The 69,572-nt window shown below is 45.1% G+C and overlaps 8 protein-coding genes across 11 annotated transcripts; 3 read left to right on the forward strand and 5 right to left on the reverse strand.

The window, feature by feature from the left end:
- Window positions 1-5,251: 5,251 nt before the first annotated feature.
- On the reverse strand, window positions 5,252-6,357 carry LOC133910900 (transcription repressor OFP12-like). The gene has a single exon (XM_062353136.1). It carries the CDS (start codon window positions 6,286-6,288, stop codon window positions 5,713-5,715), a length of 576 nt encoding a protein of 191 aa, XP_062209120.1. The 5' UTR covers window positions 6,289-6,357; the 3' UTR covers window positions 5,252-5,712.
- A 5,475-nt stretch (window positions 6,358-11,832) lies between these two features.
- Window positions 11,833-13,201, reverse strand: LOC133911634 (late embryogenesis abundant protein D-34-like). Of its 2 annotated transcripts, none has more exons than XM_062353965.1 (3): window positions 12,794-13,201; window positions 12,348-12,680; window positions 11,833-12,247 (listed from the first exon to the last, which is right to left on the reverse strand). In XM_062353965.1, the coding sequence occupies exons 1-3, from the start codon at window positions 13,130-13,132 to the stop codon at window positions 12,077-12,079; spliced, it is 843 nt and encodes a 280-aa protein (XP_062209949.1). In that variant the 5' UTR covers window positions 13,133-13,201; the 3' UTR covers window positions 11,833-12,076. The 2 variants fall into 2 exon arrangements, with proteins under 2 accessions (XP_062209949.1, XP_062209948.1); XM_062353964.1 differs by having other exon boundaries at window positions 12,770-13,201.
- Window positions 13,202-16,216: 3,015 nt separating this feature from the next.
- On the forward strand, window positions 16,217-20,038 carry LOC133911636 (pentatricopeptide repeat-containing protein At3g06430, chloroplastic-like). Of its 2 annotated transcripts, XR_009908677.1 has the most exons (3): window positions 16,217-16,512; window positions 17,203-18,540; window positions 19,828-20,038. XR_009908677.1 is itself a non-coding variant. In XM_062353966.1 (2 exons), the coding sequence occupies exons 1-2, from the start codon at window positions 16,288-16,290 to the stop codon at window positions 18,196-18,198; spliced, it is 1,221 nt and encodes a 406-aa protein (XP_062209950.1). In that variant the 5' UTR covers window positions 16,217-16,287; the 3' UTR covers window positions 18,199-18,688. The 2 variants fall into 2 exon arrangements, 1 of the variants encoding a protein (XP_062209950.1); XM_062353966.1 differs by lacking the exon at window positions 19,828-20,038 and having other exon boundaries at window positions 17,203-18,688.
- Window positions 20,039-20,600: 562 nt separating this feature from the next.
- Window positions 20,601-22,463, reverse strand: LOC133911637 (uncharacterized). Its single transcript, XM_062353967.1, has one exon. The coding sequence runs from the start codon at window positions 22,186-22,188 to the stop codon at window positions 21,706-21,708; it is 483 nt and encodes a 160-aa protein (XP_062209951.1). The 5' UTR covers window positions 22,189-22,463; the 3' UTR covers window positions 20,601-21,705.
- Window positions 22,464-27,022: 4,559 nt separating this feature from the next.
- On the forward strand, window positions 27,023-33,998 carry LOC133911638 (serine/threonine-protein kinase EDR1-like). 2 transcript variants are annotated; one of them, XM_062353968.1, is made up of 13 exons: window positions 27,023-27,691; window positions 29,060-29,482; window positions 29,627-29,733; window positions 29,898-31,132; window positions 31,361-31,401; window positions 31,540-31,608; window positions 31,731-31,831; window positions 32,127-32,205; window positions 32,286-32,384; window positions 32,456-32,524; window positions 32,631-32,680; window positions 33,253-33,429; window positions 33,546-33,998. In XM_062353968.1, exons 1-13 carry the CDS (start codon window positions 27,248-27,250, stop codon window positions 33,679-33,681), a joined length of 3,030 nt encoding a protein of 1,009 aa, XP_062209952.1. In that variant the 5' UTR covers window positions 27,023-27,247; the 3' UTR covers window positions 33,682-33,998. The 2 variants fall into 2 exon arrangements, with proteins under 2 accessions (XP_062209952.1, XP_062209954.1); XM_062353970.1 differs by having other exon boundaries at window positions 27,566-27,691; window positions 29,023-29,482.
- A 1,709-nt stretch (window positions 33,999-35,707) lies between these two features.
- LOC133911639 (uncharacterized) lies at window positions 35,708-38,374 on the forward strand. The gene is made up of 4 exons (XM_062353971.1): window positions 35,708-35,996; window positions 36,092-36,215; window positions 36,415-37,969; window positions 38,061-38,374. The coding sequence occupies exon 3, from the start codon at window positions 36,473-36,475 to the stop codon at window positions 37,034-37,036; it is 564 nt and encodes a 187-aa protein (XP_062209955.1). The 5' UTR covers window positions 35,708-35,996; window positions 36,092-36,215; window positions 36,415-36,472; the 3' UTR covers window positions 37,037-37,969; window positions 38,061-38,374.
- A 7,313-nt stretch (window positions 38,375-45,687) lies between these two features.
- Window positions 45,688-46,082, reverse strand: LOC133910434 (uncharacterized). Its single transcript, XM_062352833.1, has one exon. The coding sequence runs from the start codon at window positions 45,982-45,984 to the stop codon at window positions 45,688-45,690; it is 297 nt and encodes a 98-aa protein (XP_062208817.1). The 5' UTR covers window positions 45,985-46,082.
- A 12,297-nt stretch (window positions 46,083-58,379) lies between these two features.
- Window positions 58,380-62,602, reverse strand: LOC133911640 (probable RNA helicase SDE3). The gene is made up of 5 exons (XM_062353972.1): window positions 62,459-62,602; window positions 61,017-61,807; window positions 60,781-60,942; window positions 59,222-60,673; window positions 58,380-59,140 (listed from the first exon to the last, which is right to left on the reverse strand). The coding sequence occupies exons 2-5, from the start codon at window positions 61,797-61,799 to the stop codon at window positions 58,658-58,660; spliced, it is 2,880 nt and encodes a 959-aa protein (XP_062209956.1). The 5' UTR covers window positions 61,800-61,807; window positions 62,459-62,602; the 3' UTR covers window positions 58,380-58,657.
- Window positions 62,603-69,572: the final 6,970 nt, after the last annotated feature.

Consider the following 69,572-nt stretch of genomic DNA (forward strand, 5'->3'; position numbering starts at 1 on the left):
AGTGAAAAAGGCAGTTTGAGGGATTGAGAGCAGGAGAGACTTCTCTGCGGTTAAGATCGAAAGACGGAGTACACATGTCGATATCAGAGCGCTTACTTTAAGATGTAAGCAAGTGGCAAGTCATGCTTTGAGAAACGTGCAGAGAGTTTCATGGTTGGGTCTCAAAATTGTGAGAGGATTGTAGGAGCATGTGGCACCATCACAAAACTTGCGTCGAGGCGAAATTAAGTCATGAAGACACAATAGTTGTTCGATGGATCAAGTAAAAAATAAACTAAAATACTCTCAGTGGTAGGTATGAGTGTACTAAAAGAGATATGTATTTTGGTAATAAACTAGAAAAATTTAGAGGTCAAGTTTTTTACACATAAATATAGAGGTAGAACTACGAGAGAGTTGGAACCAGCTAATTGAGCCCCTTGTACCACCTATTTTGAGAGCCTAGTGCTAGAGTTTTAGAGGAGAGTAAGATGAGTGCTTAGCCTATGTAATATATGAGAGTTTTTTTAGAAAACAATTCTTGTAATACATCTAAAATAGGGCTGACCTCTTTGAGTAATGAAATTTATGTTTTACATATGCTTGAATTCTCCTCATTCTAATATATCTCTATTGGTTCCCTTGTAAATTTACAAGTTTTTCTTTTACGGTTGTGATTTTTCAACCTTTAGAAGTTATTCTTTTTGTTGCTAGAGACATAAATATTCATATACTTATGTATTTAAGAGAGTCTTAAATCTCCTTGCCTCTAACTATTAATTTGGAGAGTTGCTTATTTCAATGACTCTTTTTCTTTGTTATTCATTTAAATTTTAAGTTTTGTACATAAAGACATATAAAATAGTCTTGAATAGAGCTTATGTTTCATATTTCATTCGTGGAGTCATGTTACATTAGAACTTTCTTTCTCGTTTTGTCTCTCTAAAGTTTATACTTCCGTTTGTACATTTTTTAGAAGCGTTGGGTGAACAAAGAGTAGCGTTAGGTGAATAAAAAGTAGACTATCTATTTTGTAAAAAGTTTGTAAAATGTTTATTCACCTTCTTTAATCATTTATCTTGATCCTTCATTAATATTGATCCTCCATTAATACTAATGCCTTTTTAAGGGGAGAGCTGCCAGACAGTAGGAGGAAGGGGTGGTGCACTGTGGTGTGCTGAGGGAGGTAGCCATGGGAAATTCATCTTAGCAAGCTGTATGCTTTGGAATCTTAAATTGAATCGGAGGGCTTGGAGGTACTCACATGCAACCAAGTGAGATATAATATGTTTGCAAAGCAATGTACCTTGAGAGATATTTTTTATTGCCATGTGGTCATTAAGAGGGTCATGATCAATTCATGGTGTCACTTCTCAACACTGGTCCAGGAAATGTCTATTGAGAAAAAAACATTTCGGTTATGAAAGAGCAGAAACATATATTGTTTCTGAGGTTATTTCCTTTTGTTATGGAACATGAATCTTAATATTTTTACAGCTAAGAACATACTCGAAGAGTTTTTTACATCTACAATTGATTTTAACTTCTGAGAAAGAGTAGTGTGTGAAAAGCAAGCTTACTATCAATATTTAACATTCTAGAGTATTAAACAATGTTATCTTTGTCGATACGCTATGATAATCATTACTTTTTTATCAGTTGGCTCACATTGTGTGGAAAACAATAAATATTATTGAGGGTAATATTTGAGAACCGTTGTGACGTACTGGTATTGTACTAATATATCTTAAAAGTGCTAATGCATATGCCAGCTGCTTGAAGGAAACTGAAAGCGTTAGAGCAATTTCAACAGAACATCTATAATACATTATCTATATTCTCGTATGGATTGCTATCTATAAAGATTCTTCCTCTATATTACTGTATCATTCCAACAACACATCCATATTTCATCTTCTATATTATCTCTCCTATTTTTTAATAGTATTCTATAACTAACAATATTTCAAAAAAGCACTATGCAACTTAGGGTTGTCAATAATTTTATAACTTAGTACATTAGTTTATATGAATATTAATGAATTTTACCTAATTTTTGGGAATTAAATTTGTGCCTAAAAATTCAAGAAAAGTACAAAAATATTCAAATTTGGAGACTTTTCATTTAAAATTTGTAAGATATTTTTAGTGGGAACTAGTTAAAATGGATTCTTTGTTATTTATTCTATTAGTATAAAAATTGTTGTGATTTTAGGAGCTCTACAAAATCACTTTGTGAATTTATGAAAGAGCGAGAAGAAATAACTTTTTGAAGCAAAAGCTAGCTGTTGGCCTCTCTGGTCTCTCTACAGCAGGATGGCATGGGGGGAGATGCACGCCACATCTGGCGTGTCTGACGATGTGAATAGCGTGCTCTGCAAAGTAGCTAGTTAGATGAAGAGTCTATTGGAGATTGTTTTTTGGAGAAAATAGATGGAGGATGGGATGGAGGGTAGGATAGAAGGGCTCTTGAAGATGATCTTAGACGTGTCACACCTCGAAACTGGTGTGTTTGGTTGGTGACTTGTGCCTGAGATATGATTAAGTCGTGTAACCACTATACAAATGAAATTTTAAATTTTTTTGTTAGATAACAAATAAATATCACTAACCTCAAAAATAATTTTATCCTCTCCAATAATTCCCCACGCTTCTACCTGTATCCATCTTTCTTCACCAGGAAAATAAATCCACGGGGAAGTAAAAGAAAAAAAGAAAAGAAATATGCACGTTAACGGTTGAGCTAAGCTAGTAGCAAAAAGCAACCAATTAGCAATTAATGCCAATTATTCATCCAGACATGGCCGTCGGAACCCAATTAGCAATTAAAGCCACTGGAACTAACAAGAATAAATAATGCAATGAACAGGGAGGGATTAGTGGATGCTAGCGAGCTGCGTGAGCTAAGAGCATCTCTAAAAATCTCCTAATCCTATTCTCTACAGTCAAATTTAAAAAAATTCATTTTAACAACTAGCTCTAACGACTTTCCAATTTCACTCTCAATATTTATCCACTCTAAAAAACAACCATCTCGCTACCTATTTCTAGGGAGCACCCCTCGCTCCAAAAAAAATACCTGACTGCCTCGGGCCTACCCTTCGTCCAGCCTATCGGGAGCTTAGCCGTCAGTCGGCCAATAAGAGCCTAGGACGGGTGCACGAGGCCGAGGCGGAGAAGAAGGCTCCTCCGGCGTGGGGACGCCGTCGCTGGACATGTGGCAGGGCTCGCCGACGTTGAGGAAGACGAGCGCGCGGTGGCCGCCGAAGAGCACGAGCGACGGCATGAAGGTGACGTCGAGCGTTTCGACGGCCGATGTCCTTGGCTTGAGCGCCACCGTGCCCCCCGTGCAGCCGAGCTCACCGCTCGCGTCGCCCCAGAGCGGCGGTCGAGGTCTGCTGGTTCGATGCCTAGGCCACTTGATTAGCCACCATTACCATCTAATTAGTGCTCGTTCTATGTTGTTGGCCCTCACCGTGCACAAATTCATGTGTACCAGCAGCCATTCTCTTGCCTTGCTTCTGACCAGTAAGGTACGATGAGGCTAAGCCACCACGAGAAGCAAGCAGAGCTGAAAGACGAGCCACTTGTAAGCCTTCGCTGCGGCGGCGTTGTCGATGGCCTTTCTCGGCGGCGTGCCTCCGAACAGCGTGACTTGATGGCCAAGCCCGATGACCTGGACCCGGGGCCGGGATCGTACCTGTCCGGCGCCTCCGCGCACGCTCGCCGACAAGAAGAGGTGGCGGAGAGATGATAGGTAGGATCCACTTGTCGGTGAAATAATAGATGACATATAGGGAATGGGAAATTCAGAGTTTGTTGGAAAAGAAGAAGATTTAGACATGAAATATTATTGGAAAGCCTTCCTATACGAAGATATAGGAGATGAGTTTTAAAAAATCTTTTAAAGATGCTCTAAGCAAGGTGCCTGAGGATTCATGCAGCTCGCAGGAACGCTGGAGGCCAGACTCGTTTGTCTCAGGTGGCAACCAATGAACCAAACACACCCTTGTTGTCCAGCCTTGTTTGGAGTTCCATAGCAGAAAAGGTTTCGGAAAGGTTTGTAACTGCTAACTAGTGCTTTGCTGAATGATTCTATTGGCTTTCTAGTAGGCTGTAGTGCATCCCTGTCATTGGCAGGGTGCCAAACCTGTTGTGCTAATATTTGTTGGTGTGTGTGATGCAGTGTTGATATCTGTCGTAAATCTTAGTGTTCATTCTGCCGACTGTCGCGTGCCCATCGAAGATAATTCTGTCGGTGTCATCACAGCCGGTCAGAAGCGAGGATCACAGGAGACAATGCCTGGAGCATAGTGATGGCCGGTGGTGGACTCAGATCATGATTCTGCTTTGCAGGATGCTGTGCTAGTTGCTGCTCCAACGGTGTTAATGGTATTGCAGGGATCGCAACATGGGTGCACAAGCTTAGTGCTGTTCGTCTTGGGTCTGAATTCTCTTTTCATGTTACTCAGGGCACACAGCTTAATTTTGCTGAGATAGTCGTCAGCTGGACACGAAGCTTTCAGGCGAAGCAGATCTTGTTCACGGTTGCCATGTCAATGTCTGACTCTCAACTCTCAAGTCCTCAACGGCCAGATTGCTTTGCTATTTGTCGGTACGACTCAGGTCCATGAATCTTATCACGCACTATTTCTACTAAACGGAAATGGAAAACGTAATGAGAGATGGTTTCTACACAGATGCGATCCATCGTGGATTCTTTAGACTTTGGTCCTTTTCAAAAACATTTTCTACGCATGGATTTATAGAGAAACAATATAAAAAATAGACCATTTTTACTTTAACAACATGATACCGTGACAATTGATATCATTATTCGTTACCTTTCAAGTTCAAAGTAAAAGATCATACGAGTTAACTATTACATGCAAAAGGATCTATTTTCACAAATTATTTTTGTAAAAATCTATTTGTAGAATATGTTTTTTAAAAGGTCAATATGTAAAGGTTCCACCGATCCATCCAACTACAGAGCAGCCATGTGTAGTGTAAGCAGTAAGCAGGAAGCAGCCTGCATGTCCTGTACGACGCCAATTGGTTTTGCACGGCATATGTTTATTACTGCATATTGTGTCTGGATCCCAAGACTTCACTCGTCTCAAGAGAGTATACCTCGTTTATCGGATAGATTGGAAGAACTGCTGCTGTCAACTGCAAGGCTGTGCCCTGTGGGCTATCAAGTCAATTGCTGAGAAAACCTTCCCGAAATTCATAGGATTTTCACACAAAAACTGATCGATATCCCCAAAGAATTGTATCAGCACCTTCAAATGTATTAGTATTTGGTAGAACATCATAACGGTTACAATCACGACATAACCTTGCTTGGCAGGGCCTATAGGCTATATAGCACAAAAGCTATATTAGCCTTCAGGTACCCACAAAGAAAACAGAAAGCTAAATAGGTGAACAGTAAAAGAGCAGAGATGGCAAAAAGGCAAAGGCAACACACAAAGCAAACCATATTCTATCTTCACCAGCACGCTCACACTGCTCAGACCTTTAGAAAAAAGGGCAAAACAAATGCTATGCATACAAGCAGATTTCAGCTACGAAATTTCACAGCACGTATTTACAGTTAGATGATCTTCAAACGTCGATCTGCATGAACTTTCTAGTTACTTGCCAATCATTGCGAAGATTTTTTATTTTCGTACCAAAAATCTGTCCGTATGCATAGCAACGTACGCACGCTCCAGAAAAGAACTGCTGTTAATCGTGGTGCTCGTCGTCGGGGTTGGTGGCGGTGAGGCGGAGGAGGAGGTCGGTGAAGGCGCTGACGACGTACTTGTGCGCGCGCCTGTCGTTGAGCGCGAGGTAGCAGAGCAGCAGCTCGTGGAGGCGCGCCCTGTCGCCGCGACGCCGCGCGTCCAGCCGCAGCGCCGCGGCCATCTCCTCCATCGACCGTAGGAAGTCGGCGTGCGGGTCCGGTGAGTACGTCGGCACCGCCACACCGGCCGCGCCCACGCCCACGCCCAAGGCGGCGGCGCCGTGCGCGGACGAGTCGACGATGGAGTTGGAGCGGCCCGGGGAGGAGAGGAAGAATCGGCGGGACGCGATGGCCGAGGACAGCCCGGACTCGGAGAGCGCGGACGGGTTCTTGGCCACCGCGCCGTCGTGGGGCGAGCTGCTGGCGTCCTTGCAGCGGGCCGAGGAGGACGACGAGCACGGGGAGGTGGAGCCCGCCGAGGTCGACGCCGCCGATGTGGACGCTTCGTCGGACCCCGGCATGAGATCCGGCGCCGGTGATCCCGACGGCCTCCGGAGCCGGGGGAAGCATCCGAGCATCGTGTCTGCTCTAGTGTGAGTGCTTTCTTGGCTTGAACACTGAAGAGGAGCTGTGGAGTAAGGTGGTTCACTGTGAGTTATAGAAGTGTGGCAGTGGCGTTTCTAGGTATGGTATGGTATGGGGGCCATGGAAAAAAATTCGGATTTTTTTTAAAAAAATCCAAGAGCACAGGTAAAACGATTTCGATCAAATTTTGATCCGATTTTGATTAAAATTTGATCAAATTTTAGCCAAATTTAAATAATATCGGTCAATTTTGGCCGGTAACACAAATACGGGAGGTGACCGGACCAAAAATCACAGTCGAAATTTTTTTCCATGATGGGGGCTCACCTATTATTGGATGAATTGATTCTGGTGAAAGCTGACAAAGTGACATTTTCTGATAGAAGGTTACTCCTATACCTGCTTATAATCAACAAGTGGCACAAAAAAAAACCCTGCTGGATAGCCTTTTCAATTGTGATATATCCAGAGCTGTTTCTTTTCTCAACAGACCTACAAAACGGCCAGCAAGAAAAACACAGCACTACATGCGACCGCTTGCACTGTCTTTACTGTCGAAATGGCTTCGAGATTTCTGCCCAAGTGGGAAAATCGTGTTGTTGATGCGTGTAATTTGTTCGTGTTACACATTTCATCTTATGAAAGTAGAGGGCCAAGATTGACTCGACATATATTATTCTCGCATATCGGAGACATCGATCAAATGGAGCTTCGATTAGCATTTTTTTAAATGGAAATTTGTTCCTGCATCTGGGATGCACGTAGCGTGTGATTCCATTACTATTAATTAATTTAGTATAACCTTGTATTCATCCTCTGCATCAGTCTACTCCTCATGCACTGTACTACGGGTACCTGCATCGTTCGACACTTGAATGTTCAACGACCCCATTGGCTTCACGTTACAACTGTGCGTCAGGCCCTGGTCCAAAATTGGCAGAACTGGCTGGTTTCTGTTTCGCCGAATTCACTGCACTTGTACGCTCCCTTTACTGGCCAGCAGCACTGGTCCAGCTCGTACAGACTGCACCACGTACGCCTGTGTGGGTGTATCCGTGTACACCCAGATGCACATTTTTCACCGAGGCTGTACACATGGTGACCGGTGCCTCCTTGTGCCCTCTTATACGGAATGGTATCCTCTGCTTTAGCAAAGTTAGAGAATAAACAGTGTCATGACATTAGGTTTTCTAAACTGTTAGATTTAAAATAGACGTATCAGATTATCTGCTACAGGACCTCCATGGACAGCAGGACCGTTACAATATTTTGCTATATTAAATAGCTACAGTAAATAATGGCAGAATACTATTTACATATACTCATATTACTATGTATTTCGGTGACATTGCTCCATAAAATGAGAGGATATACGTCCCTCTTATACTGCATCTGCATGGTAATCTGTTGCTGCGTGCACTACTGCTGTCACAACTCACACGTCCTGTGTACATGTTAAGCAAGAGAAAAAACTGCATGCACGTACGACAGTGAGGGAGAGGCCATCGACACGCATGGCGTTGTATATATGCCAGTACCTGGTTGGTACGTGGACACATAGATGCGGTTGGGTGCATTAGGGTTCACATGATCTTGCTACCCGGACTCCCGGAGGCAACGCATTGAAGATATATCGACGATCTTATTGCTTGTGTTCAGAAGGAAACAAGATAATGTAAACAAATGTATATCGTACATATATATAGCCAACGTAAGTGTCGCAAATAGTCACCGGTAAATTAAAAATCAAGATATATGGTACTACCTTGGCGGCAGCATTTTCATTTGTCTCTACATTATCCTAAGCAAATTTTCCACACAACAATTGTGTTGAAATATACGTTTTAATCTAGGGCTCGTTTGTAACTGATGGACACATGTTTATGATCACGGCTAGCTGCAGGGTTTCCTGTGCATGCATACCTTTCAGTACGCAGTACATACTCATCAGCGAGAGCAACAAACCAACAGCCGATCGATTGAGCGAAAACAACATGTAACAACAATACTTCATGTTCCTGAAAGTTGCTATAGAGTCACCAGAGTTTGGAGTCGCGCGTTTAACGGGACCATCATGGCAGAAATGTACGTAGGTGTGTATATATGTCAGTATATGGTACTACTCCGTTGGTGTGGTAGCTAGAGGTTCGTATACATATGGGCGCAGGTAAAATATTAGTCAAGTACTCGAACATATATTGTTTGCGTTGGGCTGCAGGAAACACTTGCATCCTTTCGAGAGCTGCTAGTTCATCAGACCAGTGTGTCGGGGCGGAGATTTGGATATGGGAATTATATTGTATGCATCTGTTTGGGCAATTGGGGATGTAACAATGCCAGCAACCGAAGGATGCTTGAAGCCTACTACTACAAGCATCGATCGATCAGGGCCCTGGGCGCATGTGATCGATAGACCACACGAGAAATAAGTTGCAGCTGATCGATGATTAGGGGATCTCACGATGAGATTCTGGAGCTGCCCTACATGCACAGTTCGGCAAAGCCGTGCCCGTACCAGCTAGTTCCTATTAATTTCCTGCCCATTCCATCGGCGCAGCAAGCAGCTGACACCCTGTGCACGTTGCCAGCTGAACAGCTGGCATTGGTGAGTGCGTGCCTGGCCCGATCACTAGCTACTTCGCAATTTATCCAGCCACGTTATATATTACGTGAAAAAAAACTCAAAAGTAATTGGTTATAATTGCTATGGGTGATAGATCTCACGTTTTTACCCTAAACATGTTACTAATAATCAATCATAAGTGACGGGTAAGAACTCGTTACTAATAGAATCATCAGTAATAGGTCAAAATTTAATCTGTCACTTATAAAGATCATAAGTAGACGGGTCATAACTGTAACATATCATTTATTACAAGTCATAAATGACACATCATAGTTATGATTCATCACTTATAACTGATGAATGATTTTTGCATTTTTTTTAAAAAAAAAGTCAAAAATAAAATATTTTTCATCTAAGTCAACCCCAACTCAAAGTCATCACCGTTCACCATGTGTCACTTGTTATTTTTCAAATTGTTTTCATAATGTGCATACTGTAGGAATCGAACTCACTACCTCCAGTTTCAGCACCCGCAGTTGAATTCTAGAGGGAAAACCCCTCAAATTCCAACAAAAGATATGCTCTGGCTCAAATTGGTTTGCTTATAATGCATCGGCGCCATAACATAGTTAGAAGTTAGAACATTTTCCCAAAGACAGTTCTTAAGTATCCATAAGTCTTGTTAAGTAACAATAATATTAATAAACATAGACCACATGTCCTACCAGAGAACCAAAGCATGAGATCGATGAAGGAATAAATTAAATAAGGAGTAGCTACCTGCAGTGTTTAGTCCTAAATACTCTACAGTTTCAGCACCCACAGTTGAATGAACTATGTCAACATCCACACATGAAGAAGCTAAGATAATCAGCATTAGTAATCGCTGCATTCACGACAGTGTTTATGGCAGCATACTGTTACTGTGCGTCCGGCAATACTACCAGAACACAGCAGGGAAGCATCCGGTCCCAGACGGACAGCGCGCCAGGCAAGGCCCAGCTCGCGCGTGACGGGTGAAGAGTGAACTCGATGACTTGTGGGCCCGAGGCCATGTAATAGAGGATGATAGATAGAATTGAGAGGGAGGAGAGCGGCAGGCTGAACAAGGATTAGAACACTCTGAACTCAATACAACCTTCTTCCTCCTCCTGCCGTCTGCAACCTTCTCTCTGATCCCGTTCTTACTTCTTCCCCACGAAGCCTTAAACTTATCCTAATCCACCACCCAGCGCGACCCTAACACATACGTGCATCGAAACACAAGGCAGAAGCATACACAATTTGCATCGCTGGTTGACACACAACTCGAAGGGGTAGAAGATGAAACATTTCAGCTCGACATGATGTCAAACTGTCAATGCATCAGTGACTTGGCTGGCCATCAAGGGGCATCTCCGTGTCGAGTTTGACATCAGTGCCAACACTGCCGCCCGTACCGCTGGCCAACTCCAAGTCTGAATCGAGTAGCATACATCTACAGCTACACGGGAAAATTCGGTTTATAACACTCAATTTGCACGCCTCTCACCATATGCCACAATTCGTGCACCTTCATATCACGCATTGTTTTGTTACATGATATTCTTCTTTTCTCTTTCCCTATTTCCTTTTTTTTTAACGCCGGCTCCCCTTCCCGAGCCTTCTCGGAGGCTTTTGACGGGTGCGAGATCGAAGGCTCGAGCCCCCGACCAGTCCCCTCACCAGGCTACAAGCTTGTTCGCCTTTCCCTATTTCCTTTCTAATTTCTTTTCTTTTTAGCCGGCTGGCACCTGGGAGTATCTAAAGTACCCCTGACTACTGTTTAGGCTTGACCTGACCATCGCAATGGCTTCGTCTCAGCGGCCAGGCACCGGTCCACTCACAGCAACCGTGGCGGTGGGGGCGCAACGGAGCACAGACCTCCAGTGAGGGTCTGGGCTGACCACCTGGGCAATCGTTCTTTCACGGGGGACCTGTCTTTTCCGGTCTGCCATCTCAACGAACTTGATCACACTATTGATGCAGCTGACATCCCGGATCATCGACGGGCTCTTTTTCCTGTTCCTGTTGCTGTCCATCGGCTCAGGCAATCCAATGTGAAGAAGAGTTGGAGTGCCTGCCTTCGTGCATTTGGCACAGCAGGATACCATGCCAGAGATCGACAAAGCTCAGCGTGTCCCTGGGGAGCGTGATCACTTTGTCAGTGCCATGGATCAGGTATAGCCAGCTTGGTGCTCCAAGTCCACGTATTGGACGAGAAGACGTGGAGATCGTACTCGTGCGGGGTCACCACCCGCGCACGGAGAATGGCGATGACGAAGCCATTGCCGCCGACGCAAGGCAAGAGGCCGAACTCCTGGGGTTCCAAGGTGAGCGGAAACGGGTTGGGACTTGGGAGCAGGTCGAGCGACGGGATCACCACCAGCTTGATGACGAAGTATAATCGCGGAGCCCCTTCTTGGACACGTGATCTTTGGGGCCGAAGGAGTAGTAGACGTGGAGGATGGCGATGTCCTTCTCCGTGCAGTCGACGAGAGGGGCTCCTTGGCGAAGTCGGTCTTCTTCAGGCCGGGGCAGTGGACGCACAGGTGGGAGAAGCCCGGCTGATTGGCAAGCCAGAAGGAGACCTCGACGGCCTGGCCGGTGCGCTCGAAGCTTTCGGCGGTGGTCCCGTTCCTGCGGTCGGCCAGGTACGCCACTTCGCCGAGGACCCAGTCGGCGGAGCCAGAACGTCGCCGAGAGGTGGTGGCGCCCCGGGGTCCGGTACGACGGGGGGATCGGAGGAGGCGCGGAAGAATAGGCTGTTCTTGCCTTTGGCTGCTTGCATGCTTGTTTATTACACGGCCCGCCGCCCTGTTTGGAGCCGTCCGCCCAAACGTGGCAGGCGCCCGGCGCGCGGCCTCGCAGGCGGAGGCTGATAGGTAGACCGAGGATATTGGTTCTTCAAGGTCTCGCTCGCACGTTGATTTGTGTGCACGTGCACTGGGCATACAAACCAAAACACGTTCACGCTGATTATTGGCGCACATATTTACAACACATTGCACGTACGTACGATACTACGAGTCGGCCGAGTCGAGAGACACACCTTTTGCGATGACACGAAACTAAGGATGCGTGGCGAGCACAGGGCCTAACAGCTAGTAGGATTCCAGAAGAAACTCGCGACGCACACCAGTGACCAGACTAGTTGGTTAAGGGCTCCAGACGATGGCTCCTGCACGCACAGTTCACTACTCCCAGACCGCCTCGTCACGGTTGAGCCGTGCGGCCGCAGCCATGGACGCAGCCACGCCTCCGGGCCTCAGTGTCGCGTCGCCCTTGCCGTGGCTCTCCGCGCCCGCCACCCTCAGCGCGTCGCTGCTCTCCACCGGCTTGTCCGCAGCCAGCTTCGCCGTCGCGTCCTGCAGCTCGTCGAATTCAAAGAAGAAAATCTATTACGTACACGTACGCTGACAGCTGAGCCGCACGAAACAAAAGACCGTAGCATGTGTCGCATCATACCGCGAGGACGTCGCCGAGCGTTGTCTTGTCCTCGTCGCGCGCCGCCCACTTGTTGCGCGCGGCAGCCGACTGCGCCTGCACGGCCAAGCCACCGGGAATATTGGCGTTCGGCCCGGTGGCTCTTGCCTCCGCCTCCTGGATGGCGGCCGCGTCGCTGCGCTCTAACGGTGTGTCACCTGCGGCAAGAGCCGTTGCCTCCAGCGCCTCACCGATCGTTACCTTTGTAACATCCTCCACGCCACCTCCGCCGCCACCGCCTCTTGCTGCACCTCCGGCTCCGGTGCCCTCGGCACCAGCCTTGGCATCATCCGGCGCAAGGTATTGGCCAACAACCTGTGCACAATACGAACGTGTGCATAATAAGATGTCTGCGGCTCTGCGCATTAATCTATGATGCTGCATACTTGCACTTGTATACGTACAGAGGGACGCCTGTAGGCATTCACCTGGCCAGCAACGAACTCGGTGACCATCCGGCCGCCCGGGACACAGGTCTCGGAGACGGTGACGCCCTGCACGGCGGTGGCGTCCGTGGCCTGGTCGTGGCCGACAACGCCCATGCGCTCGTTGCTGGTGGCCGCGGACTGCATGGCGGCGGCCGGGCCGCCCCTGAGCGTCTGCCCGAACACGAGGCTCTCCGCCGACTGCATCGTGGCCGCGTCCTGCGGCGCGATGGGCTTGTCCTCGAGGCCGCCGCTCACCGGAAAGACGTCGCCGTAGCGGATGGCGCCCTGCTCGCCGCCGGCCTGCTGCTCGGACGGCCTCCTCGGCTGCTCCTGACTCATTTTTGGCACAGTACCAAGAACGCAACAACGTGGGTGCACTAGTGTGTTTTGATTTTGCTCGCTTGTCCGGTGCATTGGATATAGATGTCGTGCGTGCAGCTCCAGGAGGACACGTGTGCAGAGGCTGGAGACGTGGAGGCGAGCAAGGGGAGACGCGTTGCGGCTGCAGGGCCATGTGGCGCACGCGGAAGGGCAGGTCGGCTGGGTCGGAGCGGAGCTATCAGCGGTTAGACGAGCTTTTTTATTTTTATATTTCTTAAATCGAAAAATTGTAAAAATATAATTTTTAAAAACAATAAAATATAAAGAAGGGACGTCTATTTTGCAAAACAGACGCCATTTTAAAAAATTTATTAAAAACTCGCGGTTAGACGTCGGAGATGAATGGGCCTCCGCTATCGTCGTTACTTTGGGCCGAAGTGCCCTAGAATCCCAAAGAAAAATATCCATATTGCCTCTGAATTTGCCTTTTTCTTTTAGACCGTAAAATCAGATATCTCACCTTCTTTAACTATTTAAACCGTGTAATTTACCTCCTTAGCTAGTTTTGATAATGATTTTATCCTATGTGACTCACACATAGCGATGGGACCCTTATGTCAGATGAAATATCATCATCTTGTTCCTCACTCTTCACCTTCCCATCTTTTGCCCGTGCGTGCATCTCCAAGAGAGCAGGAGACGCCAGAGGAGATAGGGACCGAAGGGGAGTGGGGCATTGGAGGGAGAGGGAGCCAGAGCAGATAGAGGTCGGAGAGGAGAGGTGCGACGCTGCACGTGAGGAAAAGAGGATGGCGAGACCAGGCGAGGCTAGGCCCAGCGGCGTGGAGGGATGGCACACATGGCTACACACGAGGCTGTGAGCATGAGAGGGCTCGGTGGCTTGGGATGGCACGATGCTCGCAAGGAGTAGCCGCTAGACCACCCCCTCCCCAACATCAAGAACGGCGCCTACGCCTCCAACGACTTCCGCATGTACTCCTTCAAGGTATGCGTGTGCTCGTGGGCCTCCGATGACTTCCGTAGTAGGAAGTGGCGTCGGTCGCAGTAGTGCCGATGACGCACGCCACAACCATCACCAAGCACCCTACCGCCCTCCTATGTGCACCACCTTACTGTGTCATTGCAACTCGACGAGCACCGCTATAAATAGCCCCAAGGCTCAATTTCCTCTCCTGCTTCTCCCCCGCCCAAAAACAGAGCCGTCGCAACACCACTCCCCTTTTCCGAGCTCCGACAACAGCCACCACCACTCCTCGAACCACCGTGATCGTCGCACTCCCCTGATTCCATTTTGTCGCTCCCCTGATCTCGATTCGTGTTGAGCCCGAAACGTCCAATCTAGGCCACCTCCGTAGCCTTCTCCAATTTCTCGCCGACGGTAAGACCTCGCTCCAATACCCTCTGTCTACACCATCTAGGGCATCACTGCTAGCTAGCTGAGTCACCAATTCGAGCCCTCATGCACCAAGATGCCCTGGCGTCGTGCTGCCTCTGTTCTGGTCACAAAGCTCCATCATCAGACCAATGGGTAGCCTCTAGACCTAATCTAAACATAGGATCAATGTCGCCCTAGCCTCTAGTTGCTTCGACCAATCTCAATTGACCCAAGGTGCCTTGGCCTTCTCTCCCCTCTCCGACGGCGAACACCCATAGCGCCACTGCTCATTGTGTTCCCGAGCCCTATAACCCGATCGGAGCCGCTCATCTCCTTCTTCTCTCCCTCCTCTCTCTCTCTCTCTGCAAAATACAGGAGCTCGAATCATAGTGGTTTGCCCAACCGAGCCCAAGCATTACCTATCGTCCATCATGTTCTTCTACCTTCGGTCACCCCCGCCCGACACCCTCTCGCCCGCCCGTCAGCGCAGTGGTTGACGGTTGTGGTCGAGCTCGTGGTCGGGAGCGAGGACATGTGGTCAAGAGGGTGGTCGGGAGCGAGGACATGTGGTCAAGAGGGTGGTCAGGAGCATGTCCTGTGTGGCATCGCCAGCATCTAGTTGGCCACGAGCACAATGACCTCCTGCGCCGCTCCCTTAACTCCGTCAATGCCACCCCTCGGCCCCGCATCCACCTTGTCCAATCACACCCCTAGGCGCCCTAGCCGCACCCGCCTGTCGTCGCATCTGCTCCCGCACGAGCCGGCCACAATCCCCGCCCGGCCCCTCAATGCCACCACTGTCACCGTGTCTTTTTTTTAATTTAGTGACTGGAATGTCTATATGTACAGTAACTAATAACATGGGTTATTTGACATGTGGAAGACCACTGACACATCAGCGAAACCACTGTCAAAATCAACTAAGAAGGTAAACTATACCAGTTTAAATAGTTAGAAGAGGTAGAATATCTAATTTTATAGTTTAAGAAAGAAAAACAGATTCAAATAATAGTTAAGAGGATATATGAACTTTTTTTCCATTCCTAAAACGGATTCGTCTAAGGTCATATTTGGTTCGTTGAACGGAAGCCCGTCCTGGATGAGCTCCTGCAGCTTCGATCGTAGCGCCCATTTGGGTTGCTAAACGGTACGAGGTTATGGAGGATGAGCTCGTTCAGATTTTTAAAATTTTCCTTCTAGATGCTGAACATCCGATACGGTAAAAAGGCTCGAACGAGCCTGTCCAGACAGCACAGTAGCCCGGAATGAACCGTATCGAAAATTTTAAAAATTAAAATAATAGTCTTCTATTGCTTAAAAATTCTAGATTTTTTACATGTTCTATAATATGATGTATTATTTTTTTAAATTATTTCTAAGCTTATATAATAAAAAGTGAGTTGTTTTATACTCTATTTATATACTTTTTTATCATTTCACATTATAATAACAAATAAAAATTATTATTTCTAAAAAATAAATTATACATGAATATAATATTTGCTTTTAACAACTAAACACGTTTACGTAACATTACATACATCCCGTATATCATTTCAGACATATAATAAGACATATTCTCATATATTCTTATACATCCAACTAGACAACCCTACCTATACCATCGTATCCAGCAAGATCCCAACTCATTCAACTTTATTTATCTAATCAAAAGCTACCTAAAAGTCCGAGTCTTCCTACGAGATTTTTTGGGCCTGATTACTACTTCACCCGTTAGGCCCATTACTTCCGCCGCAGGAGCTGCCGCGAGCAATCGATGGCGATCGCCGCCGCTCGCCGGCGCCTGTGCCGCGGGATTGGGACCGCGGCGGTCTCGGGGACGGACGGCACGCTGCTCGCTCGCCTGGTTTCGGAGCCGGAGTGCCGCGTGAAGGCGACCATGGAGGAGGCTGCTTCCTCGGCGCCGCACCGCGACGGCGCCTTCTGGGAGCCCCTCGCCGCCGCGCTACTCCGGGCGTCCTCTCCGGCCAAGGCGCACCTCGTGAGTCACTTCTCGTTCTCCTCCTCGGTGCCTTCAGTCAAGCTACTGTTCGGTTTAACTAATTAGTTTTTAGTGTCGCGGTGGGAGGAAATTTTTGTTTCCCCCATGGGTCAGAATGAAACCAGCGATGCATAGCAGTAGCATGCTTAAGCTTGTAATGGCGCTTCTTGTTCGTTGAGCTTACGATACATGGTCATATCAAGTAATGAGCCTCTGGAAATGCTGATATCATAAAAATGAAGGTTTTTTTTTATATTTATGCCATTATTATAAATATTACGATTTTGAAATATGCCACTGCACTTTCGGTATTTGGAAAAATGCCATTACAAATCTAATGAAATTGGATCCATGCCATTACCTTAGTCTCTAGTCACATTTCGTAATGGCATGGATTCAATTTTAGGAGATTTGTAATGGCATAGATCCAAGTTCAAGAGATTCATAAGGGCATGGATCCAATTTCAGGAGATTTATAATGACATATTTTCAAATACTGAAAGTGAAATGACATATTTCAAAATTGTGATATTTATGATGGCATAAATCTAAAAACCCCAAAAATGAATTGGTGTGGGGTTCATTTGCGTGACGAATCTTGCTGAATTCTTATTTCTTAACAGATCCTTTTTTGTGCTTGAAAAGCAATAGTGTGAAATGATTAGGTGTGAGCTGTGAACATTGAATCAGGTCTTGGAGTGGAAGCTAGATAAGCTACTGAAGGAAGGGAGTCATGATTGCGAGCCCTACTCAACGATAATCCGTTTATGCGGGGAGACAAGGAATGCAGCACTTGCAATGAGAGTCTTTGAATCCATGGAGGCGCAGGAAATTCAGCTGAACACTGGCATTTTAAATGCCCTTGTTAATGCTTTCTTGTCAATCAGAGATCTTCTTTCTGCAATGACATTGTATGAGGCTATGGAAGGCATGGAGGACTGCAAGCCTGATTCCACTACATATGGTGCATTTATATCTGCATTTTCACTGCTCGGAAGTGGCCATGCGATGATGAGCTGGTACTTAGCTGCAAAGAATGCAGGGTTTACTCTAAGTATTCAAGCTTTTGAGTCTTTGATCACAGGATTTGTTAGGTTGAACATGCTAGATGAGGCTGAGACGGTGTTTGAGGAAATGATTTCCTTCGAAATTAAGCCAAACTTAGCTATTTTGGAGGCCAAGCTTCAGGTGCTTTCTAGAAGGAAGGAGGCCAACATGGTAAGGGATTTTTTAAAATACGTGATTGATGGCAATTGGGAGCTGAATGAAGCTACAGTCGAGAGGTTAACAAGATTATGCTTGGATGGAGGTCAAGTTGATGAAATGGAGCAGCTGCTTGCCCTAGTACAAAAGGGAGTGCACTTGAGCTCCGTAGCACAACTGCACTGTGGAATTATCAAGTTCTATGCTAAGGCAGATCGCTTGGCAGATATGGAGCACGCGATTTGCCGGATGTTGGACAATTGTGTGATGTTTGTGTGCCCAGAGGATGTCGAGGTCATAATCTGTTCTTATTTTCGTCACAAGGACTTTGATAGGTTGGATTTGTTCTTACACCGCATCCAATGTTTGTTCAAGCTCACCAGGTCTACTTATGACATATTGGTTGCTGGATATAGGAGGTTTGATTTACACGAAAGACTTGATTCAACCATAAAAGATATGAGGGAAGCTGGATTTGCATGAGTTGTCGATGAATTATGTATGCACAATTGCACATTGACTCCCTACATTAATATTTCCAGAAGCCATAAGTGCATCGATCCAGCAAAATGGAATCTTTTGGCAAGTTCCTTGTTTGACATGGAAATTTCTCAGACATGGATGAAGTATCATGTCACATAATTGATGCTGCTTTTGTGCATATGAGAATCATGAAGTTACGTGATGTTGTGCTTGGTACTGCACAAATATCTATTTAGCCAAGGTTCTACCAATCTTCAGAGGCCTCTCAGGTTGCTGAAGATGTTACTTAGAAAGAAAATCAATGGGAGGTGAATCCTTATAGCTACCTGACATGTCATTTAGGTATGTGTGCGATATCTAACCTCCCAGGTGCTATCACGTTTCTTCTTTTTAGGCGTGAAGTTCTTGCTGCAACCTCCCATGTATCATGGTTGAGATACCCTGTTTTTCAAAGTCATATTCTGAAATATTGAATAATTTGCTTGCATTATTCTCAGTCCTGTATTATAACAGTACTCGACAAGTCTAATTAACCCGTAGCAAATTTACTAAAGCTGACAAGATATAGTACACTCTGCCACTGTCAAACTCTCTGATATGGTCAACACACTAGGAAGATAAGATGGCCTGGTGAGCTGTATCTGTATGGCTGATTATCTTAAAGAAGCAAATCTAACTTTCCGGCCCTCCTCTTTTTCCCTACTTCCTCAGTACTTTAGAGATATAATATGTGTCACGAGAGGACACTAGATTCACCTTTGATCTTGATGGGCACCTTATTCATTTAGTAGCCGGTCCATTCTTTGTATTGTGTCATATCCTAGCTAGCGCTATATGTATTTTTTTTTCAAAATGTTTTTTAGGGTGTATTTTTTCAAACTGCTGACCAGTGACCCTATATAACATTAAAAGGAACCTTGATGCGTAGCCAGGCCTGGTATATAAAACCGGCCCCCATTTCCATTTTTCTGTGACTTTGTTTTACCAAAGAAAATGAATAAATGATACAAGATGGCATTTGTTCCGTTAACTTAAGTTATGTATCAGATGTTTATTGCTTCTAGGACACAATATGTGGACATCTCACTATCTCTAATTCTGGATAAATTAGATTGGTGCCATATATTATTCTACTCTTATCTGGACACCGGATTATGTCTGCCCTTGATTCTTGTAGTTAAAATCAAAATAATCCCAAGAAACCAATGTGATGCTTCCCACTGTATTGATAATACAGGTAAAAGTAATCGCCGTCCAACAGATTTCATCCCACTAGAGAAGGATCATCATGAAAAAGCAAAGTATGGTGCTGTAGCTTAATATGTATCGATACATAGTTGCATATATGGTGCATAGACAAAAAGCAATAGCTTGGGTGGTCCATCTGATCCTGATAGGGTTCGTCCACTCTTGCCTATGATGCTGTAGACTCTTTACCAAACTGGGTCCCCCTTTTGTTAGGCACTATTCTTTAGACTTGTATCATTGCTGGTTTCCCTTTTCGTTAGTTATTTGGTGTTCTTTATATTACGATACTGTTCCCTTTGTTTGCAACTCGATTTGGAATTTGTGAAAATACGTTACTACATATATGGTATCACCAATGAAACAAAGGTTTATCAATTGCAGGTCCCAGGTTCATTCAAATCCTTTGTTGGAACTTCAACTTTGCATCATGATCGGATAGTCAACAGTGCAACATGCACCAAATACCAATGTCCATTGGATAATATTCTTTCAATTACTCCTTAATCAAAGTAATTCCGCTATTTTTGTCATTATTTTGTATTATGTGGGGATCTATTATCTTAATATTTGAGAGTTAGAAGGAGTCTCCACGTTCACGCTCTTAAGATCACGAAATTACCATGTTAATCGAAAAAAAATCTAGATCATTCATTGTTATGAACATCTAACAACCTAGATTAAATTAAAGAGTCCATATCAAATATGACTAATAAATAGCTAAATTCGAAATTAAAAATTATAGAAAATTAACAGTTCTATTTCCATACGATTTGAGAAATAAAATATATAAATAAAGAGTCTAAATAAAATAATCATTGAAATTGAGGTTAGAATAGAAAAAAAGATACATATCAAATATAGTCTTCCATGTAAAATACAATTAATCAATAGCTAAATTTATAACAAAAATAATAATTTTTTTTAAATTTTTTTATTAAAATAATAGATTAATAAGTACCGTATAGATCAAGCTTGTTTCATCAAGCAGGTAAGATACAACGTGCAAGTAAGATAAAACTATTCTAATTTTGGTTGGATTATCTACACTTGACATATAATTTTAACAGCTGATCAAAACGTATACGAATTGAATCAATATAGATATACGGTTCGGGTACAAGTTTGGAGAATAATTTTGTTCTCTTTCACTAATATATTTTTTATTTCTTCTAATTTTATGTGTTTTATAAGTAAATGGCACTAATCTTATAAAAAAAGTTAAAGATACTAATTTTTAATCAAAGTTTATCGTGATAAAATATTGCAGTGAGGTTAGTCACGTTACTAGGGTGAGCCATCTTGCTAGTTAATATTAAAGAAACTAGTTTTTACATTATGTAGTATTTTGCACTGTTTGCAAGGAGAATGATAACAAAAGAGTTCAAATTTTGTGGAAGGTGCTCATGTGGGAATTGCAATTCATCCATAGTATTCTGGCATTATTGACCTATCATATTTTTAACACTTCAACTTCGAGATGAAAGTGAGTGGCAAATACATTAGTTGCGAGTTGCGACTGGAAAATATAGAATATCAGATGATCACTGACTTCAGTCCCGCTAGTTACATAAGAAATGGCATTAGGAACAGAATAACATACAAAATAGACGATGGATTTGTCGATACAAGATTCTTGAAGCCCCACAAAAAAATACGCTAGCTTCTTGAGCATGTATCATCAGTGACAATACCTTATGGTCCAGTTAAAATATATAACATATTGCCTGAAACCATCGATATATTTGCAGTTTACATGGCCCCAAGAGAATATCAGAGCTTACAGCTTAGCCTCGTAGGTAGTCTTGTACCAGAACAATAATCTTAGTTAGGACTAATAGACACTTCGCCGCAAACCGTGGGCCGTCAGAATAGCAGAGATTTGATGAATCCATGTGACAAGCAGCACCAAGTGGTCCTATTTGCAACCGGAGCAGTCATAATAACTGACCAAATCTGATACACAAAGTTCCACCAAATCTTATCTACTCTATCATAATCCAAGTTGCACCAAGGGACACACCAAGACAAGTTTATCTCACGATTTTATCTACAATTAAATTTGATTTCAAGGAAACCAAAGAGAAGTTATAATAGCTGATTCCACATAGTTAAGAAGTAGTAGGAAGGTGGCTTATGAAACATCTGCTGCTAAAACCAGGCAAGGGAAAGGAAAGAGCGTAAAGAACCCATCTTTACCCAAAAACAAAGATGGCAAGACATACTAGATAGATCAGATGAACAATTAGCGTACTATTGCTTCTACTGTACAGTCACCAGTCTTCCACTGATCTTTCCTCCATTGCAGCACCTCCAGGTAACCTCACCTTCGCCGTCGTCGCCACCTTCACCGGCACCACGCCCCTTTGGCACCGTCACAACAAGCTGGCCGTCGACGTACCCGGCCACCGCCATCGCCGGACAGCTCATCTCGGGCAGCCGGGACCGCCACCTGTCGAGCTCCATGTCGTCATCATCACCCTCCTCATCGCCTCCTCCAGCGCCAGCCTGCACCACTACCTTGACAACGCCGGGGTGGATCCTCACAGTGCGCAGCCGCACCACGCCGGTGCCACGCGCACCGGCCGCGACGAAGTGGAAGGCGTCGGGGCCTTCGAACACCGCGACGTCGGTGTCCGCCGGGAGCGGCAGCTCGAGCACCTTGCTGTACACGTGCGGCAGCCGCCGGAGGTCCTTCTTGCCGCTGCTGCCGCCACCGGTGGGCGATGCCGGGTGGATCCTCATGTGCTCGCGAAAACTCCCAGACGGGAAGCTTTTTTTCTCTTTTCTTGGTGTCCTTCCCTCGCAGGTATTTGGGCAGGTGCACGGCAAAGAGGATGCGATTTATAGGGTGTCAAGAGGCTAGAGGCTACTGAGGTGTCACAAGGTTCTTGACATGTGGGAAAGATAAGCCCAAGTGGAGGAGTCAGAAAAGATGAAGATCGGAGACGGGGATTGGAGGAGGGATACTGCTTTGGTCTGCGCGTCTGCTATCTGTCGGTGAATCCTGTGTGATACCGCTTGGTGTGCTCTGACGATAATAGCGGTATTGGCGTCTCCCTAGCCATCCTGACACCGAAACATGGGGCTGCCTCCAATGGTTTCAGAAGCCAATAATTCGTTTCCGGTTGGGATTCTAGACGTCTTTGCCATTTTGATTGCGGCTGTTTTTAACCACCGATAATAAAAGGTCAGGGCAGGCCAGGATACGGGATGCTGGGACTGAAAGCTGCATGGAAACTAGCTTCCCGCGCTTGATGGAATCCTGTCTTCCTTCCATCCTTTGTAGAGCAGGCAACTTCTGGTGCAGGTAACGCTTGTCCTGCATGCATGAAAGGAATTTTTGGACCGTCAGATACGGCTCGGTGCCTTTGCAGGTCAGGCAAGGCACCTGGCCATTGCGTATGGAGGCGAAGGAATGGTGTCCTGTGCTGTACTGTTCCAGTACCGATTAAATACTGGGCTGCTGAGCTCCTACCGCAGCAGCTGTTGCAGTGTTAAGATGAAGGTTATGGACTCGCGAGAGTCGTGAAATGAAAACTCTGGGCAGTTGAGATGAAAGCAATTTCCTTGACCGTGTTGCGGTAGTGGAAGCAAGAAGATTGATAGGGGTTCATCTCCTTCCTCCCTAGCCCTTCTCGTCTTTTTTCTCCCCTTCTCTTCTCGCTCGCATCTCTTCTAGGAGCCCCCTCGAGATCCGCCCCCTGCTTGGTTGGTCATGCATGTTTCTTCAGTGCTTTGGATGTGTACCAGTGGTCAGTGGAGAGCTTATCTTAAGCGTCTTACAGCACAGGGTTTCCCTGTCGCGTCAGCTCATACTTCTTTTAGTTATCTACACTGGATATGCATTCGTGATCGTACGAGTGATAATGTAGAACAAGTTTTCCCCCCTGGTGTTATAATACGATGACTCTGTATTATCATGGGCGCGTATAATACGGTTGCTCGTTTGCTGCTACTAGTCTCAGTCATGTTCTTCCCAGGTGCGGCTTTGTGCTGGAAGCAGTGCGCTCATACGACTGCAGGGTTTTTTTACTGAATTGGCATCGCACCGAATGCGCACAATAAGATCGATTGTACTTTTACCCTCTTTGCGTCGCCTTTGCATCAGGTTACAGCCATGTCTCATCGTCTCCAGCCGTGGTGCAGTCGTCTGCTGTGCCAACAGAATAAAACTCTTCGCGCACCGGATAAATATCAAACAGATCTCACGATGATCATTCAGTGAGAAGAGGCACTTTCATCTTTGCCTGACGAAAAAGAAATAAAGAAAAATCAGCGAATATATTTGTTGGCCGACCATTTGCTTTCTTGACGTGCAAGTACCTGTCCCAGGTCATTTTCTTCCGTTCCGAAAAGACGAAGAAAATAAAAAATCTACCGGTCACGTCGACACGGTTGCTGCAGCCATTGCTATTAATAAATATCAGGTTATCACCGGTGATAAAATATCACTGTTAATTGATAATATGAATAGATCCGAATAATCAAATATCATTATCGATTCATAGGATTAATTGATAGTAATAATATAACTATTAATGTTGGTTTATAATTTAAACCGATAATGATAATGAATGAAATATCACCGTTGGACAGTGATAGTTGCGGTTCTAAATTTGTAGCATGTCTTTGAAAATTCAATTTTTTTAGCTCTTGATGAGATCTATTTTTTTTATTTGATGTCATTTATATACTCAAATAAATATATAATATTTCAGACCGTGAGGATCAAATGGATAAAATTTACTATTGCTATAAGCATACAGTGACATATGAGATGGTCCTAGGTTCACTCACACACATATTATCGGAGGGTGAACTCCTCAAGTGGGGATCCGGAGGGACCCTTTTGAGATTCGGCCGGGGGTGATTCTGAATCCGCTTCGTAGGTGAAATAAATGAGAATGAATGAGATACAGGTGGAATGGAATGATCGGGTGCAGGAAGTAGTAAATCCTCAGGGAATTTTTAGACAGGTTCGAGCCGCACTGAGCGTAACATCCTACTCCTGTGTGTATGCTATAAATGCTCTGAGAATGTCTCTCTAAGTATCTACTGAGTTACAAGAATATTTGTCTAGTCTAGAGCTTCGTGCTCCTTGTTCTTCGGCTGATCTCAAATTGGTCTCGAACTGCTCTGTCTTGCACTTAGCTCATACTCAACTTTGCTTCAACCTGTCTTTTTCCAGGGAGCCCGCCCAGCCGGGGCGATGATGTGCCCAGAAAGGATGGCGTGAGTTCCAAGGCGTCATAAATGGAAAGCAACCATCATGGGCTGCTGCGCGAGGTGACGGGGAGAGTTGAAAACGCGCTCCCGTCCGGTCTTGTTCGTCATCATACCGTTTTTCAATGAGCGTCGCAGGGAGGGCCCATCGGGCAGCCACCGAGCAACCCGACGTGCCCGCCCGATCAGAGCAGGTCTAACATAGCAGGGTGGCAGGCGGGGTGCCTCATGCTCTGCAACATTATCCCGAGGCGTGCCTGATGACGCGGGATGTGATCCGTGCATTAAATGTCCCTACGACTCCCTGCCAAGCCGTGGCAGAGACTGACAGCAAGCATGAGGGGAGCAGTTGGAAGTGACAGGTCACGCGCTCTTTTAAATGCAGCATTGGGCCTCTCACCAGCTGACACCTTACCGCTGGGCCTCTATAGGGGCCACCGGCGAAGGACTTCTCAGGCCTTCGGGAAACCGAGTGCTCGAGGGCTACTGTTCGTCGCCCCGAGCACTCTCTCCCGGACGTGCCCTTTCTTGGTCCTTGGGGAACTGAGTGCTTGGGGGCCACTGTTCACAGCTCCGAGCACTCTCTTCCGGAGCTGACTGTTCGGATACTCGGAGAACCGAGTGCTCGGGGGCCACTGTTCATGGCCCCGAGCATTCTCTCCTGGAACTAACTTTCCTTGGGTCCTCGGGGGACTTAGATGCTCGGGGGCCACTGTTCGCAACCCTGAGCACACTCTTCCCGGTACTTGATTTTTTTTGTCGTCGGGGGACTTGAGTGCTTGGGGGTCACTGTTCGCGGCCCCGAGCACTCTCTTCCCGGTACTTGGTCTTCTCAGGTCATCGGGAAACTCGGGTACTAGGAGACTACTGTTCGTGACCCCAATCACCTTCTCCTGAAACTTGGTCTTCTCACAGCTCGGGGATATAACCTCCGAGGGAGGGCGCCACGTGACACTTCGCTGTTCTGGTCTCGAGACTCGAAGACCCCTGATTCCTGTGTCACCGACACATGTATTTATGTGAAAAATCTTGTGCCTTGCGATGTGTGAACATGAGGGGGTTCCCAGTGAAAAACATTGTTTGCTTTTAGAAATCCATTAAAAATTAATTTTAAAGAATATATTACTGTCCAACAATAATAATTAATTATCGCTATCGATTTATATTGATTCAATCACCAACAATGACGTCTGTTATGAAACATACTGATGTTCATTTTTATAGTAACGAGTGTTAACTGAACCTGTCATATCACACACGGTTTTCCCCGATCAAATCTCATATACTTTGTAGTAATTTCTACGTGTCATTCACCTCCTGGGACTTGTTTCACATTGCGACATCCCGGCGTCTCGTCCCGTGCCATCCCCTTCTGCGCGAAGCTTCCCCTCCACTCCGTCGTGATAGCTTCGCGTGAACCACTGCTGGGGTTAGAGCCTTCATTATCTACGACGTCGTTCCAAACTGTCTTAGGTTAGTCAAAGGCTTCGTCTTCTTCTTCTTTTTTCTTTTTACACCGGATCTCCTTCATCAGAGTTTTATGAGATCGAAAGTTTAAACCCCCAACCGACTCGCTTCACCTTTAAAGATTTGCCATCAGGCTACAAGGCCCTTCGCATCTCTAATGATTGATCTATATCATAATCAAAGTTTTAATTAATTCACCTACCTTACTCTCTCTCAACAAATCACTATATATATATATATATTATCTTGTATTTAATATCTCATGCTTTATAGTTTATCTTCAAATTAAGAGTTATATTTTCTCTCTTCCTCGCTTCTCCCCTCCAGCTAGACCAAATCTAATAAGAACAATCTTACACTAGCTGATACGTATAGCAGAAGACGCTCAAAATTGCCCAATAATAAATAAATCCACCTGCTATTTATAGATGCCCATGTCCGAGCCATTGAACCAAAGTGGTAAGAGTACCCGATCATACGGTAATAGTATTACCGTACGGAATTTAGTTCAAATCAGCCTAGTATCGTTAGGCGTGTTTGAACGTAGGAATTTTGAATCCTTCATGTTCGTCATGAGTGAATTATAAAAGTTCTAAACTTCTCTTGTTTTTTTTATAGGATAACTTGTCTTGTTAATAGTAGGGTCGAAATACCAAAATTTCGCCGGGCTTTGATACGCTCCATTTGGTCACAGAGACAGGCCGCGTGTCCCGGAGGAGAACCGGGGCCCCACACAAACAACGACGGGCCCACCCACGATCGGCGGCCTGTGGGTCCCGCCTGTCGGTCACGTCGCCGTCTCCGCGTAAACTAATCCGGTGGTTCCTTAGGTAATTAACCACCAACCCCCAGCCCTTAATCAATCAGTACCCCCGCAGCGCAGCAGCACGAAGCGAGCCGAGCCGACCCAACCAGCCGCGCCATTTTTGCAGTCTCACCCTCGAAAACTTTCCCCGCTTCCTCCTTCCCACCTCCTCCTCCGCTTCCGCTTCCCGTTGTTGCCTCCCCACGAGTCGTCTCCTCCTCGCCGATCACACTAACCCAGCACGCGGAAACTCTCGAGCGAGCCGAACCCTAGGCGAGCTCGCGGTCGCGGCGAGGGGCGGGGGAGATGAAGAACCTGTTCAAGAGTAAGATCAGGTGGCAGCACCGGTCCAACGAGCCCGCGCCCCTGGCGGCGCAACCGCAGGTGCAGGTGCAGGGGCAGGGGCAGGGGCAGCAGCCGCCGTCGCCGTCGCCCACAAGATCCCCGTCGGGGGCGGGGGCAGCGCCGGCGCTCTCGAGCTCGACGGGCTCCTCGTCCCCTTCCGCGGCGGCGACGCCCACGGGGGCGGCCGCGGGAGCGGGAGGGGGAGGGGGAGGAGGGGAGGACTACATATCGTCGGAGGAGGAGTTCCAGATGCAGTTGGCGATGGCGCTTTCGGCGTCCAACAGCGACCGTGTGGGGGACCTGGACGGGGACCAGATCAGGAAGGCCAAGCTCATGAGCCTCGACCGCTTCGCCGCCCAACGGGACGAGGGCCACACCGCCGAGTCGCTCTCCCGGCGATACTGGGTGAGGCTCCAGACCCGCGGGTTCGATTCGAGATGGATATGTGCTTGGAATTCGGTGTCGCTACACCCTAGTGAGGTTTTAGGTTGAAATCCTATCCGCTAGTTCATAGAACTGTCGACTTATGTGGATCAAGGATTGCGTCAGCACTTCAATTTTACTACTTGGGCAACCACACTTCAATCAATGCTACATCCATTTTCTTCATCCATTCACATCTATCGGTTGTAGGTTCCGGTAGTAGCTTATGTGACTATGCCCGGTTTGTTATCGAGGTTCACTTCAGTCCACAGCCTGGCAAATCATTCATAGCAAAGAAATGCTTAGTACCACTTAGCAGCCTCATGCTTGCTAGCTTGCTAGTGAGCATTGCAATAAGAAGATATTTAGCCTGCCATAGGAATGGTCCAGATTGAGGTGCTTGTGTAAACAAACAATTACAGGCTCCCTCGAGTGCACAAAGCTTTTTTTCGCACATTTTATTTTTATGGCGTTAAAATACTTATTTGTTGGCTCATTGCTAGTTCCTATTTATGAGGTCTGCCTGACCAGGCAAGTACTGGTATTAGTCTCTTCCCTGTTGTGTCATTTAGGCTCTAACACTCAGCGAAATGTATGTGCCAATTAACGCTATTAGCTGCTGTGAATTAATTCACTGTGTTGGGATGGTACCTTATGTCTTCTATTATGTGGAAGATGAAATGGTACTATTTAGAGGCTGCATGTATGCATGCAAAAGATATTGATGTGTCCCCAGTGGTCAGGACACCATTGTCTCGGGATTGGTTCCCGGTGTGCCGCTACTGTGAAAGAAAGGGATTTGTTGACTATGGTGCACTGCTAGAAGAAAAAACAGGGAACAAAATAATAAGGGCATTTGCTTCTCGTAGGCTAATAAAATGAAAAAAAAAATGAAAAAAAGGATAAAAAATGATGGTCTCGTAGGCTTAGCCGTAGCGTAAAAAACCTAGGTCAAAAAATAAAGAAGCTGCATGCATGCTAGTGTACCGTGGAGGCAGAAGATATTTATCCAAGAAAGGAAATGATCAGGTTGAGGTGTTTTTCAGAAGCAAATATAGAGCTGCTTGATCAGACCAAGGCACCAAGCTGTCATTTTATTGTATGTTGTGTTTATGCCATTCAAATATTTAGTGAACCATATGCTTTCCATTGCTAATTCCTATTTATCAGGACTCTTCTTGGACATGCAAGATCAGTCCATTTGTTCTATTGATGCGCCAACTTGGCCCAAATATTCATTGAACGTAATGCTATTTGTTGGTTATATTTATTCATTGAGAGTGTTTGCTGCTGTTTTGTCTGACACTTCACAGTTGCTCCACTGTGACTTATGTTTTTAACTTCTTTCAGGGCTACAACTTTCTTGATTATCATGAGAAAGTTATTGATGGCTTCTATGACATCTTTGGCTCCTCTGTGGAATCCTCCAGGCAGGGGAAGATGCCATCACTAGCAGATCTCCAATCAGACATAGGGGACCTGGGCTTCGAAGTCATTGTAATCAACCGTGCCATTGATAGTACCTTGCAGGAGATGGAGCAAGTGGCACAGTGCATCCTGTTGGACTTTCCTGTTGCCAATATTGCAGTCTTAGTGCAAAGAATTGCTGAGCTTGTTACAGATAACATGGGTGGACCTGTAAAAGATGCCAACGACATGCTCACAAGGTGGCTGGAGAAGAGTACTGAGCTGAGAACCTCATTACAGACAAGTTTGCTGCCTATTGGCTGCATCAAGATAGGGCTATCTCGTCACCGTGCCCTACTTTTCAAGGTCCCCTCCCTCCCTCTCTCTATCTCACACGCACGCATGAACACAAGCAAGAAAGCTAGATAGCTAAGAAGTTCCTGAAAAGTGTTGTATTGTCCATCTTTGAGCTGAGAAGCATGCACTTATGTGATGTACGTCTCCGTGCAGATCCTTGCCGACAGGGTTGGCATTCCATGCAAACTTGTCAAAGGGAGCAATTATACTGGTGGTGATGATGATGATGCTATAAACATAATTAAGATGGAAAATGAAAGGTATTGATGTTTTTATCATTGCACTTCGTTCATAGCATAGTTACTTAGTGAAAGATAATTCCAAGTGTGCCATCCATTTGCCACTATTGTTTCTACTATATTCCAATTCATTTGCTGCTACTCTATGTTTGCTAAGTTGTTTGATCATTGCAATTTTTCTGTAGGGAGTTTTTGGTTGATCTGATGGCTGCTCCTGGTACTCTTATTCCAGCAGATGTTTTAAGTTGGAAAGGCAATTCGTTAAATTCTAATCGAAAACTCGGCCTGAATCAGACAGTTGGATCCTCGAGTATCATTGATGCTAATCTGGATCCTAGTGCGTTGCCACTTGAACCTAAAGGTAGTCAAGTGCCTGTGTTTAGCAGTGGTGATTGGATATCAGACAGTCAAACTGGATATGAGACAGATGCAGCCGCAGCATCTTCGCAAACCTCTTCGGGTGGCACATCATCTGTTCCTACTGCAAGTGTTTTTGACAGCTCTTGGACTTTGGTTTCTCGTGAGCAATCAGATGAACCATCAACTTCTGCTGGTACATCGTCCCCGCAGAAAGTTGTACTTCGAGGTGGAGAACACCCGTGGAATGTAAATCGTCTTCCAGATTTGCAGGAAAATCCAGAGTCAAGAAACCTTTTTGCTGACCTTAATCCTTTCGGGGGCGTCGAGTCCAAGAAAACTTCAGTACCATACAAAGGGCCAGATAATAGAAACAACGAGTTGCAAAGACGTAGAGAGAATGTAGCCCCCAATGCTGTAAGACCACAGCAGCGGTTAGTTATGAAAAACTGGTCTCCATACAATGACGTTTCCAACAACAAACAGTACAATTATGTTGAGGATTCATTGGCACGTAGAAATGTTGGCGATAATGTCGCATCATCATCCCAGGTGCCACGGCCAGCCACAAGGAATACTAATCTTAATGTTGGATTACGTAATGATACATCATATGCGGCACAACCTCATAATTATGATAGTATTATGGCTGTTACCTCTGCCATGAAGATTACTTCTACAGCTGAGACTGGGAAGGTTCCTGAAAGGGCTCTCCGTGGTGGTTTGGAAAAAGGTCCTGCAAATTCTAGGCTGGAGGATCAACATTGCCTAGTTCAACCACCACAGGAAAGACATCCATGGGGTAATCCTGCAGAAGGACGAGTTCCAATGAATAGAGTTCAGAATCAAGCAAAACAATGCATGGAAAACATTGATGTAAAGCAAGACCATAAGAAATTACTCCCTGATCCAAAAAAATCTCCCCTTGACAGATTCATGGACACATCATTGCCATCAAGGAACACGGATGTCAGGTCACAGAGGCTTGATACTATGTTTGATGATGTGTCTGAATGTGAAATTCCTTGGGAAGATCTTGTGATTGGTGAAAGGATTGGCTTAGGTACTTCTTTGTTACCAAGTTTTGATATACACTCTGCTGCCTTTGAACTAACAAGTTGAGGTCGTTTGGGAAACTAATTTTAAACCTGCCAAGCTGTATTTCGCTTGTTAGTCTCGGCCAGTTACATGCGTTTTATTTGTTGAGTAGGAGTGGCTTTGTTGCATGAACTTGCATCTTTGTGTTCTCTGCGAGAAAACGATTGAATGAGTTGCTCCCTTCTTCCAATAGGTTCATATGGAGAGGTTTACCGCGCTGATTGGAATGGAACAGTAAGCAGTTCATTCCCCCTTCCTCTTTTGATCTTGATCTTTGCCATTTGTCCAAGATGTTCTGTGAATGAAGTCATAAAGAAACTTAGATGAGAAGCCAAATCATGGTAATGCAGTAATTTTTTTGTATATTTGCAGGAAGTAGCCGTAAAAAAGTTCTTGGATCAAGATTTCTATGGTGATGCTCTGGATGAGTTTAGGAGTGAAGTGGGTGAACTTTTATCTGTTCCTATCTTGGAGTTTTACTAAATACATCATTCGATTTTCGTATTTACTCAGTCCATTGTTGCAGCATTGTTTGATAATACTGATGTATTTTATTCTACTAGGTGCGGATTATGCGTCGGCTGCGCCATCCAAATATTGTTCTCTTTATGGGTGCTGTTACACGCCCTCCAAACTTATCTATTGTATCTGAATATCTTCCAAGGTATAATACTTTGTTTTACTACGCAGATAGGTGATTATATTGTGGAATGTGTGAATTAATTGTCCTGGTATAGACACAATGTAAGAAGTTGTAGCTGGCAAGCATACACAGAAAGTTCTTCTCGCAACTTAATTCTGTAATGGGACATGCTATTAGATGTGTCAGTTCTTGCAATATTTAAGGTGCTAAATGTTACATAATCTGTATATACTCCTGCTCATCAGATTCAGACAAAAATCTTAAGAGGTTCATGTTTGATAATTCACCATTGGTTCATGATTATGTCCTTGCTCAGGGGAAGCTTGTATAAGATCCTTCACCGCCCTAATTGCCAAATTGATGAAAAGCGGAGGATCAAGATGGCCCTTGATGTGGTAAGGATGAATCTTGTATATTTTGTTGATATGTTTGTATCTTTGTTCCTGCTCATGCAAATGACTATTGTTTTCTTAAGGCCAAAGGCATGAATTGCCTCCATACTAGTGTACCAACAATTGTTCATCGAGATCTGAAATCGCCAAACTTGCTGGTTGACAATAATTGGAATGTCAAGGTATGTGCTCTTGCTCACAATTAATACTTGGCCGCTAATAGTCATTCATATCAATGTATGCATTAAAACAGGTTTGTGATTTTGGACTTTCACGATTGAAGCACAGTACATTTCTATCATCCAAATCCACTGCAGGAACAGTAAGTAACTTACATCTGGACTACAAAATTATTGTCTTTACTCTTTCTTTCCTTTGAATCATAAGCTGGTTTTATTTCTACATTGACATTTATTTTTGGATATCAGCCTGAGTGGATGGCACCAGAGGTTTTGAGGAATGAACAGTCGAATGAAAAGTGAGTGATTTTCTTGATGCTTTTATTTAACCGTTAGTTTTAAGCACTATTGTTCATTATAGATGCTCTCTGTGAAGTTTTACAGCATTCTCTGGATAGAGGTGTCTATCTTCCTGTTGGAGTGCTTGTACTTGTGATTTTGTGCTCAAAATTTTGAGTTCCTGAGAGTTGGATGTGATATACTGCTTAGGAATTTCATGACTGCAGCTATCTTTCAGGCTTTTATTTGAGCCTTGTACCTCATTTACACCATTTGCACAGCGGAGGGAATGTGTTAGATCAGTTCAAAAATTAATAACCACTTTACCTAGTTAGAAAAATTAATAACCACTTGACTAGGTTTGCAATCAGTTCCTTGTCTGGTTTTACAATTTGCTGCCCAATCGTGTAGAAATCAGAACCATACAGACCAATAAATCTATCTTCCTTCTAGAATTAGAGGTTCCACACTTTCACTGGTTCTCTTTCAAGACCTTTCTATACTTCTTTAGAAAACCGAAGTGAGATATGATCCTCACCGGTCCTTTACTTAGTAACAATCTTAACTGATCCACTACCCGACTCTTGTGCAGGTGCGACGTTTACAGCTTTGGTGTCATCTTATGGGAACTAGCAACACTTAGAATGCCTTGGGGTGGGATGAATCCGATGCAAGTCGTGGGGGCAGTTGGCTTCCAGGACCGACGTCTTGATATTCCCAAGGAAGTTGATCCTCTGGTTGCAAGGATCATATTCGAATGCTGGCAGAAGTGAGCTTTAAAAAATGACCATGTTTTCTGATCCAACTCTTCCTGTCTTGTCTTGGTGACTCAAAATTTGATTTTGATGGTAAATGCATGCTAATATGTGGTCTGTTAATCCCCAGGGATCCAAATTTGCGTCCTTCATTTGCACAGTTAACAAGTGCGCTGAAGACTGTTCAAAGGCTAGGGTCCCCTTCTCACCAGGAGACGCAGAGCCCCCCTGTTCCTCAAGAAATATCAGTGAACTCTACCCCTTGAAGGGGCCTTCCACACTCGGTTGTTGGTAGTTGTCTATTGCTGTTTGTGTTTGTCCTAAAGTCTGCAAATGTGGGCGCACCTTGTAGATTGAGCGCCCCAGGTGGTAGACATTCCTACTGCCGCAACAAAGCCCCCGCGGCAGAGTATGTATAGAGTCGTCCATCAAAGAGCAATCGGAAGAAGAAATTCAGTCTGTTAACATCTCATTTTCATGCCCGTGTCAATCTCTCTTTTGTACATCCAACCGGGTGCGAGCCCTCTGGAAAGCAGTGAGAGCTCATTGCGTTGATTATTAAGGTCATATTTGTTTTTGGTTCTACTTTTGTTACGGTTTGAAGTTAAAAGTTAGAATAAACGGATTTTTAAGGAGCGATTTATGTAGAAGTTAGAATTCTGTTTCTGAGTAAAATAAACTAAAGTTAGAGAACTCGTTGAGAGATATTTTGCTGAAAAATTATGTGTTAAGAAATTAAAAATTTATTTTAAAAACAGTTTTTTAGACAAGTTAAAATACAGCCAAAAAGTAAAAACCTAAACAAATAGGCCTAAGTGTCTGACTGTTCTCGTGTGGATAAACAGGCCCTAAGTGTCTGACTGTTCTCGTGTCGATTGTTGGGTTGCTGCACAAAAGGCAGCAATATTTGAAAGTTGGAAGTGTTGTTACTCTGTACAACGAGAGTTTATCATTGTAAGACATTATATTTGGGGAAAATACGTGTCTGTGCACATGACTACCTGAGCCATTTGTTGGCCTGTGCCCTGACTAACTGCTGTGCCGTCAGCAGCACCTGGATCATTTTTTTTTTAAAAAAAAACGGATCATTGTTTGTTTACCTGGATCTTTTTTCTTCCGCGAGATGTTAACTATCTATAAACTTTTGTTGAGAGTGAGACACGTCAATACAGCTGTTTTATCTTCACGGTGACTACTAAAACAATGTAATCCCCTTTTCACGTTTAAAACTTTGTTTCGTAATAAAGCTGCATCATACGATCAGGATTCTATGTGGATTATATACATTTTGGTGATGTAGTTTATTTCATTTTAAAAATAAGTGAAGTGTTTATCCAGACATATGAGTAGAGTTAACAATTCGGTACGACAGATATAGACAGTGCTTATCCATATCCGTCCATACTGGTTTTTTACTCACTCTTGAGTATATCCACGAACACCCGCGAGTGAAGAGCTGGCTCTAAACTCGTTATTTGTGGATATACCTATTTACCAGTAGGGCGGCGTGATGACGTGGCATGACAGGGCCACATAACAGGAGCGGTGGCGAGACAAGGTGGTGGGGTGGACCGGGAAGAGGCGGGGCGACGCGGTGGGGTGGCTCGGGGAGGGGCGGGGCGACAACGGTGGTGGCGAGACAGTGCTGTTATGCGGGCTGTGGAGGGGCGGGGCGATGAGATGAGACGGAGCGGACCAAGGCAGTGCAATGCGGGGCGCTAGAGATGAGACGGGGCGACGGTGGCACGATGGGGTGAGTCAGGACGTGATATTTATATAATGTAGAATGTTGGAGTTTAGATGTAAGATATTTATATTACGAGTATATAGATTTCACATATATAAATATATCTTACCTATAATCGTATATGTTTACCCGTCGAGTAGTATTTTTTATTCACGAACCGTAAGTATCATTTGCTATTTATATTCTATCATATTCAGTATTTAAGCACGAGTAAACAGATAAACGAACAACCGAGATAAATTACCATCCCTACCTGTGAACCCGCAACATAAAATTCTAAACAGGGCCTTTGAGTAAATAATTACGGCGGTCACCGCATCTTCTGTGGATACGCCCAATCCCCAAGCCCATTCTCTCGCTCCACGCCTCCCTTGTCAAAGCAAACGCACACTTCACCTCCCAACCACGCGTCCTCCAGATCACCGTTCATGCCCGCCGACAACCAACATCCAACGGCCAATGCCCCCACCCCGCACGGGAGAGCGCCTCAGATACCACGGCACCGTCGCGCGGCGCACAGGCACAGCCCGTGCGACGCGCACGGACTCCACACGGATCCTATTAAAGCCGGCTTTGTGCCGGCCGTTTCGAGTCCGTCGTCGTGTAGCTCTGATCGTTAGCGCTAGCTCGCTCCTTCCACACCACGAACCCACCCACCTCCCCCAAACCTAATCATCCATCCGCGCCCTGCTCCGCTAGGGCGATCTCGTCTGTGGAGGCAGACAGATCCACCCGATCACTGCTGATCGACCTGCCCTCCTCTTCCCCACGATCCCGTGGGTGCTTTTCCTGGGATTTTCCGCTGCGTGGCGACCAATTTGGTGCGACGAATCGGTGAGTTGAGCGCTGGGGCTTTCGTGAGATGATTTGAGGCTTTTTTTGGGGGAAGGTGCTTGATCTATCGGTGGTGCTGTGATTGGTGGATGCAGTGTGCTCGCTTTGCGTGTGGATCTGGTTTAGCACGGCGGAGGGAAGCGTGGAGGTGTTCTGAGAAGAGGGGATCGTCTAGTGCTCTCTGGGGTTCGATCTGTTCATCTTCTTTAGATCTCGAAGGTATCTATCAGAAGATCTGTGTTTCTGCTATAATCTTCACTTCGTATGATGTAATTTGATGCTTCGTACAACGGAAGCAGTTATTTTTGCACTATGATTTCACTGTGTTGCCCATTTCTTCATCTAGGTGGTGTCTGCTAGTTATGCGATTGAAATGCCGTGTTTTGATCTGCTTTTGCATCTGATTTTTTGGTGCTAGGACTTCGTGAGGTCTACCACTACAAGCTGTCTAAGTTAGACCACCTGCATCTCGGGGCATGGAGACTTTGGTCATCTCCGAGCAGCGCGGTCACCACCACTCCTGTCGCCGGAAGAAGCCATCATCAGCGTCGTCGCACTTCTCCTCGCCCCAGCCCATGCGCGGCTTCCAATCCGTCAACTGCCGTGCATTCCACTCCGGCATCACCATCGGCATCCTGCCATCCCCGTCCGCCCAGGTGGCACGGACCCGCTCCTCACCTGAGCCCAAGACGCCGAAGCAGCAGCTGCACCACGGAAAAAAGCGCAGCAGAGCAATCTCTATAAGCCCTTCGACATCCCCTCCCTCTCGCCCTGAGCTCTGGGCTGGTCCGGGGTTCTCCAACTCGCCACCTCCCAGCTCACTGCCGATACCCAAGTTCTCCCTCCACCAGAAGCGCAGTGTCTCACTTGAGTTTCCACCTGCTGACCGATCAGACGACGAAGAGGTGCCTGTGCATGCCAATTCGGCACCTTCATCGCCGACTGCAAACTCAGGTGTTAATTTCTTTAGTAGTAGTGACACTGCCATTGCAACGGAAAATCTGAGGAGGATCCTTCACTTGAAACTTGATGATCACTGAATGGGGAGTGGACAGTTCTGTGTACATAGGTTAACTACAACTAACTTGGTAGCACAATAGGGGTACTGTAGGTGAGAACAACCACCTTTCGATAGTAGTACTGTAGGTGGGTTAGCAGCAAGCACAGCGAGAAGGTTAGGTGATATGAAACTGCAGTAAAGGATGTGGTGGTGGTGGAGATTGATGGGGTGCATGAGGGCACTGCAGTTTCTGAGTCACCTTTGTAGCTTGTAGTCACCTATTAATTTCCAATGTTCCTTTTAGGTGTTGGTTCTTTAGGCGTTAGATAATCATTTGCATCCTTGGTACCCGTCATTGACCAATAGTGGTAACATACATAGTCCTTGCTCCTGGTAGTTCATGTCAGGCAGGGTATTGTAGTTTGTCAGTACTGTTCAAGTTTAGATAACTTTAGCTTACATCCTGCCATATGTGTAGCCATCCTGCGGATGGCTGCATCTCTTGAAACTTGCATTCTGTCTCCTTGTTGATTCATTACCTTGCATCCGTCTTCTGACTTTGACTCACCATCCTTCATAACATCTCCTTGTGCTCTGCAAAGTGTGCAAGGATCTCCCTCTACTGGCACTTCTGTTTTTTGGAAGGAAGATGCTCAGTGGAGTTGTTATGAAGTCCCAATTCAATGTTTGTTCTCCTCCCATCTGTCTCTAATTTTATCTGTGCACCTCCTGTTTTCCTCAGTTCTTTGCATATCTAGCATTTCAAATTGCATTCCCTGCCATCCAATCTTCATTTCGTACCATTGCTCTTGGAGTTGCATCTAGTGGTGGTCTGCCCTTTGTTTAGGCCATTCTTTGTACCTCCCGGTCCTTGTTCATATTCCTGGAGCATGCCCCGATTTTAATCTTCTTCATGTATTCTCATAAAGGACTTCATGTGCCAAAGACCAGCAAGTGTGCAGACCTGAATATGGTAACTAATTGTTTTCTGGCCCTTTACCCACTATTATACATAAATCTCTAACACTGGTGCTAATGTGATATCTGTGCTTGTTGTGCTGCAGGTTTGCTTATCCAATGCACCATATGGTATACCTGGAGTCCAGAATCTATCGAGTTTCTATCACTAGTTATCTGTTTTCTTCAGTAGCCCAGTATATGCAAGACTGTTAAGTTCTGTGTAATACCCGCTTGATTAGTTGTTTCTGGTACCGTTTTAATGTTACTATATGGTGTCCATGTTGTTTCATGATATTAGTGGATGCTGTGGCATTCTGTCTCATTCTGAAACACTTCAGTGTTATACCTTCATGTTAATTGTAGTCCAGTTTCTGTGACTTGTTTGAAGCTTATGTTATAGCATGGTAATTTCCTAGAAGACCAGTATGAAAGCCCAATCATATCTTACGTTTGGTTGGTATGCATCTCAGCTCTTCTTGTGATTTTAATCATCGAGACCAGTTGTTATTTATGGTATCTTCTTGAGGATATATCAGCATTGGGATGTTCGGTGATGGGACTTTGTGCTGGTGAGATGACTATAATTGTAACCATACAAGTTGTGAGATACAGTGAGGATATTCTCATCGTTGATTTTGCTGAGCTATATTCTATTGTGTGTTCCGTGTTCTTAATTTGACTTCCTGTTTGTTTAAGATTCTTATTAAGGGCGTTGATGTCAGTAGTTCTATTCTGGAGCTCTCTTAAGAGCTTTTAGTTCCATACATTATGACTATCTGGTTGTTCGACAGATACAAAAGATGCTTTGCATGATTGGTTTCTTGGTGATGCGGAGTGTGTGCACTTCGTTTTGCATGGTTGGTTTCCCGGTGCTTGTTTCAAGGGTGAATTGGAGCCTCTCGTGTTGATTAGTCCATTCATCTGATGATGTCTTGAGAAGTACTAGTAAGCCACTTGTCCTCTGGTTGACGGCTGTGTGCTCTATTTTCCATTTCTGCCCGCGTGTGATTCCAGAAGTATTCCTTCTGTTTTGTGGTTCCAGTCTATGTCCATCCCTTGGCTGGAGGCTCATCATCCCTGGCAGGTGTAGGGCCACTTTGGATAGGTTTATTTTCAGTTTTTTTAAGCTAGAAACTATTTAAACGGTTGATTTCACATCTTGGTTTTTGTTGTTTTTTGGCTGTCTATGGAAGCGGATGTGGTTAAAATGAACTAAAAGTTAAGAAACAAATTCTGTATTTTGGATGTGCTGAGAAGCTAAAAGTTTATTGTAAAATTTAACAATTAAAATTTAACAGTAACTTTCTTAGTCAGTCAGAATCTCTATAGTCTATCCAAACGCAGCCGTACTGGGCTTGTAGATGGAAATGCCTGCTCTGTACGATGTATCCGATTTTGCATCTTGTGCTTCTGATTTTTGCTAGCTCTGCGTTAGGTTATCATCATATAGCATGTTTGGCGTTCTGGAGCGGTGCCAAACTTCATAGTTTATTTTAGGTGTGAAAATTGTGTGGAATGATAATACATTAATACGAAGGTACACAAATAGTTGAAGTCGGCTACCCAAACCTTATTTAGCATTGTAGAATAATAGTAAAGGCTATATATTGAGAAAATGAGAACTGTTGTTTCTTTCATGGATTCATTGATGTTTTATACAATTTGAATGGACTCCTTGTCCGTTGGGGAGACGTCCGTTCCCCAACGGACAGGTATAACTTCCGATGGCGGTTGTCGATCATCTTGGTTCGTAACATTTAGCACTCAACTATGCAGATCGCCCACAGATGTGGCCCGGCGACAGCAGCCAGTGCCAAATTGCTATGGCTTGCACGCATAGCATCTGGAGAGATGACGAATTGTGTCAACCGACAGGCATGAATCATGTATGGTACCTGAACGTGCATTTCGAGTTTTCGATTGATCATCAAGTGCTTGGGGCGTAGCGTCTCAACTGTTCCAGACCTGAGACGTACTGCAGCCAACAGTGCACCATATCATGTCTATTAGATGCAATCATGGGACTGCCCGTCTGAATTATTCATCGGACGATGCCAAACTGAGAACCAGGAATCTGCTCGATCGGCACCTCTACCGGTTCTCTCTCGGCTTATCATTCCGAGCAAAGCATCCACCGTAGATGCTGGTGTTTGGCATATCACGCGGTGGAAGAAACGTAGACCAACATAATCATAGGCCCGTCGAAGATGCTACAGCTTGTCACCCTCTGTCAAAAATACTTATGTTTTGAATATAATATGATCTCTAATATGTATCTTTAACCACTATTTTTTATTAAAATGTATTTATAATATCTAATAAATTTATGAGCTATGAAAATTAAGCCAAATATACACATATGGTTTTATTATTTGCGAACTAAATATTTTTAAAGTTATTGATGATCAAAAATTTAAAATTTGATCAAACTTTATCCAAAACGTAAGTATTTGTGACTCGAGAGAGTACTTAGTATTCATGTATCTTTTTTTAATCAATATTCGTGTATCTAGAACAGTAGACTGAAGTCTCAACAACCGCTGCAACCTGACAAATGGTTATAGCAAGCAAAGTTCAGAGTTCTTAAAGCACTCAAGTCGGGAGTCGGGACTACGAGGATATTTTAGCTAAGATTTTTTGGGTGATTTTGTCCCAAGGAAAAGGGAGACAACTTGTTGCAGCTAGCAGCTGCAATGCGGCCTACAAGTGACATATCCATCTTCCGTTCCTTCGTTTTTAATCTTGCTGTGCATGTGTGCTAGTGTTCTTTGCAAGCCATGAACCTTTCAGGATAGTCACTCCAGGAACCGAGGCTGATAGTGTCTTCATGTCAAAAAGAAATGGTAAGCCAACACTCGACAGGTTGGGAGATGAAAAACATCTCACGGTTTCATCTTTGGACTGAAGAAATATGCATCGCAGCAAACACTGAATACCTATTACTCTCTCCTGCACTGCAAGTCATGTAGTTTTTATTCTTGCAACAGCCGTAGCCTGAAGAATGTACGAAACTTTCAAGCCTAAGACCCCAAACTGGTAATCGTGTTGGAAAAATAACACTTTCAGATTTAATTTAATTTAATTTTTATATAACATGAACAAGAACAGATACAGATAATCAATATCGACTAGATTTCAACTAGCTCCGACAAATCTCGACTATATTCAACTATCAATCGAGTATGGCTCGACTAGCTCCGACGAGTTTTGACTAGATCCGACTATCACTTGAGTAGGATTCGGCTAGATAGCAATGCACGCACCTGATGGTAACGTATGATGCAATGACCCCTGTGATGTCGAAGTAGTAGGTGATGATGAAGTAGTTGGAGTAGATCACGATAATGTAGAGCAAACAAATCGTGAGCAGTCACGACGAGCGCTTTCCAAAAATCTTATTCGTTATCTACCGGTGCAGGATCCTAAGAGCGACAGGTTCTGGAGACCTGCTCTCTTGTTTGTCGGTGCACGCTAACGCAGCAGGATGGAGTAGATTATGTATGATGACACAACAGAGAGAAATTGGTAAAATCCTAATTATGTATATGCTTTGTAGTGGTGGCTGACAGCAAAAATGAAAGGCTAACATTGAATTTTTTTTCATACAACTCATACTGGAGTATCTTAGAATTAGTATTAGAGTATACTAAAAATGATAAAAGAGTATAAAGTGTTTGTTTAGTGGTATATTGCATGTGGGAGTACATACTCCTAGGAGTATATATATATATATATATATATATATATCACGCGGTTGAGACACGTCACGATCAAACTCTATTACGTGCCATGGCATAATTTTTATATATTTATCTGTTTATCCACGCAGTAAAAAGAATAAAACTGCAAAAGGAAGCCGTGCATGCGCCAGCAACTAGACCCAATTTCGGTGAACTATTCACTAAAAGATATATACACATCTTCACATAGTTGAACCTTTAAGATTTATTTGGAATTACACAAATATAATAGGTCAAACCCATATATTCTAACAATCCTCCGTCAGATCTCAAAGTCCTATAGAGATTTGTCTTTTTCTCAATACTGTTTGATATACCAGTGTTTCGATGGAGACCTGTTAGGATTAAACATCCACCTAGAACATTAAGTTACACTCATTCATAACTTGGACAATGGACTAAACCTTGAATTACAAGTTTTGTGCAAACAAGTTTCACTTAAAATTATAACTGATACTTGGCTGCCAGTATGCTATCCATCGGGTAGAGCATATAAGTCATACTCCATGATCTCTTTATGAGTTTATTAGAGATCACCCAAGTCTCATAGACTACAACCAACAATTGGGTTCATATTGGTGTGTTCTTTCAAGAATGCCCTGTAGGGTAGCATCTTTGCTAATTAAAGCCAACTGAACATATTAAGGCAATAGCCAACTTGTCTTATAGATTTTAAGAGTGTTGTATCTTCACTCGAGTGTGTTGTGTGATACTCTCCTTCAGTTAAGCGATAGTTTGTTTTTCCCAGGTCCTAATTCACGGGATCTCCGATCATATAAGTTAGGTTACCACTATGGTATAACTCACATGTCTCATACCTATCTTCTTCGATACATTATCTATCACATTCTATGATAGTCCATTTATAAATTGATTTGCTAGATTCTTAGCCGTTTGAATATAATCTAACGCAATCACTCCGGAGTTTCTCAGTTTTCTGACAGATTTCAATAGTCTCTTTACATGTCTTGAGGATTTCATGTTATCATTAGAACTGATCATATTGACAATAACTGTTTGATTATCACAGTTTATAAGGATAGCCGGTATCGATTTTTCAACTACTAGCAAATCCATTAAGAGCTCACGCAACCATTTGCCTCAACAATGGCTGTGTATAACGCTATGAGTTCTGCTTCCATGGTTGACCTCGTCAACATGGTCTGTTTGCAAGACATCCATGAAATAGCAGCACTGCCAAGAGTGAATACATATCCACTTGTGGTCTTGATCTCATCAATATCTTATATCCAATTTGAATCGCTATAACCTTCTAGTGCTGATGGGTATCCAATATAGTAAAATATATAATTCATATTATCTAGCAAGTAGCGCATGACTCACTCAAGCGCATGCAAATGATTATCACTCGGGTTAGAAGTAAATCGGCTCAATTTACTCACAGCAAATGAAATATCAGGCCTTGTAGCACTAGCTAGGTACATGAGTGATCTGATTATCTAGGAGTATCTTAATTGATCACTAGCATTCCTTTTATTCTTTCGAAGTATTAAGCTAGGATCATAAGGTGTTGGAGCGATCTTGCTATCCACGTAGCCAAAGCGGCTCAAGATCTTTTCCACATAATAGGATTGCGAAAGTATAATCTCATTCTCACCTTTGATCAACTTGATGTTTAAAATCAGATCAGCCTCTTCTAGATCTTTCATATCAAAATTTTGAAACAAAATGACTTAACCTCATTAACCACATCAAGATTTATCCCAAAAATTAGTATGTCATCAACATACAAGCACATAATAACTCCCTCACCCCCACCATGATGATAATACACACATATATCAGCTTCATTAACTGCAAAATCTGCATATGTTAAAGTTGTATTGAACTTCTTATGCCATTGCTTAGGAGCTTGTTTGAGACCATACAAAGATGTCAGCACACACGTGTATATTAGCCACAGTATCAATCCACCAACTAGTAGATCGATTCATTGAAAGAACAATAGGTAAATTATCATACCCATTAGATTTGTCTCTAGTGTTGCTAATGTCACGTTGATAGACTTGGTGTTCTTTCCTTGATTAACCTTTTTCTCTTTGAGGTGTTGGAAATTTTTAGCCCAATGGCCAATCTCACCGCACATGAAGCAAGTTTTATCATCTTTGTTCATCTTCTTTTTCTCGAAGTTAGTGGTTTATTTGGTCTTGTTATTTTTCCCTTTGAACTTGCCGTTAGAGGACTGTTGCACCATATTTGCGCTAGATTGCCCATCACCTGCTTTGTTATGCACATCCTTAGCCCAAGTATTTTTCTCAATATCAAGAGACACGATCAGACTCTCAACAGAGATTTCTTGTCTCTTGTGTTTTAGAGTAGTGGCAAAATTCCTCCACGATAGAGGTAATTTGGCAATGATATCCCCAGCTACAAACTCATCGGGTAAGGCACACTTTAGGAGTTTAAATTCCTTTACAATGCACTGAATCTCATGAACCTGCTCGACTACCGACTGATTATCGACCATCTTGTAGTCATGATACTGCTCCATAACATACAGTTCATTGCCTGCATCTGAGGCACCAAATTTTACATTCAGTTCATCCTACAACTTCTTTGCATCCTTTATGTGCATATACACATCACAGAGACAATTGGCAAGAGCGCTAAGAACACATCCTACAAAGAGCGTGTTGGCTTCTTCGAACTTCTTCTCCTCATTAGAGGAAAGAGTTCCTTCAGGCATACCAGACGCAACCCAGCAGCAATTTATAGCTGTAAGTCATATAGTGGCTTTGACCTGTCATCTCTTAAAGTGCACACTAGTAAATTTGTTTGGCCTTAGCGCATCAGCAAAATCAACCATCGTTAGATAGAAGTGCCTACGATAAGGTTTTTGGATTGTTGAAAAATTCGTACTTTCAGATTTAATTTAATACAATTCTTGATATAACATAAATAATAATATATGCAGATGATCAATACTGACTAGGTTTCGATTAGCTCCGACGAGTCTTGGCTAGATTCGACTATCACTCGAGTAGGGCTCGACTAGCTCCGATGAGCCTCGACTTGATTCGACTATCACTCGAGTAGGGTCCAACTAGATAGCAATATACGTACACGATGACAACGTGTGATACAGAGGCCTCTGTGATGTCAAAGCAGTAGACGGTGACGAAGATGATGAAGTAGTCGAAGTAGATCGTGATGATGTAGAGGAAGCAAATCGTGAGTAATCACGACGAGCACTTCCTAAAAACCTTATTCGTCCTCTCTTGGTGCAGGATCCCAAGAGCGACAGATTCTGGAAACCTGCTCTTCTATTCGTTGGTGCACGCTGGCGCAGCGGGATAGAGTAGACTACATGCGACGGCACAATAGAGAGAAATTGATAAAACCCTAACTGTGTATATGCTTTGTGGCAGCGGCTGACAGATATATACAGGGGGAGAGTCGCGCGATTGAGATGCGCCACGATCAAACTTTGTTACGCATCACGATCGGACTTTTAACCGACACGATTTTCATATATTTACATGTTTGCCCACGCAACAAAAAGAATAAAACTGCAAAAAAAAAAAAACCACACCTACACTAGCAACTAGATCCGATTTTGACGAACCATTCGTGCAGGTGCCGCGCCCTCTGCCCTGGCCCGACGAGACGAGGGAGCGAGTGTGTGTACTTCTAGTCCTCTCATCCACACATGCTAAGTAGGGAGTAGAGCAATCATTTTAAGTTAGTCTCTCTCTAGCTTCACTGGTGGAGCTAAAAGATACGTATCCACTTCACATAGTTAAATCTTTAAAATTTATTTAAAATTACACATATATAATAGATCAAACACATCGCACTAACCTGCGAACTGCGAGACACTGATGACTAATGCAGCGTTCTAACTTATTTCACACAAACTGTCGCGCCATTTCACATAATGCTAGCTTACGGTTTCAGGATAATGGTTTGTTCATGTCTTCTTCAAGACTCGATAGACGACGCTCTATTGCTGGTGCGCCATCCAATGCCATCAGTTGGACCGCCTCCGCAGCATCTGCCGCATGCCGTCGGCCACCCGGAACGCGGGGTTCCTCCTGCACTTGCCGCAGAAGGCCATGTGGTCCTTGACAGCTTCCTCCAGCCCTGCTGCGGCTGCGCCACCGCCTCTCTTCGTCCTCACCCTGGCCGCCTCGTCCCGCACCGCCTCCGAGCAGAGCCCGCAGAGCCACCGCCCGCCGAAGGCCGCCCGCACGCCGAGGATGTAGTCCCGGGTGCAGTCCTCCCGCAGCTCGCAGCACTCGCACTTAGCGCACTCTACTGCCTCCATGATGGCTGGCGAGGTGCGGCCGAGAGAAAGCTTGATCAGGAGCAAGTGGAGGTGGAGCTGTGGTTAGTGTGAGTGAGAAATGGGGTGGTCTATTTATGGCGGAGCACTCTGAGAAGTTGACACTGCATGTTGATGCTGCAGTGAGACAGTAAGCAGCCAGGCGATGGTGTTTGTTTGCACTGGGACTTTGCCAACTCTTAAATTTTACCGTGATGCATCAATATTTTGAAGTTCTACAAGGTGTTGGGGGAACTCGAGCAATAAAATGAGGAGGACATAATCATCAAGGATCATCCTTATTCTCTACAAGCTTCATAAATTTCGAACCATAATCTTATAGATCATCATATATACTGTCGACCTAGGACCACCGGTCAAAATCCTCTTCGTCGCTTGTGCTAGTTTGAGCACTGTTCATGATACGACACAACTGGCCTTGTCGGATCGGTTGTTTCGTGGTCGACTCACACTCTAATGACCCGTGATTTGGCATGAACATACAATCGCTCAACTGCAACCAAGTGTTCTTGGACAAGATAAGCTCGGCTTGAACCTGCATGAGCTACTCTCCAGCAGACCAAGCACAGAGGCCAGGCCAACTCAACCCAAGTGCCTCATTTGAATGCTTGCCATTAGTGTAGGACCCTGGCGTCCGTGCCAAGTGCTACAATTTTTGGGGAGCCCTGCTTGGACAATGTGACCCAACCGCACAAATGCCATTGCAGCAAGTAGTTTCAAGTGTATGTGACAAATGCATGTCTGGACTCTGTACCTGATTTTATTAGCTGCAAAGGTTGGTGATGCTACTTATTGTTCAAAATCCTTCGCTGTTGTCCATTTGTACAGCTGGTGTACGGCTATGTGCTTCTTCAGATGCAGAGGCTGAGATAATCCTATTCCATTATCTCAAAAAATTTGTACAGCTGGTGTGATTGGTCTGCAGACGGAAGAAACGGAAACACCAGCTGTCAATTTATTTGAAATGTGTATATGTTTAACAACTTTGCTTATTGTCCTAGGATCAAGAAGCAATTGTACCATGAAGAAGTACAATCAAACACACCAACCACTAGGGCCTTTTCTTCAATATAGTTTTCTTACTTTTTTTTTCGTTTTAAAAAAACTTCTTAGTTTTTGTCTCTTCCTCTGCCAGCCCACACAATGCATTTTTCTTATGTCGAATGGTTAGGTAGGTGTCTATATGTGACCTCAAAGCTCAACCTGGCACAAGTACCATGGCATGCATCCACTCCAATTCAGAGCTGCATTTCTCTCATTGTGACCTAACTTGTGAATTATGTAATATGTTTAGAGCGAGTAATATGCTTGACGCTAGGGAAAAAGAAAATGATGCTAACCGAGGAATTGTTGGATGTGCAAGGAACTTTATTTTGAAGCAAGATGTGCAAGAAGCTAAAGCAAATGAAGGAGAGAAAGAACAGATGGGCTTCAGATTACAAGGATTCTTTGATGCAAGTCTGCAACTGCCATTGCTGAAGACCCCACCTTATCTGCCCCTTCCGAGCTTTGGAGAGCCCCTACTACTAATAACAAGACATCTCCTGATAAGCTGGCATGTATATTCTCTGACCATTATGAAACTGTCTGGAGACTGCGATCAACAGCCTCAATTACATTCGTCAGAAGCGTTTGTTGTCCGTCCTCCATCAGAGTCCGTGGAGGCCAAGTTCTACCAGACACTGATTGCCCTCCGATCCTCCCACATGCACTTGTCCGGCTAGCTCGTGTGAATATCACTTTCACCTCCACGGCTGCCTCCTCATCTTCCATGCGTAAGTACCAGCCAACTCGTTTGCAAGTTGTAACAAGAAACATTAGCTTGTTGTAAGTACCTCCGTGGTGACTTCGCTGCTGCGTCCGCCACTGTGTTAGAGTATCATCATACTAGAAACTTATGACATGAAATGATGAGACCCAATGGCAAAAGAAAAAAAATGATAAAACCCGACACGAGTTCTTTCTTTTAGAGAGAGACGAGTTCTTGGATGGAACTAATTTGCTGTGTTACATTAGGAGACGAGGAGTGGTCTCACTCTCGCAAGAGGTTACTGGGCCAGGGACCTGGCTAGGCCGAGAAAATCTGGGCCGTACGGAAGAGGGCCGGTCCATTCATCGGGCGGTCCTTAGTTGTGCGAGAGACGGCCCGAGCCCTGAGAAAACGGGAAGCGTCCACACACAACGCACCGGCGCATCAACGATTCCCGAATTTTTTTTATTTCTATATTTTTATTTTTTAATTTTGACAAATGTACACGATCATTTCAAATAATCACATATCTAACCTACTGTCTCCTGTTGGAAAGGGACGGGCAACACCTTTAAAAATAAAAAAATATCGTGTTTCATTGTTCTCAAAATTTAAAACACTATTGCAATAGTCATGAAAAATTCTAAAAATATTTGATGGCGTAGAATACACTATGATCTATATGTAAAAAATATTCAACTCAAACAATTATATGTATAATGAGAAATAAAAAAGACAAATTTTATGACGAACTCTATACAACGAAATTTATCTTTTTTGTTTCTCATTGTACAAATCATATTTTTGTCTCAAAGTTTTGGAGCGATAGACCATAGTGTCCTCTACATCACCAAATTTTTTCAGAATTTTTATGACTATTTAGATAGTATTTTGAATTTTGAGAGCAATGTAATACGACCATTTTTTATTTTAAAAGATGCCGCTCGTTGAACGGGTGACATCTCGTGCTTCCAACGGGCGACTGTAGGTTAGATGTACGAATTTTTGAAACGGTTGTGTACATTTGCAAATATTGAAAAATAAAAATATAGAAATAAAAAAATCCACCATTCCCCTTGCGCGGCTTCGTCGCGCCCACGGTCAGACGCATGGGTCGTTCGTGCGCGCTCCATCTATCGCCACCAACGTGGTCCCACGTGGCCTGCGACCACCTGGGCATCCACCCATCCCACGCCAGGCAATGCACGCTAGGGCTGAAAATACAGCTCGAGGCTTACGAGCAAACTCGGGCTCGAAGCGACTCGACTTGGCTCGAAGACCAAACGAGTCGAGCCCGAGCCGCCGCCTCAGCTCGGTGTCAAAACGAGCCAAGCCAAAGCTGGCTCGCGAGAGGCTCGTTGGCTCGATTGTCGTCCTAGCCCAGGGAGCCCAGCCGAGCTGCCCCCAACGGACTAGCCCACGCGTGCTGCTAGTTTAGGGTTCCACGGGGCGTCACTCGAATAGTCGATCATAGAAGCGCCAGTCGCTAGGCGCCAGAGACCGCGAGAAGACGAGAAGCGCCAGGCACCGCCGCACCGTCACCGTCCTCTACTGCCACCCACCCGCTCACCCTCATCCTGCACGGTCGCACTCCCGCCGTGCCACCGGCCATCGTTGTCGCCCACTCACCAGCCGCCGCTTCTCCGCCCGCGCCGTCGCACTGTCGTAGTCCATGGAACCGGAGCAGCAGCCAAGCAGCTGTAGCATTTAGGCCCCTAGGTAAATGGTAAGTGTTTCAATGATTAATAACAATCGTATCATCGTGACTGACAAGTATGTTCTGAAGGGTATAAAAAAATTTAGTTCACAATGATGATTGGGTATTCTTGGTTCCTAAGTTGATTATATGGGCGATCAAAGGACTTGTGCATTAAGATTAAGGATCTTCTAGTTCTAAGTGTTACAAAGGAGATGAATGACACTTTGAGTAGTAGAAGTCTTCTTTCTTAGTCTTTTTGATTATTATATAAAGAGGGGCTAAGAGTAGTAGCTTGTTCTAGTGAGTCTAGACTTAGTTTGATACACACTTGTGAATTTCTAACACTAGGTAGCTCATAGAAGCCCTTTGTTTGAGTCATCAAGAAGTTAGAGCTCAAAGAGGGTTGAATTAGACGAGGTCAGCAACAAATATACCTCACTGGATAGTCCGGTGACTTGAAAAGAATTCTCACAGGAGTTTTTCTTTTGGTTCAGAACAAAAGAGAACTTAGTGCACAGGATGATCCGATGTCTAACTAGTAAAATCATCGAAAACTTTTTTCGGTGACACGTGTTTAAAAGTTTTCAAAGTGTTTCACCGGATGGTCCAGTGTTGGAGTGGTGAGTGAACCGGACTTTTTTTCAGTAGAAGCAAAATTTTCAAGGGAAAATAAATTTGACCTCACCGGATTATCTGGTGATGGAAAGAGGGGATCACCGGACTATTTCTTGCAGAGACAAATTCCAAGTGCAGAAAAATAAAGCTCTACTCACCGGATAGTCCGGTGTTTACATTGTGCTCATCGGACAAATGCACCAGAGCAATGTTGTAGAGAGGTTCAGAAAAGGCTTCACTCACCGGATGGTCCGGTGTAGGCAAAGATGACATCACCGGACTAATTCTTGTAAAGAGATTTACAACGAGTGTTTTGGCCTGGTTCTTCTGACCAGTTTGTCCGGTGTCACTTCAGTGGTCACCGGATGAGTACACCGGAGGATCAACGGCTAATGACAACTGGCATAGTTATCTCTAGAGTCTCTTCTCACCGGATTGTTCGGTGTGAGTGAGATGGTACTCACCGAATCATCCGGTGTTAATAGAAAAAAGTGGGTGGTTATGTAACGGCTAAATTTGGATCTCTAGCCTATAAATATCCCCCTCACTTGGTTTTACATGTCTCTCTTGCAACTCAAAGGAGTTCATACACTGTGTGTGTCATCAAGAAGAAAGGGAGAGCACTTGAATTGATTTTCAAGTCCCTAATTGAAGGTTAAGGACTTCATTAGTACTTCAAGAGTAGCGAGTGTGCATCTAGCTATAGTCTAGGCTTGATCTCATTCAAGTGAAGCTATTAGTTTGTTACTCTTGATGGTTGGGAACACCTAGCCGGTCTTTAGTGATTGAAGGTGTCTCGGTGAGCTTTTGGAGTTCTTGTGGGAGCCTCAGGAAGAGCTATGTGCTTGGTTTAATGCCCACCAATATGAAGATGGAGAAGTGACAATCATGAGTGAGAACTTGAGATTTTGTGACTCAAGGAGGAGTGATATCCTTTGTGGATGCTCTAACGTGGACTAGTGAGGAGTGCCAACTCCTCGATACCTCGGAAAAAAATCGGTGTTCTCTTGTCCATCTCCTTATTTTTTCGTATTTACATTCGAGCATTTTACTTCTTGCAAGTTTTTCTTTTCGCATTTACTTTGTGTTCTAGCTTGCTTGTTTTTCGTGTTTCCGTCTAGTTTGATCGTGTAGTCGTATTTTAATTCATCTAGGATAAGGTTGCTACTTGTTCTAAATTTTGGTAGGAGTAAATTTTTAATAGCCCAATTCACCTCCCTCTTGGGTCATTCGATCCTTTCAGTGGCGTCTCCCGGGTCACCGCTGCCATAGACGGAGGGAAGGGGCGCGCTTCCACCGCCGGTGCGGAGCCCGCCATGATCGTGAAGGCCGGTGCATTCCGATTCGAGGCCACAGATCAGGTACTCCACTCGGTGACTCGGACCACTCTGTAGCCTGTAGGTTGCAGCTCTGTTTATGTAAGTACTAAGGGATTCTGTATATCAGAATATATACTAGTACAAACTTTGTAGTTCTGTACTTCTGTTTTTTGGCATAGTACTTGGCATAGAAAAATCATAGCTTACTTGGCATGGAAAAACATAGCTTACAAAAGAAAGAATACTAGCAAAATCATGTGATCTTAGTTCAGTTCTTTGGCATAGCAAAACCATAGGCCACAACTTTGTAGTTCTGTTATTTGGCATGCCCACAAGCTTTGTATCATTGTATGCTATGCACTTATGCTCATTTTGTTGATCAGAGGACCAACATATATGCTTAGGATCACTGTAATTCAGTATTGGTGTTAAAGAAACCTGCCATTGTCTATTCTTTTGTTCAGTACTTGTGGTACTTCAGTACATAAGTAGTAAATTTGTTCTGTCATTGTTTCTGCATAATCATTTTCTTGTTGTCTTGCTATCCCGAGGAGCAATGAAAGATGAATGATGGCCTTTGTTTTGTATTTGCAGCTGTCGAACTCGGATGAGGAAGATCAAGAAGAAAATTTATTTGACAAGAATGATGATATGTCTGATATGTCAATGCCACCAGAAGAATCATCTATTGATATTTCTGATGATGGTTCACTCTCTCCAAGACGTAAGAAACAAAGAGGGGTGAAGGTTGGCAAGCGATCTCGGTCTTCTTCAGAAGTTTGGAACAACTTTGAGAAGATCAAGTTGCCATCTAAGACGGAGAAATATGTGTTTGTTCTGAAGGCAAAGTTCTTATTCTGCCACAAATTGTATTCATACACTCAAGGATCAAGTACTTCTCATCTTGGAAGACACGTGAAGAAGTGTGATGCGTACTTGAACAAGTTGGCGAAGAAACAAAACCAAGCTCTTCTCAATTATGCTCCATCTAAAGCAGGTGATTCTGGTCTTCCTGTTGTGATCTCTCCTAGTGAGTATAATCATGAAGAAACTCGAAAATTAATTGCTAAGATGATAATAGTTCATTAATATACATTTAGAATGGTAGAGCATATATGATTTAACATCTTGATGAAGTACTTAAACCCTGCGTATGAGTTTATTGGTAGAAAGACCATAAGGAATGAATGCATGAAGGTTTTTGAATATGAGAGAGAAACCCTTTTGAAGAGCCTTAAAGGTGTAGATAGCATAAGTTTAACTACTGATTTGTGGACATCCAACCAAACACTTTCCTATATGTGTTTAGTTGCACACTATATTGATAGAAATTGGAACATGCAATGTTGTGTGCTGAATTTCATTGAGTTAGACCCCACACACTGGATCTGTGATAGCACAAGCTGTGTTTGAATGTGTTGATGCATGGAAGATAGAGGATAAGACCATCTCAATCACTCTAGATAATGCTTCCAACAATGATGGTGTTGTTTGGGATTTAAATGCTAAGTTTGCTGCTAAACAGTCAACTTCTTTCATTGCTAGATATTTCCATATCCGTTGTTGTGCTCACATTGTCAATTTGATCGTGAATGATGGGGTATCGGTCATATCACCTTTGATAAGCAATGTAAGAGAATATGTGAAGTACATAAAGAAGTCTCCTTCTCGCATGCACAGGTTTGTAGAAATTTGTATATCACTTGCATTGAGAATTGGAGAGGGATTTAAACTTGATGTGTCGAAAAGGTGGAATTCGATATACAATATGTTAAAAACAACAATTGCTTACAAGAAAGCATTAGTGTCTTATGCTGATTCAGATGCAAACTATAGATGGGAGCCTAGTTATGAAGAATGGGAGTTGTTTCAAACCATTCAGCTAATACTTGCATCTTTGGCAAAACTTACTACAATATTTTTAACTTCAACATATCCTACTTCAAATATATTTTATCTTCACATTGTTAATGTCAATATTGCATTGAGGGATGCATGTGTTTCTAGTAATGAACATTTGAAGGGTATGGGCATTGCAATTACGGATAAGTTCAACAAGTATTGGGAAGAAAAGAATAATATATTGGGAAGAAAAGAATAAGGTACAAGATGAAATATGTTGAGTGGTGCTTTCGGAGGATTTATGAATCCTCAAAAGTTGAAATTGAGATAGAAGATGTTCGCAAAGAGTTAGAGAAGCTATATGAAAAGTATGAGATGGATCAACGACATAAGAAGGCTGCTGCTTATAAATCTGGTTCATCCTTAACTTCAACTATGGATACAAATACTTCCTTACCATCAAGCTCAAGCGAGTTTTAGTCCTTCTTGCAATCATCTTCTATGGAGCCATCTAAGAGTGAGCTTCTCATCTGAGAGCTTACAAAACAAGTATTTCAATTTGCTTCAGTGGTGGAAGTTGAATGCATATAGATTCCCGGTAGTGTCAAAGATGGCGAGGAACTTTTTGACTATACCGGCCACCTTCGTGTCTTCGAAATCCACTTTTAGCACTGGAGGTAGAGTTCTACGTGACTATCGGAGTTCTCTACGGTCAAATATGATGGAGACATTGGTATGTGCTTCTAGTTGGATTTGAGGCTCTCATAATGATTTGAGAGCCATAATGATTTGAGAGCTTCTATACTTGTGGTAAATTCATTCATGCTATATCTATATCTTTTAAATTTTTCTTTTTTTACATCATGGCTAATTTGATCATTATGACTCTTTAGAAAGAAGATTATGAGGATGATATCGAGAACATTCCATTTCCTAAAAGCGTGGTAGAGAGCAACTAGGATGATATTGCCATGTTGGACTGTTGCCAGCTGTGATCATGTGTGGTGGACATGGACTACCGCTTGATGTGATATTCTAGTTATTTTGTTACTATGGCTCAGTGGATGTGTGCTGGACTGTGTGAGGAACCGTTCAAACAGTATTCTAATTAATCATTATGTCGATCATTTTCTTAATCACGACTTCAACGATTAATCAGAATACCGCTCTGGTAGTCCCGGCACATGTTTTGTGCCCAAGATCGGAACACATGCCTTTCCAACATAACACATCACAACATAGCTTAATAAAGAGCGAGTAATTAACATTTATATTACAAGTTTTTAGTTATGCAACAATTTACGACAAAAGATAACAACAACTACGCAGCGGAAACGTAAACCTATACAACAAAAGAGAGTGGAACTACATGCCCTTGGGCTCCACCCCAAAAGCACGACCTCCGAGAGGAGGATGAACTACTCTTGCCTATCGCCATCGCCGGCGGGCACGAAGTAGCCAAACACCACCTCTACCTCACCGGTAGTACCTGAAAACGCAGGCATGAGTACGAAGGTACTCGCAAGACTTAAACAATATAGAGCACATAAACATAGCTCGACTCCAAGGATTATGCATTGAGCTATTAGTAAGGAAAAAACCATATGGTTAAGTTAAACATAAGCGGTAAGCAACCTAGGCACATATGTGTGAGCAACTAACTTAACCAACAACAACATAAATCTACCCAGCCATAACCAACTGAACATAAGTAACTGGAACCATTATGAACATATAAGTAACAAAGACCAACTCATCCATCTCCCACATACTCAACCACAATCCATAATAAAAAACTACAACCGATGCGGATGAAACAATAGAATGCTCATGACCGAGAGCGCGGTATTTCAAAATATTTTTACACCCTGCAGGGGATACTCCTGGACCCACACGACTTGAGGACCATACGGTTCATGTGAACACACAAGTCCACACAAGGGGGTACTCGTGTCAACCTTTCCCAATAAGCCCCAACTATTTGGATCGTGCATCGCTCGGCGTGGAGGTACTAGAACTACTCCCGGAGCAAACTAGCACCTCTTACAAGCCCGCACGCTCACACCATCGATGTTCAAGCCAAAATGATCATAGCTATAGAGGTATTCAGCTCACCTTACCATTAGATCGGCATGTGGTGAGTAAGGTAAGTGCTAAAGCTAACGGCACCGACGGACGGCCTTAAACGATGCAAGTGGTCTACGGTGTCTGGGTTCCTCTCCCGAACTACCCCGAGGAACTTCTCCGGAGCAGAAAACACCTCTAACATCATCAACATCTCGCCTCATACTCACCACTCATCCAACCATCATCAACAACCCATCAAGGTTAAAATTATTGTGAACAACAATTAAACCTATAGCTCGCGAACGATAGAACATTCCACCGCTCGACTTCTACCGGTGACCTATGCATTGCTAAGCACTTAAGTCGAATTTGTACTTAGATGACAACATGCTCTCAAGGCTACAAGGATGCGGGTAAACAATATCTCAAGGTAGAGCTAATGCAACCAACATAGGATCTACCCATTTATACCCGACACCGACTCGCTAAACATGCAATATACATAAACATAATTTATCAATTTTAAACTTCATTCAATTGAACAAGGGTGCAATATGCTTAGTTGCTTGCCTTGCTGCTCAGGTGGCTGCCTATAATTACCCAAGCAACACTCGCAAAAAACTGGAAGATTAGAGTCGTCTTCAACCACGATCGTATCACGTTCTGGCTCCTTATTCACTAAAGAAAAGCGCATGCAATGATGAGCATGAGTGAAATGCAATAATGTATGCTACAATATACATATTATGAATTACCATAAAATATACCATATAAAGCATAAAAATATTTTTCTAGTTAGAACAAGTCATAAGGAGACTAGCAAAATTGGTTTCGCTAATTTTGGACTTGTAGAGAATTAATGGTGAATTAATGAAGTCTCAACCTAATTAATTAATCTTAGAAATTTAATTAACTATTTAATGGCTGGGGACATTTTTAACAGGTAGAGGAGGTTATTATGAAGCCAACATAATTGGTTTCAGAATTTTTGGAGCTCATATGAATTAACTATGAATTTTATAAGCTATCAGCAAAGGTAGACAAACAGGAAAAACCTCTGATGAACAGTAAACCCGGATACTCCGGGTTGATCCGGATACTCTGGGTACCGGAGTCTCCGGGAGGGGGTCCTCTGTCATTTTTGGCTGTGGTCGTCCGGATCCTCCGAGTTGCGACCCGGATACTCCGAGTGGTTCCAAAACAGTCGTTTTGAGAGCAAAAATTAGCCGGTTTGATTTGGGTGCCCCTCCAAGCCAAAGGGGAATATGTTTGGGAGAGTTTATAGAGTCTAGAACACACTCATCTACTTAGCAACTCAATTTCATCAAAATTTCTCAAATTGCTCCAAAACCTCAAAACTCAATAACTTCACTCCAACTCGAAATCGATCGACCAAAACTTGAATTCACGCCATGGGAAGCCTAAGGGACTTACCTAAGATGATTGTGGAGTTGGGTGATCATCGGGTGATGGAGGAAATGGAGAAAATCGCCCGGGAGACGAAGAAATCCGGTGTTCCTCACGTTTCAACCCTAAACACCAAAAGACACCAAAATTGGCTTGAATCCTTTGGGAAAACGAAAACGAATTGGAGGGATGGATAGCTTACGAGCTCGTGATCACAGGAGTATCACATACGTACCTCGACTTCGCTTCTAGAGTGCGGATTCGAGGGAGGAGTGAGAGGGAGCTTGAGAGGGAGAAAGGGGGTAGCAGCAGTAGCTGTGCTGCATGGTGGGAGTGAGGTCACGGGAGACAGAGGGAGCAGGTGGTGCTGTCCCTTTTGGTGGTTGGGATGGTGGGGCCACTTGTGGGGTCCACGTGTTGGAGAAAAGAGGTCCATTTTAACTGTGAATTTCATTCTTTTATGTTCCAAATTTCTTTCTCTTATCCAATTGACTCAAAACGAAGTACTCTAGTGTGCCAAAATATTTTACCTCAAATTTAATTATGACGCTAATGACGTATGATTAAGCTTAATTATGCGATTACGGAATTTGTGACGTGACAGACTGCTGGATGCTCCCATGCTGGTGCTAGACTTTTTATTTTGTTCATGTGGCTGTGTCTTGTGTGCTGGACTTAAGTAATTTGTGTTAAGTGTTATTGTGTGAGACTATGTCATTGTGAGTCAATTAGTAATTTAGTATGTGTCACTGTTAGACTTTAATCCTATGACGGTGAGACTAATATGTGTTATTGTCAGTGCTTGTTTGAATGTTTGGACTGTTTTTGGTTAGTTATTTTTCAATATCTACTAATTGGCTTCGCTCTTTTAGGACTTTGCACATATGTTGAGTGTGTTTTCATAGGGACCCCCATAGGCCATGATCTTACATATTGTTCTAGGATCAAAGCTGGAAGTAGTCAAGTTGCTGACTTGATGTTTTGCTTCTGTTTTTCTGTGTTTCTATAGTCATATTTTGCTTATGTGCTCAAGTAGTCAAGTTGTTGTTCTGCTAAAATAGTAAATTAGTTCGCAGTTGGTTGCTGAATCAGCTTCTGTCGTGAAGCACTGAAGTTTAAGTTGCTGTAATGTTATTTCACTTAAACAAGCACTGAAGCTCAACTGCTCGTGTCATGATAATGAATGATTATTTTCATACATGTGTTTTTTTATTTTCATATAACAGAAAAAATATGAGTGATTGTCTGATTGGATGCTCGAACATGTATCATTTTGCTTCTAATGATTAATGAAGCCTCTTAGTAAGAACAAGTTTCAGTTTGATCTTAACTTAGACATTATTAAACTCCTGGCTCGTGGCTCGGCCGAGCCTGATATTCAGCTCGGCTGTGATCAAGCCGAGCCCAAGCCTGGCTCATTTCCAGTCCTCGCCTCTCGGCTCGCTCGAGCTCACGCTCTACTCGCACGGTGCGAGTCGCGCAGTTTTGCCCGCGTGGGCGTGGCACCGCGCCCCATCCCTGAAACCGGGGCACGCGCCACGGCAATCCGCTGCCGGCTTGCACAGTTGCATGCATGCCTACGGACGGAACGCGGAACGCCGCTCCGGCAAGGCACCAATCAAGCTGCTAAGGTCGCACAAGGTAACATTTGTACCGCACAAAAGCACACTCGATGACAGAAGCAAATTGACGACGCATATCGCGCACATTTAGACAAGTGGTTTCAGATTTCACAACAGGACATCAGGTCCTCCCAACTCTGTCAGCATCAGGTAGACGACAGCCTCGATACATAGATGCAGCGAAGTCATTACAACAATTGTCCAACGGTGAGTTGAAGGCTTCAGGCAAGGGATACCCTGGAAGCTAGCTTCACAAGGTCATCAGCATCGATTATTCTGCCAATGGCACCTAAGAGGGTACGCAGCAGTCGACATGAGGCAATTGCAGAGCTGGCTAATCGTCCCAGCCTGTAGCAGGGATAGTCGAAACATCACCCCAGCCAGGAGGGAAGCTGTACTTCGACGCATACGCATCCCGGAGCAGATCATCGTTGTTCGAGTACTGGTCAGGATGTGCATCTTCCTGCTCGGCCTTATCCTCGACGTGCTGCTTCGGCATCTCGCCAGGGTCTGCTTGGGCGTTGCTGAATGGCTGGTACTCCTCATCTGGCATCTCATCGGTGCATTTCACTCCGTTCTTGGTAGCAGATGGAGCACCACTGTCATGTGCGGAACCAAACTCAGATGGTTCTTGATTGTCGTTATAGTTGTCAGCTTCTTGGTTGTAATCCCACCCAGCAGGCTCGCCTTGCTTTTCACCGTATCCGGAGGATCTGGTTTCTTCTGAATAAGAATAAGACTCTGGTGGTGGAGGTGGGCATCCTTGATAGGAACCATTGTCAGTGCAGTACCTCAGTAGCCTATCCCAGTGCCGATCCTAGAATTATAATTGTTAGTTCGACCAAGAATACAAAATAGTGCATAATATTAGAGAGATATAGTGATAGAGCAATGCTACTTTAGTGATAATGTGAGGGTTTCCAACGATGATGAGCAATGATTTTGCACGAGTGATTGCAACATTGAACCTTTTATGATTGCTCAAGAATCCCAGGTTGAAGAATTTGTCAAACTCGTTATGCTTTACAGTTGACCTCACTGTAGAGATGATTATTACTTCCCTCTCTTGACCCTGGAATTGTTCGACACTTCCGACTTTCAAGTCAGGCATTTCAAATGCCTCCAGGGCTTTCTTTACCTTGGCAACTTGCTGACGGTATGGAGTAATGACTCCTATATCAGCTTCACGAACATCACCACCCCTTGTCAGGTTCCTGATGATACTTACTACTTTACTAACTTCAATCCTATTAAACCATGATGGATTGTTGTCTTCCCTCTCATCGCATCCTTGAATTCCAACAAAAAGAACAGGAAAGGACCTGTTAGGAAGTCCAATGCAATCATAAACAGATGATACTTCATCTCCTTTACAGGCGATCAGTTCACCCCGATAAAAAAGCTCTGATGGTAGCTCTAGGATTGCTGGATGGCACCGATAATTCCTCACGAGCTTCGTCACGTAGTTAGGATTCCCTGTTTCGTACTGCTCGAAGTCAAAGAGCAGCCTTTGCAGATATGACATCCCCAAACCACACTTCTCTGCTTGTTTACAATAAACCACCGGCCCTAATTGCATAGGATCTCCTGCTAACACAACCACAGTGTCTCTTCCACACAACCCTGACAAAGGGATCATCGCCTCTGGTTCAGAGGCTTGACCAGCCTCATCCAAGAAAATGTGTGTGAAATGCCCTCGGCGAATGCCCTCAGCCTGCAGCCGAGATGAACTCATGTAGGTTGATATAACTATCTTGTACTGCATTAATGCCTGCAGCGGAGGGCACTTGAATACCCTATCTTCAAAGAAGCAAAACCGGATAAAATCAGCATTGACATCATCATATTGACGGCTTGGAGCATTTAGCCTAAAAATATCACTTGGGCGGATCAGATAGCTAGCGTGAAGGAGCTTTTCCAACACATGGTCAGCTGCAGTATTGGAAGCAGCACATATGAGAATATTTGCCCTCCTCTTGGCTGTATAAAGCTGCAAAATGGCCTCCACAATGGTCATGGTCTTGCCGGTTCCTGGAGGTCCATATATCACATATGGTGGAACCCCTCGGCAGCCAAGTATCATTGCAACAGCATCAGCTTGCTCGGTGTTTATATGTGGATTCAGTGGCTTAAATGACCACCTTTTCACAGTTCTACAAGGTGATTGGTAGGGAAATAGAATGTCAGTTCCCATAAGTTCTGCTTCGTGAATCGACTTGTAGAGCCTTCTCATGTTCAGTCTATTATATGTGAAGCTAACATGGTACCGGTTCCTGTCACGGTGATTGAGGTGGAACTGGTTATCAAATTTTAGAAATATCTCATCAGCTTCTACCTTGTGAATGAAGCCCTGACGAACAAACCAACAAATCATTATTTATTGAGTGCATATGAAACCTATAATTGACCTTTAAGAATGCCCAAGAAATATTCAACTGTCAAGGAAAGCAGGCTAACTTGGTAAGGCCGAGCATCACTCCCAGCATGTCTGGCAAGTATATAGTCTCCTTGGACTAGTGAAGGTCTTCTTTCTGCCAAACCAGGGACCTCGAGAGACAAAAAGGTAATACCCCTCCTCCTCATTGAGACACCTTCCATGTCATATGATCTCATCTCCTCCTGCAAATGGGCCTCTGAAGTTAGCAAACCAGGACAAAGTTAAACATATAAGACTATAACAGGTGTCGAAATACCTCCAAATTGAGTTCTTCCATGACTAAAAGAGTGCTGAAAATTTGTGCATAGTTTATAATGCTCAACTCTTCAGATAAGACATCAGGTCTCTGTTTACTTTCGATGAGCTCGCGGATGTCTGCAGGTATTGCAAACTGAGGGAGCTTATATTTGAATCCTTGAGTGTGCTGCCGAGTTGGACGGCAACCTGGCACAATTGGAGCATACTCAAATTTCTTATTTTGAGTGCGTCTCCTGGAATAAGGTTTATCAGAAAATAAGGCCTTGGAAACATTATCATCTGCCAATAGAAAAGCCACACGCTCAATCTTCTCATCTCCGATATCAACATGCACGATTGATGTATGCAAACCAATATCTTTTGGAATACAAGAGAGCCAAATCGTCAGTGTTTGTCCAGGCAGAAGTGTGCGGTCTTCCACAGAAGTTAAACCAAGAAAAGACTGCTTTGCCTCCACATCGGCATCATCTAGTGGTGGTTTCATCATTGATAAGACATAGCTGTCCTCGGGGTTTGAAGAGAATATTCTTACACTCCACAAATTTACAGGTTCAGAAGAGGTATTCTCTATGCTAATGGTGTCAGCAGATGTTTCTCCAACAAGGACGGATTTTGGTTTGCCGTCCACAAAAGGGAAAGGAACTGTAACAACCACAGGACCATCTTCAAGGTCATAATCCTGAAGAGTGTCATCATTTTGAAAATCCATGAACTCTACTTCTGGCTTCTCGCCAGCCACTGAGAATTCATCATCTGAATAATTCCCAATATAAGTCTCCATCTTGAATCCTGAGAAGTCAAAAATGTTACAACAAATGAATACTACCATTGACCAAACAGGAACTTTCTGAGTTAAGTCCAAAGTGAGAAAAGCCATTATAGACCTGTGAAGACCCTTCCAATATCTAAAGTAATGACAACATGCATATAAACTGATATCACAACCAAACACCAAATGCACTAAAATTATTATACATAACTATGGAAAGAAGACATGAAATGAAAACTCACATGTTCCCATATATCTATGTAGTTTAAGAGTTGCTCCTTTGCTGTGCGCACTTAAGTTCCCGCATCCCTCGACAAAAAATTCCCCTTCACGCCAACTATTCACATAGGCATTTGCTACTACACTACTCCATTGTACTTCTTTGTGCACGACATAAATGGTGAGACAACTAAGCAATTAGTTCATATCATGTTTTAAATCATGGCTCTAAAATCCCCATTATTTCATTATTGATTTCCCTAAAGGAAAAAAATTGAGGCTCTCAGGAAATCACGAATGTTGCCAGGGGTGGATCTACCACCCCGGCAAGCTCTGGCGGCCGCCAGAGGTGGCCGGCGGCGGAGGAACAACCACCCCCCTCAGGCGGCAGATCTACGATCCCGAGCGAGGCAACGGCGAGTGAGAAAACCATCAGAAACGCTGTGACATACCGTTGCGATGGGAAGGCCGCGTGCGGTAGGCAGAAGCCGAGACCGAGAGCTCCGGCCGTCGACTGGGCGACGCGGTCGGCAGGAAGAAGGCATAAGCCGTGAGCCCGTGACCGAGATAGAAATTATGCCACGGGATTATGCCCAAAATTCTAGGGCTTCGTCAATACGAACTAAATCAATTTTTTTCTTTCGGATAAAAAAAAATCTGATTCATATAAATAGAGATAAAGAGAAAGGGGATTTTTTTTCAAATCCATATCTTTCTGATTTTTTTCTTATAAATAAAAGAGTTTTTTTAATCAAAAGGCAGATTATCATTTATTTTTAGGATAAATAATCACAATATGCTAGTTGTGTCATTTTCACTGTCCTCACATATCTATGTAGATATGTAGTTTATAATTCGTCTATTTTTAAGTACGATAGATGAATAGAATTTTTTTATAGTTCTATTTAAAAATAGGTATGTCATACACCCATCGGGATTGTAGTTTAATTAGTCAGAGTACGTCCTGCCAAGGCGGAAGCTACGAGTTCGAGTCTCGTCAATCCTGGTTCAATAAATTGATAAATTTATTATTTCTTTTCTTCATAAAAAATTTTCTTGAAACAAAGCGGGACAGAAGGCAAAATAAAATATCTATGAGGCATCCTTACTTTGCTTTTTTCATTTCACGTTTCTTACTAAAAAGAGAGCAATATATGAATTTTTTTCACTACTTCCAATTCATATTTCTCAGTAAAAAGATTGATTAATCAATCATACCAAATCTAATATTGGTTTTTTAAACTATATAAGCTCATACCTAGAACTTCGATAAAGAAAACATGGAACCACTTGAAGTATACAAATTAAACTTGGTACCTGAATACAAATGTGTCGATGTAAAGGATATAGGGTCCCCACCGGGATGGCCTGCAATTTCCAGTTTTGACAGTATTAGCTTTCTTTCTTTTGTCCTGGCCCACCGTGCGACCAGTCGGCGCCAACAAGACCACGACCCTAACCTTCGGGGGATTTCCTGTGCTGGTCACGGGGCAGGTATTCGTCTGGCCAGTCCAACCCCATTTAATGTCGTTACTCATGCGTTTTTCCTTCCTCAGACGGTTCACTCTAGTGGAGGTGGCATGGTCGGCGCAGGGTTACCGTGTCCTGTCCTGTAACATTAATTATTGCGGGACGAGCTCGCAAACGCAACATGGGGCATGGCAGGCGCGCGTGGGAAACCGGCGGTAGGACAGGACAGGTCTGAAGGCCCGGACGCGACAAGCGGGAAGGCGGCCAATGGATGGAACGAGCAACGCAGTGCTCCAGGGTAGGCACAACGCATGTGTATACTGTAATGATAGCCTATATTGATCATCTAGGCATGTATGAGTCTTTTTATTCGGCCCACATGTAAGACTCCTACCCCTCTTGAATATAAAGGGGGATATGTTTTGAGAAAATGACTTTTGAAGAAGAAGAAGACACAGGATGTAGGACTATTACCCCACGGGGGGTCTGAACCTGGATATCTCTAGTGTTCTTGAGCAACACACGCGCGCACACATTTCATAGGCACACCCAAAATACAGATCACACACCTATCGTTCGATACACCTTGGAATCATTGTCAGGAATTAACCCTCGATAAGATACCTCCCCCCTCACATGGATAAAAGTAAATAAACATGGATTAATTCTATCTCACACGTGATAAAAGAAACTAAAAGGTCTCATGAAGAAAATAATCATATTTGACCGCTATACATTGCTAGTATAAGGATATAGATTAATAATGGTGAATTCTAGGTAATTAGCCAAGCTGCTAAAATAGTGATAAATCATGTCAAAAAATAGTTTGTCAGAGGGTAAACTCCTGTCGCGGGGATCCGGAGGGACCCCCTTTGAGATTCGGTCGGGGGGATGATTATGAATCCGCCTTGCGTGTTTGGGTTTGATGGGAGTAAATGAGATGCAGGCGGGCGGATGAATGTCGGATGCTTAGTGGTAGCGATTGCACAGGGGATTTATACAGGTTCGGGCCGCACGGAGCGTAATACCCTACTCCTGTGTGTGTCTAGTGTATTATCAAGGCTTTTGGAATGCCTTTATCTGAATCTCTTGTGTTACAAGGATTTTGCTATTCTGAGTCTAGAGAGCTTCGGTCCTGCTCCTTCGTCTGTCTTCGATCGAGCTCAAGCCCCAGCTCCAGCCCAAGCTCTCTGATTTCTCCTTGAGCTCTCGTCTCAGCCGAAGCCCCCTGATATCTCCTTCCTAAGCTCCCTTCTCCCCTTTTTCACTCTCCTGGGAGCTTGCCCTCTTTTATACCCGTTGGAGCGGTAGCGTGCCCAAAAAGGATTGACGCAAGTTCCAAGGCGCCATAAAATGAAAAGCAACCATCATGGGCTGCAGCTTGATTGTGATGGGAGGGTTGAAAACACACCCCCGTCCGGTCTTGTCGTCATCCCGCTTTGCAGCGGGTGCTGCGGGGAGGGCCCGTCGGGCAGCCTCCGAGCAGCCCCGCGTGCCCGCCTGGTCAGGGTGTGCCTGACACAGCAGGGTGGCAGGCGTTGCGCCTTGAGCCCTGCAACGTTATCCCGAGGCGTGCCGGATGACACGCGATGGGACCAGTGCATTAAATATCCCCACGCCTCCCTGCCAGGCGGTGGCAGGGACTGACATCAGGCGTGGGGGGAGTGGTTGGAAGTGATAGGCCATGCTCCTTCTTAAATGCAGCATCGGGCCTCTCGCCAATTGACCCCTCACCGCTGAGCCCCTGCGGGGTCCACCGGCAAGGGGCTTCTCATGTCCTCGGGGAACTGTGAGTGCTCGGGGACTACTGTTTATAGCCCTGAGCACTCTCTCCTGGATATACCGTTTCTTGGTCCTCGGGGAACCGAGTGCTCGGGGGCTACTGTTCGCGGCCCCGAGCACTCTCTCCCGAAACTGACTGTTCGGGTCCTCGGGGAACCGAGTGCTCGGAGGTCACTGTTCACGGCCCCGAGCACTCTCTCCCGGAACTGACTTCCCTTGGGTCCTCGGGGGACTCGGGTGCTCGGGGGCCACTGTTCGCAGCCCCGAGCACTCTCTTCTCGGTACTTGACTTTTCTTGTCGTCGGGGGACTTGGGTGCTCGGGGGCCGCTGTTCGCAGCCCCGAGCACTCTCTTCCCGGTACTTGGTCTTCTCGGGTCATCAGGGAACTCGGGTACTCGGGAACCACTGTTCATATCCCCGAGCGCCCTCTCCCAGGCTTGTGCCTTCTTCTCGGGTCCTCGGGGAACTTGAGTGCTCGGGGACCACTGTTCATGACCTCGAGCACTCTCTCCCGGAACTTGTCTTCTTCTCGGATCCTCGGGGAACTCGGGTGCTCGGGGACCACTGTTCATGACCCCGAGCACCCTCTCCCGGAACTGGGGAGGCTCCACGTGGCACTACGCTGTCCTGGCCCCAGAACTCGGGGAGCCCCCGATCCCATATCGCCGATAGCAGCCCCCGGGCCCATCGGCAGGCGATGGCCCAGAGACTGGGGATGGGGCCCTATTTCCTCGAGGCCGACCACAGCATTGGTGCCACGTGGCATTGGGACTCCATCTTGGATTTCTTCCTTGACTTTGTTTGAACCGCCGGTGCCACTCATGTTCGAGCAGCAGGACTATCTGCGCGTCCAGCCCCCGAGCCCGCGCGTAGGTTCCCATGCTCGGGGCGCGCAGCCATCGGGCGCTTGCGAGTACGCGGCTGCTGAGTCAAAAGGACACAGACAGACACAAATTTCTTTGCTCGGGAAATGAGGCCACCTGGCACGGTACACACCATGACCAGTGGACGCTTTTCGCCCTGCGACCTCTCAAACAAGTAGACCGGAGACGCGCGCAGGCGGAAATGCAACCAAGAGTCCCCATGGTCTGGTGGTGCCCAGGGTAGGACTGACCAGGCCGAGCACCGACAACCTGCCCCTGGGGTCTAGGCGGTCCCGACCACTCATTGTTCGAGCGGTAGGATTACCCGAGAACCCCAGAGGCTCGGTAGTGCTCGGGGTACTGCCATGCCGGCCAGGCACCACGGCCACCATAAAGGACCTAGGTCGGCAATCGCCGCATGTGCTGTACACCGATTACTGTTTGTCTTTGTCGTTCCGGAAAAGCGAACACGTGGGCGGGGTTTTGCGCGCGAGGGGACTGTCTCGCCGAACAGATTAGCATACGAGGGTCCCGAGCATAACTCGGGAACAATAGTTTATTGCGTATGTATGAAAAGGGAATTCATATGATTTTAGTGACTCACCGAGTCGATGCCAGCCTTGTGGAGAGCACTTTAGCCCCCAGACTGTCTTTTTAGCACCCGAGCACTGCAAACCCGGCAATGGATCCAGGGGCTAGGCGGTCCCGACCACTCACGTCCGAGCGGTAGGACTGACCATACCGAGCACCGACAGCCCGCCCCCGGGGTCTAGGCGGTCCCGACCACTCGTTGTTCGAGCGGTAGGATTACCCGAAAACCTCAGAGGCTCGGTAGTGCTCGGGGTACTGATGCCCCTGTGCGCAGGTTGCCTAGCTTTCGAGCATTTATCTGTGAGCTAAAAATAGGAAAATATTCTTTGCTTGGTGCGCTCTGTCAGTGCGATACTCATTATAGCCTACTCTCATTTTTCGACCTGTGACCTCTCGAATGCCCGGACCGGCGAAGTAAACAGACAGAGATACGACTCAGAGGTCCCATGGTTCGGTGGTGCCCAGGGTAGGACTGACCAGGCCGAGCACCGACAGCCCGCCCCTGGGGTCTAGGCGGTCCCGACCACTCTTTGCTCAAGCGGTAGGATTACCCGAGAACCTCAGAGGCTTGGTAGTGCTCGGGGCACTGCCACGGCAGCCGGGCACCACAGCCTACCACATCAGACTTGGTCAGCGATCGCTGTCTGTGCCGCATACCGGCCGGGATCCGTTTTTATCAGCGGGAAAATGAGAGAGAGCGTGTTTTCCTCGCGCGAGTCGAGCATCTCACCAAGCAGATTAACATATGGGTTCCAGAGAGAAAACCGGAACAAGAGCAATATAGGCGTATATTGAACGATCCATACTGATGTGATGAATTTAATTTGCAGGTGATAACTCACTTGGTTTGTGTTAGCCTGGGAACTCCGGGCAAGTACTTGTGGATGGCGACCTACAGTTACACATAGCCCCCGATTGCTCGGAGGATGAGACTCAAGATTCCCAGCCCCCAGACCGCGAAGGGCCAAGACAGGGGAAGGTATGAAGAGCCTGAGCTGACTGGTGAATACTGCTTGCGCGAGACAGGCATGCCGTACAGCGCCGAACCAGCTCAGAAGCGCCCAGGAGAGCTGTTGGCCCGTACAAACCATGCCGAAAGGTCTTCCCAACCAGCGTGCAGAACGATGCATAGCCACCGCACTCGCCCTCGTGAATCTCAGTGAGGAGCTCACTGCCTTCCTCCCGGGTGATGCATAACAGGAGGACACCGCCCGTGCCGCGTCGGTAGAGATCCTCATCTACAATGGCATAGCGTTTGGACTGTACAATCCCCGCTGCAGAGGCGTCACCCCCGGGAAGGATATTTTCTTTCAAGTACACTCGGATCTCGTCGATCGACGAGGATTCTTGAGAACTACCGGTAAGCGCAACGCGCTCACCGGGTGGCGGCACCCTGATGGGACCTCCCACTGAGGGTGCGGCCTGGGTTCCCCCGACTGAGCTCGAGGGTTCCCCTTTTATCCTGGTCGGCAGGCAGGACAGATGGCCGTTGTGAGCCTTTTTTCCGAAGGCCCCGGCTGGGACGAGCGCCCGGGCGGAGGCCAGGCGGGAGAGAAGGGCGTGTACGCCCCTCAATTGATGAAGGCGATGGTGTGCTCGGGCTCTTGAAACCCTAGCTCTTCGTTCTCGGGGGTGGCTTTGCGGTCGCCACCCTCGTGACGCTCCTCCCGCTCCCTCTGGAATCGCTCCACGAGACCCTTCACCGACCAGCACTGGGTGAGATCGTGCAAGAGGGTACGGTAAATTTTGCACCATTTCCTTGCCTCTGGCCCTGCGGGAGCGGGCCTTTTCTTGACAGCCGCTCGGCGCGCCGGCCTGTGGGCGGCGCCTTCCGCCGGCAGGACAGGGGCAGCGTAGTGTTTCTTCTTCTTTTTCTTTTCCCACTCACCGGAGCGAGAAGGACCTGTTTCGTCGGCTGCGGCCTGCTCGGGGCGCGAAACGTGCCATACCCGAGCTTCCGTGGCCTTGGCGCACTTGTCGGCCAGCGCGAAAAGTTCCGCGGTGGTCCCGACCTCGTGCGTGCCTAGCTTCTCGAGCATCCGCTCGTCGCGGACGCCCTGCCGGAAGGCGATGATGACAGCGTGGTGGGTGATCCGCGGGATGGTGTTGCGGACCCGGTTGAAACGTTGTATGAAGCGCCTCAGCGTCTCTCCCTCTTGTTGCTTGACGGCATGGAGGTCGCACTCCAAGCCGGGGCGCGTGAAGGTGTCCTGAAAATTGGCCACAAATTGGTGGCACAGATTATCCCAGGAACCAATGGATACTGGGGGTAAATTCATGAGCCAAGAGCGGGCAGAGCCGCTCAAGGCCACATGAAAGTAGTTGGCCATGACCTCTTTGTTCCCGCCCGCCGCCTGGATGGTGGTGGTGTAGATTTGGAGGAACTCGACGGGGTCGATGGAGCCGTCGTACTGCTCCGGTAGTTGGGGCTGGAACTTTGTGGGCCAGTTGACCCGACGGAGCTCGCTGGTGAATGCACGGCAGCCCGTGCCGTATCCCACGGCGCCGGCAGTGCCCCTGGGGGGCGAACGCCGGCGCGCCGGGGAACCCCGGCGGTCGCAGGCTGGCATAGAGGATGATTGGTCCTCGGCTTCAGCCTCGCGCCGGGACTCCCGGTGGCGCTCGTGAGCAACGCGCGCATCCTCGACGGCCCTCCGCTCACTGAGGTGTAAGCGGAGGTCCTGAGCTCCGGTTGTGACCAGGGGGGCAGCACTCCGTCTGGAGCCCCCCCGGCCGGTTCTGCCGCCACCCAAAGATGGTGCGGCTCTTGTTGCACCGTGGAGGGAGGTGGCACGGGAACTCTGCGCGAGTACTTGCCGATGAGCCGTGCCCACCAAGCCGACCACCTCCCGTAGCCAA

The sequence above is a fragment of the Phragmites australis genome, chromosome 3, assembly GCF_958298935.1.
Source record: "Phragmites australis chromosome 3, lpPhrAust1.1, whole genome shotgun sequence".
NCBI classification, from domain to species: Eukaryota; Viridiplantae; Streptophyta; class Magnoliopsida; order Poales; family Poaceae; genus Phragmites; species Phragmites australis.

Bases quoted from the DNA above. Each gene is read 5' to 3' on its own strand.
- LOC133911640 (XM_062353972.1), bottom strand. From the start codon at position 61,799: ATGGAGACTTATATTGGGAATTATTCAGATGATGAATTCTCAGTGGCT. The intron at 60,674-60,780 runs GTTAGCCTGCTT...TTTGTTCGTCAG, and splicing joins GTGATGCTCGGCCTTACCAA to GGCTTCATTCACAAGGTAGA. The intron at 59,141-59,221 runs GTAGCATTGCTC...TTATAATTCTAG, and splicing joins ACCCTCACATTATCACTAAA to GATCGGCACTGGGATAGGCT.
- LOC133911636 (XM_062353966.1), top strand. From the start codon at position 16,288: ATGGCGATCGCCGCCGCTCGCCGGCGCCTGTGCCGCGGGATTGGGACC. The intron at 16,513-17,202 runs GTGAGTCACTTC...ACATTGAATCAG, and splicing joins CTCCGGCCAAGGCGCACCTC to GTCTTGGAGTGGAAGCTAGA.
- LOC133911634 (XM_062353964.1), bottom strand. From the start codon at position 13,132: ATGAGTCAGGAGCAGCCGAGGAGGCCGTCCGAGCAGCAGGCCGGCGGC. The intron at 12,681-12,769 runs GTACGTATACAA...TATTGTGCACAG, and splicing joins ATGCCTACAGGCGTCCCTCT to GTTGTTGGCCAATACCTTGC. The intron at 12,248-12,347 runs GTATGATGCGAC...GACGAGCTGCAG, and splicing joins CGCTCGGCGACGTCCTCGCG to GACGCGACGGCGAAGCTGGC.
- LOC133910900 (XM_062353136.1), bottom strand. From the start codon at position 6,288: ATGCTCGGATGCTTCCCCCGGCTCCGGAGGCCGTCGGGATCACCGGCG.
- LOC133911639 (XM_062353971.1), top strand. From the start codon at position 36,473: ATGGAGACTTTGGTCATCTCCGAGCAGCGCGGTCACCACCACTCCTGT.
- LOC133911638 (XM_062353968.1), top strand. From the start codon at position 27,248: ATGAAGAACCTGTTCAAGAGTAAGATCAGGTGGCAGCACCGGTCCAAC. The intron at 31,402-31,539 runs GTAAGCAGTTCA...GTATATTTGCAG, and splicing joins GCGCTGATTGGAATGGAACA to GAAGTAGCCGTAAAAAAGTT. The intron at 31,832-32,126 runs GTATAATACTTT...GTCCTTGCTCAG, and splicing joins GTATCTGAATATCTTCCAAG to GGGAAGCTTGTATAAGATCC.
- LOC133911637 (XM_062353967.1), bottom strand. From the start codon at position 22,188: ATGAGGATCCACCCGGCATCGCCCACCGGTGGCGGCAGCAGCGGCAAG.
- LOC133910434 (XM_062352833.1), bottom strand. From the start codon at position 45,984: ATGGAGGCAGTAGAGTGCGCTAAGTGCGAGTGCTGCGAGCTGCGGGAG.